This window comes from Vigna angularis, chromosome 9, assembly GCF_016808095.1.
Source record: "Vigna angularis cultivar LongXiaoDou No.4 chromosome 9, ASM1680809v1, whole genome shotgun sequence".
Classification (NCBI taxonomy): domain Eukaryota; kingdom Viridiplantae; phylum Streptophyta; class Magnoliopsida; order Fabales; family Fabaceae; genus Vigna; species Vigna angularis.
In genome coordinates, this window is record NC_068978.1 from 26,081,688 (window position 1) to 26,153,776 (window position 72,089).

The 72,089-nt window shown below is 35.6% G+C and overlaps 2 protein-coding genes across 8 annotated transcripts in view; both read left to right on the top strand.

Moving 5' to 3' along the window:
- The first annotated feature begins 546 nt into the window (after positions 1 to 546).
- Positions 547 to 46,910, top strand: LOC108347368 (sterol 3-beta-glucosyltransferase UGT80A2). 4 transcript variants are annotated; one of them, XR_008245195.1, is made up of 14 exons: positions 548 to 865; positions 5,916 to 6,097; positions 6,707 to 6,943; positions 20,810 to 20,921; positions 24,428 to 24,598; positions 24,970 to 25,033; positions 25,180 to 25,237; positions 25,330 to 25,507; positions 33,130 to 33,260; positions 37,257 to 37,359; positions 37,439 to 37,515; positions 43,856 to 43,922; positions 44,000 to 44,149; positions 46,564 to 46,702. XR_008245195.1 is itself a non-coding variant. In XM_017586555.2 (14 exons), the coding sequence occupies exons 1-14, from the start codon at positions 745 to 747 to the stop codon at positions 46,729 to 46,731; spliced, it is 1,800 nt and encodes a 599-aa protein (XP_017442044.1). In that variant the 5' UTR covers positions 551 to 744; the 3' UTR covers positions 46,732 to 46,910. The 4 variants fall into 4 exon arrangements, 3 of the variants coding, with proteins under 3 accessions (XP_052724224.1, XP_017442044.1, XP_017442045.1); XM_017586555.2 differs by having other exon boundaries at positions 551 to 865; positions 43,875 to 43,922; positions 46,564 to 46,910; XM_017586556.2 differs by lacking the exon at positions 548 to 865 and having other exon boundaries at positions 5,922 to 6,097; positions 6,724 to 6,943; positions 43,875 to 43,922; positions 46,564 to 46,910.
- Positions 46,911 to 65,647: 18,737 nt separating this feature from the next.
- LOC108346309 (probable LRR receptor-like serine/threonine-protein kinase At5g48740) overlaps positions 65,648 to 72,089 on the top strand; it is a 7,577-nt gene continuing 1,135 nt past the window's right edge. Inside the window, exons 1-14 of one of the 4 annotated variants that reach the window (XM_017585356.2) lie at positions 65,649 to 65,971; positions 66,383 to 66,923; positions 67,181 to 67,632; positions 67,963 to 68,074; positions 68,172 to 68,240; positions 68,448 to 68,516; positions 68,589 to 68,657; positions 68,813 to 68,884; positions 69,213 to 69,281; positions 69,345 to 69,586; positions 69,671 to 69,876; positions 70,330 to 70,456; positions 70,583 to 70,645; positions 71,420 to 71,609. In XM_017585356.2, coding sequence (XP_017440845.1) covers positions 65,896 to 65,971; positions 66,383 to 66,923; positions 67,181 to 67,632; positions 67,963 to 68,074; positions 68,172 to 68,240; positions 68,448 to 68,516; positions 68,589 to 68,657; positions 68,813 to 68,884; positions 69,213 to 69,281; positions 69,345 to 69,586; positions 69,671 to 69,876; positions 70,330 to 70,456; positions 70,583 to 70,645; positions 71,420 to 71,609 — 2,357 coding nt within the window. In that variant the 5' untranslated portion in view covers positions 65,649 to 65,895. Of the gene's footprint in view, positions 65,972 to 66,382; positions 66,924 to 67,180; positions 67,633 to 67,956; positions 68,075 to 68,171; positions 68,241 to 68,447; positions 68,517 to 68,588; positions 68,658 to 68,812; positions 68,885 to 69,212; positions 69,282 to 69,344; positions 69,587 to 69,670; positions 69,877 to 70,329; positions 70,457 to 70,582; positions 70,646 to 71,419; positions 71,610 to 72,089 lie in introns of all 4 variants that reach the window. The other 3 variants (XM_017585355.2, XM_017585357.2, XM_052868897.1) reach the window with 3 other exon arrangements.

Consider the following 72,089-nt stretch of genomic DNA (forward strand, 5'->3'; position numbering starts at 1 on the left):
CACGTATTTTGTTCTATGGTGCAGAAAACAAACGAAAATTACTAGCACCACGTGATTTTTTTCGCCACAAAAAACAACGCGGACCCCATTTCCTCTTTTCTCGCAATTTGTTAAAGAAAAATCAAATGGAATCAGGTGCCCGCAGGCTGTAAAGTCAAGAACCTGAAGAAAAAAAGAAATTGGCTGAATGGTTTTTTCAATTCTCTAATGTTATTTTTTTAAATTCATAAATAAAAAAGTAAATAAAATGTTCATAAAATCACTTTTCCTTTCCATATTTTGGACAGAAAATCCTGCAAAGAATTACTACATGTATAGTCTAGAGGTTGTATTGTATCAATTGAGAATGAAGTCTGAAGAGTAAAACTGAAGTCGCTGATTATGTTTCACATTATTATGTTTCTGAAATTAAAAATCTTGAAAAAATATTTTATTAATCAAAAGATAAAATTGATCATCATAAATGAATAAATAATAAATAATAAAATGGCAAATATAATTAAGTCTTTATTTAAATTCTGGGTGCATCTCATGATATTATATCGTTCTACCAAAAATATTCCTTACAGCGTGCTATCCTTTCCCCACCCGTGTCGCGCACACGTGTTCTCTTCGCTCCCCTACAAACACGAGGTGCGGTTCTAATTTCGTGACAGCACCGATACCCACCACTCGATACCTCTCTTCTTTTCATTTCTGCAATTCTTCTGCAACCGTGTTTGGGACAGATCTAGATCGCCGGCAATGGCGGACTTGCCGGAAGATAGCCGGAACTCTTCTCACAGTTCAAATGATCACGGAAACGGAAAGGGTATGGAGGATAGTGTGCATTCTGCTGCCAATGGTACAAGCTCTTCAGCCTCAGGTTACTGTAACTCTCTCTCTTTCCCTCTCTCTCTCGCTCTCTCTCGTTCTCTCTCGACACTTTTACTCTTCCATTGAATTTCTGTTTCGGTAAGTTAAGCAGTAGTTAACCGGAATTGGACAAAGAAGTTGTAACTGACACGCTGAAAAAAAGGGAGAAAACTAGGTGATTGAGTTAATTTCCTTTTTAATGAAAGCTAGATCGCCAGATTCTTCTTTGTTTTTGTTTTTTTTTGAAGTTGCTCAGGTTACTGAGGGGAGTTGTGTTATTTTTTTCTTTTGGAAATATTGTGAACCGAATATATGGGATCAGATTCTTTTCAGTGCGGGGCTAATGTGAAATGTGAGGGAAGATGTGTATTTGAACCCATAGTGTGGCGTGTAAATCATGTGAGGGAAGATGTGAAAATTACAATTGGTGGGGTTAATGATCGGTATTTAGTTCAGGGACGGCGGAGGATAAGCGAAATTTTGCTGTTAGAGGTATCGATTATGGGGAATAATATTTAGTTATGCTCTGGTTAGTGGTTATGGCATGCATAATGTGGTCTCTGCAAGGTCTTTTGAATTTGACTAGAATCTAAACAAATTCCATTGAAGTATGGTGCAGGAGGTGGACTCTGTTTTGACCATAAACAAAGCAAGTGAATTTAGAATGATATACTAGTTAATTAACGACGGGCTTGCAGAAGATTGAACCTATTTTGACTTTTCTGACCCTCTATTCTAGTTCTCCACATCATGAACCCTCTTTGTATCTTGCACAGCACAGATTTCTCACCAGATCTCAGAATTGGAGCTTCAATACTATCTATCAAGCACCATGAATTCCAAACATGACACAAATATGGATATTTAGACATAGCTAAAATCTAAAGCATTGGACATGGGGCAATTCATATATATTATATGATCAGCATGACAATAGTTTGAATTGATAATTTACATTTCTATATTCATCTTTCAACAATTTAAGCATTATAATTTTCATATGATAGAAAGCCTCACAAAATTGGTACCAAGAGGCATCATATTCCGCAATGCATAAAATCTAAAAGAAACTATCATAATCATTAATCTCAGAAAAAAAATAGCCATCATTGAAAAGACTTGCTACTTGGTCATCATTGAAAAACATAAATTCTAACTTAGTTCATCAAGAGATAAGTTAGCAACTTCACGAATTCCATTGTCATCAAGTGATGAAATTCATCTCTTCTAATGTCCAATATTTAAGTTTCTTCTTGATTGTATTGGGGGGATTTATTCAAAGGAGTCAAAGATTGCTATGGACTAATGCTAGATCTTTTGCCTTAAGGTGCCATGTTATTTCTTCTTCTAGAATGAATGAGAGAGTATATTCTTTCATTTCTTTTGTGAGAAATAGAGAATATTGGGAGAAATCTCCCTTGTGTCTTTTGCATACACATAGGGTAGTTTATTTATAATGTAAGATATGGGCCAAGGCCCTTAATACATAATGGGATTAGCCCAATTAACATAAACACACATCTTAACATCTAACACACTCCCTCAAGCTGGAGCATATAAATCATATATTCCAAGCTTGTTACAAAGATAGTCAATTCTAGGTTCTCGTAAGGACTTAGTGAATATGTCTGCCAACTGGTTACTTGAGTTAACGAACTCAGTCTTGATATCTCCGGATATGATTTTTTCTCGAATAAAATGACAATCAACTTCAATGTGCTTGGTTCTCTCATGGAAGACAGGGTTAGAGCTAATATGAAGAGCAGCTTGATTATCACATATAAGTGTCATGTGAGTGACATCTCCAAATTTCAATTCACTAAGTAATTGTTTAAGCCACACAAGCTCGCAAGTAGCTGATGCCATAGCTGATGTCATAGCTCTATATTCTGCTTTTGCGCTGGACCTTGCCACAACACTTTGCTTCTTACTTTTCCAAGATATTAGGTTGCCACCAATAGAGACACAATATCCAGAAGTAGACCTACCAATTGATGTTAATTTCTGGTGTTTGTCAGGACCTATTCACTGTTATTGGTCCGCGCAGTCCTGGTCCCATGGCAGAATTGGGTAAAGTTCATGCCCTTCTTCATGATTTTAATGAGCTATTACCTCCTGCTTCCACTCCTGCTGAAGAATTGGAACAACGATCAAAGTTCTTCATGTTGTTGGCATTATACGGACTCTCTGATGATTTCTCTCATGTTCGTGATCAGATTTTGGGTTCTCCTGTCATACCCAACTTTACTTCTACTTGTTCTGCTCTTTTGCGTATACCAAGCAAACCAGTCACTGAGACATCTCCTCATACTGATGATTCCTCAGTTATGGCTGCCCATCGTGATGATCGAAGTCGGTTTCGCAAGCCAGGTAAAGGACGTCCAAAATGTGACCACTGTGGCAAGTTAGGCCACAAAATTGATAGATGTTATGCGCTTCATGGACGTCCTCTCGACCTGTAGCAATGGCTAATTCTGATCCACCTCCCCGATCACTGTCTGCAGACCATCCTACTTCATCTAATACCGTAGAAAACCCTGCAATCTTTAACGAATTTCTCAGAAGGTATGAGGATCGTCATCACTCTAGTTCCACTACATCTGCATCTGTTGCATGTACAAGTACACCTTTTGTTGGTTTGACTCACTTTCACTCCCTCGGACCTTGGGTCCTTGACTCAGGCGCCACTGATCATATCACTGGTAACAAGTCCTTGTTTTCTTTCTTGTCATGTCCGTATAATTTACCCTCGGTAACAATGGCGGATGGGTCTAGAGTCTCATCTCATGGTGTTGGTACTGTTCATATTTTTTCGTCCATATCCATTGATAATGTACTTTATGTCCCTGGGTCTCCCTTTAACTTATTGTCCATAAGTCGTCTAACTTGTGCCCTTAATTGTGTTATTTCATTTACCAAAGATTCTGTTTGGTTGCAGGACCGAAGTTCGAAACACACGATTGACACAGGATGTGAGTCTCATGGTCTATATCATCTCCGCCCTTCTCCACATGTTGGCGTAATCATGGAGTCACCATCCCTTCTTCATGCTCAGTTAGGTCATCCTAGTCTTACCAAACTGCAGCAACTTGTTTCGAGGTTGTCAAAATTATCAAGTTTGTCGTGTGAGTCTTGTCAGTTAGGAAAGCATACTCGTAGTTCCTTTCCTCGTAGTGTCTCACAACGAGTGTTGTCCCCCTTTTCATTGATTCATTATGATATTTGGGGACCTAGTCGTGTTAAGTCCACTTCTAACATGGTATCAGAGCCATGGTTAGAGCCTATCCTAGCGAGTTCTAAGTGGGCATTCTATTCTTCTATTCCACCCGCTATCGGGCCGTTATCGAACCACCCAATTTCTACTATCACGCACGAGATGTCTATACCTCGGCGTGAAGGGGATGTGTTGGAAGTCCCACATCGACTAGAGAGAAGGCCAATTCATAGTTTATAAGTGGGTGCAAACCTCACCCTACAAGCCGGTTTTGTGGGGTTGAGTTAGGCTTAAAGTCCACTTCTAACATCTTTCATAACATGAAATGAACATGGTTGCCCAAGTTGCTCAAGGGCAATCTTTTAAAGTATTGGTACATGAGAGCACCGTGAACTTGCCCAATAGATTTTCCATCCATTTGACTTGTATTCCCTAAAAAGTCAACATCATCAGAGCCTTCTCTTCAATCTAAATGAATTGCAGACTTCACATTCACTTATATCCTTACATTTGCACCAACAAGGTTCCTCTTAAAGGAATTCTTCCTTTCAACAATAAGTTTCATATTTTGATATAGAGGTAGTCCGTGCAAAAAATGTGAAAAATAAAAATTGAAAATTAATAAATTATATTTAATGATATAATATATGATCTTGGGTTTAAAGAATGAGCTAAACAATAAAGAGGTGTGCTACTCATTGTCCAACGATCACTTAATATTATTAGAAAGTGAGTTTATGCCTAACTCATCCCCACAAAACCGGCTTGTAAGGTGAGGTTTGCACCTCAATTATATATTATCATTTGGCCTTATCTCTAGTCGATGTGGGACTTCCAACACACCCCCTTCACGCCGAGGTATAGACATCTCGTGCGTGATAGTAGAAATTGGGTGGTCCGATAGCGGCCCGATTGCGGGTGGAAGAGAAGAATAGAATGCCCACTTAGAACTCGCTAGGATAGGCTCTAACTTGGTTCTGATACCATATTAGAAAGTGAGTTTATGCCTAACTCATCCCCACAAAACCGGCTTGTAAGGTGAGGTTTGCACCTCAATTATATATTATCATTTGGCCTTATCTCTAGTCGATGTGGGACTTCCAACAAATATTAAGTGCACAATCTCATAAAAGGTTCACTATTCACTTTCTACCTTTCTTTCATATGATATATTGAGTTTCACACTCTTACAATCATGAATTCCAACATTTCATATGCCAAGTGAAGAGAAACTGCATCTATATCTGTTTTCTGAGAACAGCATAGACAGTAGACGTGAAATAAAGTATATAATCTACCTTATCCCACCAAATATCTTCCGACAATGTCTTTCACAAATTTTATCTTTCCCACATCATACTGCATGTAAGAAGACAACCACAACCAATATCTAAAAATACAGAAATGCATATAAGGAATAAAGAGAATAGAAGCCAGAAACTTGATAATTGTTACTATGCTCATTCATTTTATTATCTTTTATCTTTTTTCTGAACACACGAAAAAAAGAAAAAACTTTTTACAGAAGAAAAAGAAAGATGTATAAAATAGGAAAGTTATCCTCCTAGAAAAACCAAAGAAAAGTGGAAACTAGAGATACAGGAAAACACAGTAAGTAGCAAAGATTTTTAATGTCTTTGTATATTCAACAAAGAAACCCTCTTGATGTCATGAAGTTGATTGTGCCAAGGAGCTCTTAGTATTCTGATATGATACTCGATACATGTCTCTTGAATATTTTTTGGAAGTCTTTTCCTTATGTTTTCAATTCTAGAATGTTTTGTTTAATTTTATGCTCATCTTGGAACTATATGTGTAAATGCTCTTGTTTTTGCTCCTTATTCAGATATTCCTGGCAAAGTGTTGTCTAAAGTGACCACAATGCCTGTAGACATTTCACATGGAGATAAATTGGAGTCAAGTTCAAGTAAGTTTAGGATGGAAAGGTCAAAGACAGAGAGGCTTAGACACTTAAGTCCTGAAGATGCAGCACAAATTTTTGATGACAAAATTCCTGTTCAGGATAAGGTATATGGTTGTGTTTTCACTTTTTACCAAATACTTGATAAATATTTTCATGTATTTTGGTAAATTCTAATCCATTATTTGGATTGGAGATTTGGTAAGAAAAATGAAGCTAGGAAATTGATGATTATTTTTAAAGATGTGATTTGATATCTATAAATATGGAAATGTGTAAACCAAAAAAATAGAGAATGAATTTGAGAGTGAATTTCGCACACTTGGGATCTCATATTTATAATGGGATTGGAGATTTCAGATACAATGATTGAGAGGAAAGAGAAGAGAATAAGAAAGGTCATATCTAAAAACTAGGTAGAGCACAAAGCAAACAACAACTTTTTGATAAATTCTATTTAAGATGCTTATTCTAACACTCCCCTTCAAGTTTGAACATACAAGTTGTATATCCCTAACTTGGAACAAATAAATTCAATCCGAGGTTAATACAAATGACACTACTGTTTCTCTCTACACAAAATGTAACTATGAATAACAGTTTATAAACCTAAATCTAGATGAGGTTGACTTTCTCAATATTACTATCATCATTATCTTATTTTTGTTTTTAATCATGTATGACTGGTACTTCAGTTGATTTTTACAACTGTGCAGCTTAAATTGTTGAACAGAATAGCTACTGTTAAAGATGATGGAACTGTAGAATTTGACGTTCCTGTAGATGTTGAACCTGAGGCAATTGTTACTCAATCCACTAAAGTAAATCATGTTGTTGATGATTCACTTGATGCAACGGACTTTCATTACATCCCACCATTGAATATAGTCATGCTTATAGTTGGTACACGAGGAGACGTGCAACCATTTATTGCAATAGGCAAACGATTGCAGGTATAGAGGCATATTCTTATGTCCTAATTTTCTCCATTCCTGCTTCAATAATGCATACACCCGTCCAAATGAGGAGAATCGTTACCTTTTTTTAAGGTAGGCGAATGATTGTATCTATAGACATTTTATCATGTTTATGTTTTCTGTTTCTTATATATAGTTTAGAAATTAAAATCATTCATGCACACAAGGAGATTTGTGGCCCTTGTTAAGCTGGTGTGAGTGCTGTATTAAGTATGTCATGCAGTTTGTAATTTTGTGTTACAATTAAAGTTGCCTCTTCCTTGTTTCTCCTCTCTCTCTCTCTCTCTGGCTCTCTCTCTCTTTCTCTCAAGAATGCCCATGTTGTATCAAGAGCTTAGAGATCAAAGGGTTATCAGTGACATAAGAATAACATGTAGCTCTTCTAGTTCAAAGGGATAACGATCAAATTAGTTCTGCCTTCTTTCTCAATTAGCTAGGTTAGCTTGACTATATTTTGGGAATATAAGGCAAAATTGATCAAATTAATTCTGCCTTCTCTCTCAGTTAGCTAGGATAGCTTTGACTATATTTTGGGAATAGAAGGAAAAACTCTTCAGGATGGTTCTTGTTATAAAAAACAGATTATTAGGATAAAAATATTCTCAATATCTCCTCACTAATTAGGAAAAGGTATCTTCAGGATCAACATATTTTTATTTCCTTATTTTAAAGGGTTTTATTATTACAAATAGAGATGTGAGTATTCTCAATAAAATAATTCTTTATTTTTTTATATAGTTTAAGTTGGTATCAATTCCTATTCTTGCAAGGTTTGTTAGGTTTATTGTACTAGCAACTATCAGGACACTATTGGATCACCTTTGAATATTTGATCCAACGGTCAAGATGTCTAGTCTTCAGCATGAGGGGTATATTGGAGATCCTACATTAACTAGAGATTTGGCCAAATTATAGTATATAAGTGGTGAAAACCTCACATTCTAATACGGTTTTGTAAAGTTGAATTATGTTTAAAATCCATTTTTTTTGTACTTCTCCTATTTTAACCCAAAGAAAATATCTTCAGGATCTTCTTCATTGATCCAATGTTTGAGGTTATTAGAAATTGAGTTTATGACTAATGAGTTTATGACTAACTCATCCTCACAAAATCAGCTTGTAAGGTGAAGATTGCAGCAACCCACTTATAAATATTATACTTTGACCTTATTCATAATTGATGTGGGATCTCCAAGACACTTCTGTCACATTGTTGAATGAACATCCTGGGTGCAAGATTATATATTTATGGGTGGTCTAACAGAGCTTGATAAAGGTGACATAATAGTCCCAAGGATTTTGACTAAGATAGCCTCTGATACCATATTAGAAAGTGAGATTAAGCCTAACTTATGCTCATAAAATTTGCATATAAGGTGAGGACTGCACCCTATATTATAATTCGTCCTTATTCGTAGTTGATGAGAGATCCTCAACAAAACCTAATGTTATTTCTTCCCCTATGGCCTTTACTTGCAAATTATCAAAGAATATTATGATTTTCTTCTTGATGCACTTCATATGCGTCTATTATTGGCGCGGTTCATGATGCTATCATCACTAATCTTGAAATAAGAAATGTTGTGAACAAAGTGTCTCAGTTTATATCTCAACCTATTGAATCTCATTAGATTGTTGTACTAAGGATTCTTTGATATGTTAAAGGGTCTGTTTTACATGGTATTACTTTAAAAGACTTGAAAAAGAGAATGGTTGTTAGGTTTATGGGTATGAAACCTAACTAGAACAAACACTCTCGCACTAACGAACAAGAAATAACACTCTAAAAGAATGGTTTCTTTATTCAATTCAACAAGAGAACATGTACAAACAGTAACTCGGGAGCCTAATCCCCCTCAATCTAATGGGAGCCTAATCCCCCTCATAAGCCAATGTCCTGTCTTTACACAAAGAATACAAAAACTCCTTTCTAACAATGAATAGAACTCTATTTATACAAGACCTCCCTTCCCGCCTTTCCTAACTGCTAAAACAGTTAGGATATTAACTCTGTATTAACTCTTCCTCCAAATCGCACCACCATTGCTCCCTTCAGACCTTCCCAAGAACGGTTCTTGGCTTTCTCCTTCCAGAATCTGAACCAGTAGCCAACGCTACCCTCCATACTGATGTAGGCTATGCGCACCTTTTCCTCCTTTGCCACACCTTGCTACTCGAAGAATTTCTCAGCCCTGTTAATCCAATTCAACGGGTCGAGTCCCTCAAATAACGGTAACTCTACCCTTTTTCTCCAATTGGGTAGCCCTTCCTGGCGTTCGCCCTCTCTCCCTCCAAAGTCTTCTTCTCGCCTCCTCCTGTTCTCATTGGCGGACGCTTGGCTTCCGTCCGAGTGCCCCTCCTGGTTGCGGTCGCGTCCACCCAAGATTCTCATGACTTCTTGCAGGTCTTGGCGTATCGCTGCCGATTCTTGACGCAGCGCTGCTGTCTCCGCCTTCATCCCATCCATTGCGATTTCCATTTCTTCCAGTTGCCCTTCTACTATGTTTAATCTCCCGTCGATTCTCCCCTCCATTTCGCCTTTCTCCCCCAACTGGATCTGGCAGGTCAAACCAATTGTTAAGTTTCTGGGTATGAAACCTAACTAGAACAAACTGATAAGGTTTTTTAAAGAACAGAAAAGATTAAATGAAGACTCAAATGGAATATGGATGATTTTTATTTTCTGCAGAACAAGAAAATCAGTAAGATATGAATATCTCACTGCCTAGAGCCAAGCTCCTCAGAGAAACCAAGAATGGTTCCCTTTCCACTAAACAAAATAACCGTCCCCCCTAAAACTTCACTTCCTGATTCTTTTTAAAACAACCACACCCCTTTCTCTCTCTTCTAACCAACCTATTCCTCCCTAATATGCCACGTCGCCCTTCCTAGTCTTTTTTCTCTCATACTCTACCCCATCTGTTCTTGATCTTTTCTTCTTGGATCAAGGGCTCATTGAGCCCAATAAAGTTTGGGTCTGTATCACAAACACTCTCGCACTAACAAACAAGAAATAACACTGTAAAATGAATGGTTGTTTGTATTCACATCAACAATTGTCATGTACAACGGGTAATCGGGAGCCTAATCCCCCTTATAAGGTCACAGACCTGTCTATACAAAAGAATATGGCTAACTCCCGAACCGAAATACCAAGGGCTCCCTTTTATAGACACCCTTCCTGCCTTTTCAGGTGTTCTCACTTACTTCCCTATCTTTTTCCTTCTTTCATAAACCTTGCAGCTCCTAACAATAGTTTTATTATTTTCATTCATGTCAATTACATTCTCTTTACCTCTATTTGTAGCTATCTAATCTTTTAAAAAAGGGAAATAAGGAAACAATGTACTAAAATCTAATCTAGAAGATCATACACCTATTTTCTCTAATTAGGAAGTTCTATAGATATTTTCTCTAATTAAGAAGATTCTATAGATGTTTCCTCTAATTACAACACTCCCCCTCAAGTTGGTAAATGAATATCAATCATTCCCAACTTATTTACAAGAACTTGAAATCTATCTGGAGGAAGCCCTTTTGTAAAAATATCTGCTATCTGAAGTTCTGTAGGAACATGAGTTGTAATGACAAAGCCTCTGTCTAGATTATCGTTGATTAAATTTCTGTCAATTTCAATGTGTTTGGTATTGCCATGTTGTACTGGATTATGGTCTATGATCATGGTAGACTTATTGTCACAGTGTAGTTGCATAGGGTTATCTACCTTGACTTTAAGGTCATCCAAAATGATTTTGATCCAGAGTCCTTCACACAGTCCTTGCGCAAGAGTTCAAAATTCAGCTTCTGCACTAGAACGAGATACTCTATCTTGCTTTTTACTCCTCCATGTTACTAGACTATCTCCTAGAAACACATAATACCCAAAAGTAGATTTTCTGTCAGTAATAAAACCTATATAGTCAACATCAATATATATTTTCATAGTCAATATGTCTTCCCTTTTGAACAATAACCCCTTTCCTGGGCTTGACTTCAAGTATTGGAGAATTTTGTCAACTGCTTGCATATTCTCTTGGGTCATGCATAAATTGGCTCACTACACTAACTGCATAAGCAATGTTTGGTCTTGTGTGTGATAGATAGATCAATTTTCCTACCAATCTCTGATATTGGGCCTTCTCTAGGAGCACTTTCCTCACTTCCAATTTTTTGATTCTGTTCGGAATTGTTGAGGTTCTACATCCCATATTTCTTGTTTCTTTGAGGAGATCAAGTACATATTTCCTTTGGGAGATGAAAATTCCGTTCTTGGAGTAATCAATCTCTATTCCAAGAAAATATTTGAGCTTTCCTAGGTCTTTCATTTCGAATTGGGTTGCCAATTTTTTTTTAGTGCAAATTTTTCTATTTCATCATCTTCTGAAATAATCATATCATCCACATAGACAAACGATAGAGTGAGTTTTCCTGTAGAAAAGTGCTTTATGAATAGAGTATGATCTCCTTGGCTTTGTTTGTATCCCAAGGAAACCATTGCTTTTATAAGTCTTTCTAACCATACTCTAGGGGATTCCTTAAGACCATACAATGCTTTCTTTAGGTGGCATACCTTGTATCTTTCTTTTTTCACTTCAAAACCTGGGGAAATCTCCATGTACACTTCCTCTTCTAGATTTCCATGAAGAAGACATTCTTTACATTCAACTGGTGTACGTCCCATCCAAAATGAGTAGCCAAAGCAAGAACAACTCGAACTGTATTCATCTTTGCCACTGGGGCAAATGTCTCCTCATAGTCAATCCCTTAAGTTAGGGTATATCCATTTGCCACCAATCTAGCTTTATATCTTTCTATTGTCCCATCTGCCTTATGTTTCACTGTGAATATCCATCTACACCCTATTGCCTTCTTGTCTCTTGGCTTATCAACAATCTCCAAGTTGAATTTCTTTCTAATGCATTCATCTCTTCTTTCATGGCTTGATTCCAATGTTCAAGTTTCATGGCCTCCTGGATTGAGGTAGGAATTGAGGTAGGAATTTCCGTGGCATCAATGGTAGCAATAAAGCTTCTATGCTTATCAGAGAGATTGTTAGTGCAAATATACTGAAAAATAGGATATTTAGCACATGATCTTTTTTCCTTTCTCAATGCAATGAGTAAATCCTCAGTAACACTTACGTCCTGCTCATTGATATCTTCAGGATTACTCACCTTCGGATTAGAAAATTTTTCTTGCTCGAGAGTCGAAGTGGGTTGTTTTCTTTGGTCATATTTTTTGCCAAATAATTTGTCTTGTTCCTCTTGTTCCTAATTGTGGACTATGGTATCTTCATTGCTCAGATCTTAGGCATCCTGCAAAGACAAACATGGTAATGACAAGGAGAGTTCATCCACTTCAATTTCAAGTGCTTTCTCCCCTGAAGTGGTGGACTGACATAAAAGGATTGCGTTTCATGAAAGATGACATCCATGCTGATAAAGACGCGACGACTCTGAGGATGATATTATTTGTACCCTTTTTTATTAGAAGGATACCCAATAAAGACACATTTAAGAGCTTCGGGATCTAATTTACTATGGTTAGGATGATGGGAGTGAACAAAAACAACACATCCAAAGAGTCGACTAGGTAGACTCGTTATTAAAGGAGAAGAAGGAACAAAAGAAAATAGAGACTCTAACCAATGCCATTTAAGATATGAGTGGGTAACCTATTGATGAGATATGTGGCAGTTAACACAGCTTCTCCCCAGTAATTGTTTGGAACAAACATTTGAAAAAGAAGAGCTCTAGTTACTTCAAGAAGATGACGATTCTTTCTTTTTCCACAGGTTAGTTCATGAACAATACCATTGAGACAAAAAATTGAGAAATTCATTATTCACATATTCAGTACCATTATTAGACGTGTTTCTTTTGATATTTTTTCCAAATTGATTTTTGACAAGATGGAAGAAATTAACAAAAATTTGAAAAACTTCTGATTCATTTTTTATATGGTATGTACACGTGACACGGGTACAATTGTCAATAAAGGTAACAAACCATTTGGCTCCGGAAATAGATTCTATGACATGACCCCAAACATCACAGTGAATTAAATCAAATGGAGAAGTACTCTTTTTATTACTAATAGGATAAGATGCATGATGGTATTTTGACAATTGACAAATATTACAATTGAAACACTCAACAGACTCCTTGGTAAACAAATGGGGAAACAAGGACTTGATACGACTAAATGAAAGATTCCCAAGCCTTTGATGATGTAACCATATTTGGGAATTTGCCCGTGTCTCAGATGTAGCTTGTTGACTCATGATTTTTGTTTTGTTTTGGTCATCATACTTCAACATATACAACCCACTTTGTTTCTGTTAGAATTATTGGTTATTGTGTATGAGTTATGTGTGTATGAGTTGTGTTCAAGTGTGTTCCAACTAAGAGTGAGTTGGAAAGGAGTGTGGTTAGTTACTTTGTTTTCTATAAATGTAAAGTGTAGAGGTGTTTAAGCCCTCAAGAGAACATATTTTTATCTCAAGTTGGTATCAGAGCAGGTTCATCCTGCTCTGGTTTCTGTCCAAAGTGGTCCACCAGCATTGTCATTGCTGTTTGCATCTGTCCGATGCCCATTGTCGCCGTCCGCGGTTGTCTTGACACTGTCTGCAGCTGTCAACTGCAGTTTGAAGCTCTTCAACTTGGTTCTCTGCCATCTCGCATCTGCCCGCCACCGTCCGCTGCCGTCCGCCGTCACTGTTCCGTCCGGCGACCACTAGATCTGGTTCGCCTCTTCACGCGACGACCAACCCCACCGGTGCCGGCGTCTGATTCTTCCCCACGCTCCGCCACGCGCCGCTTCTTTGTGTGCTGCGAACAGGCGCGTGCAGCTCACACGCCGCCCTTTGGCCGCCGGAAAGTCACCGCGACACCTCCATAGCCGTCGCCTGGACCTCCTCTCTCTGCTCTGCCCCTCAAAACCCTGCTTCAGCGAGGTCCAGAAGCTCCCCTCGAAGAAAACCCTAAGAAACCCCTAGGGTTTTCTAGTTCCTCTCGGTTTTCTGGCTCCTTTCTGGTTCCTCTCCTCTTTTTATCAACAATGGCGTCTGGAAGTGTTCTTTCTTTCTCTGGAAGTCCCTCAATTACTTCCGAAAAGCTAAACGGAAAGAATTACCTCTCTTGGTCTGCTGCCGTGGAAATGTGGTTTCTCGGTCAAGGACATTATGACCACCTTGAGCAGGATGGAAGCCAAGTACCTTCTGAAAAAGTTGAACAATGGAAACGAACAGATTTCCAATTATGTGCCCTATTGTGGCAATCTGTGGAACCCTGACTTTTGATATCTCTTAGAGCCTTCAAAACATGTCACTCTTTTTGGAAGAAAGCTCAAAGCATTTATGCTAATGATATTCCACGTCTCTATGATACATCAAACAAGCTTGCATGTCTCAAAATGACAGACCATGATATGGTCTCCTTCATGACTGAAGCCCAAGCAGCTGTGGAAGAGTTGAGAATGTTCTTGGAAGTGGAATCTTCGAAAGACATCAAGAAGAAGCTTGACAAGTATTATATGGTGATGATCCTCTGTGCTTTACACCCTGATTTGAATCATATCAGAGATAAACTTCTGACAAGTCATGAGGTCCCTTCCTTGGAAGCCTTGACCACACGTCTTCTTCGTGTACCAGTGCCTCAATCTCAGGAAGCTCCTGAAACAATGGAACCATCTGTCATGGTTGCTACGCGAGGAAGGGGAGGACGGGGCACTAGAGGAGGAGGACGTGGAGGTAGGGGACGTCTACAGTGCACTTACTGTAAGAGGATGGGTCACACCCAAGAAAACTGCTACTCCTTGCATGGTTTTCCTTCAAAAACAACCAATATCTCTAAGGCTGAAACTCCCACTTCCAACTCCAAGTTCACTGAGGAAGAGTATCAAGAGTATCTGCGATTAAAGTCTAACAACTTGGTGCAATCATCTCAATCCCCAAGTACATCCACAACTTACAGTTCTCAATTCATGGAAGGTAAAAATTCATGGGTAATTGACTCGGGTGCTTCTGATCACATCTCTGGTAATACCTCATTGTTCTCAACCCTTTCCCTCCAAGAGAAACCCCATTTCATTACTCTTGCAAATGGCTCTAAAACTTGTTCAAAGGGAGTCGGTCAAGTCTCCCTATCTCCCTCTCTAACTCTGAAATCTGTTCCTTTTGTCCCTAATTGTCCATTCAATTTAATTTCCTTAAGTCAGTTAACCAAAATGTTACATTGTTCAATAACTTTCAATTCAAAATCTTTTGTTATACAGCAGCGTGGCTCAGAGAGACAGATTGGAGAAGGATATGAAGCTGGAGGTTTATACCATTTTGGATCTCGTCCACGGGTATCCTGTGTTGCAGCTCTTCCCCCTAAAGTGTTACATGACCGATTTGGCCACCCTCACTTGTCAAAGTTAAAAAAGATGTGGCCTGAACTTAGTGGTCTTCAGACTTTAGAATGTGAGTCTTGTCAACAAGGAAAACATGTTAGATCTGTCTTTCCTAAAAAGTCTCAATCAATGAGTAATTCTAGTTTTTCTATTATTCATTCTGATGTCTGGGGACCTAGTCGCGTCTCTTCTTTTGGTTTTAGGTACTTTGTTACCTTTATTGATGAGTATTCTAGATGTACTTGGGTTTATCTAATGAAAGATCGCTCTGAATTCTTACCCATCTTCACATCCTTTTTGAATGAAATCAAGAACCAATTTGGTCAAGTGATTAAAATCTTAAGAAGTGATAATGCTATAGAGTATTTCTCATCCAATTTTTCTGCAATCCTTAGCTCCCATGGTATTTTGCATCATTCCACTTGTCCTCATACACCCCAGCAAAATGGTATAGCCGAAAGAAAAAATAGATACTTAGTTGAAACTGCTCGTACCCTTTTGCTTGGTGTCCATATACCTGTCCATCACTGGGGGATGCCATCTTAACCGCCTGTTTTCTTATTAATAAGATGCCCTCCTCTTCTCTCAATAATAAAGTCCCTTTGTCCATTCTCTTTCCCAATGATCCTCTCTTTCACACCCCTCCTCGGGTTTTTGGTTGTGTATGTTTTGTTCACGACATGTCTCCGGGGCTAGACAAGCTCTCCGCTCGTGCGATCAAATGTGTCTTTTTGGGCTATTCTCGGCTTCAAAAAGGGTACCGGTGTTACTCTCCTGAAACCAAGAAGTACTACATGTCTGCCAATGTTACATTCTTTGAACAAACATCTTTCTTCTCTCCATCTGTTCAAGATGTCCATATCCTCCAACAGGTCCTTCCTCTTCCAGTAGTTGAGTCCAATATCTCTAATGTCAATGTCAATCCAAGTCATGCTCAAGGTCCTCCCGAACCTTGCTCTCCACATATTGATATCTTCCGACACAGTACCCCGATGGGTAGTCCTCTTTTAGAAAATGGTGGATCTCCTCCTTCAGATTCTTCTCCCTCATCGCCTCCTGCCACGCCTCCTGGTGAAGATGATTCTGGTTGGCCCATTGCTCTTAGAAAAGGTACTCGTTCCACTTGAAACCCTCATCCCATTTATAATTTTCTTAGCTATCACAGATTGTCGCCCTCCTTTTATTCCCTTTTATCCTCAGTGTCCTCTGTGGTTATACCCAAATATGTGAAAGAAGCTCTTGATCATCCTGGATGGCGACAAACCATGATTGCTGAAATGCAGGCTCTTGACGATAGTAATACTTGGGAGCTTGTGCCACTTCCCCCGGGCAAAAAGGCTGTTGGTTGTCGATGGGTCTTTGCAATTAAAGTTGGCCCTAATGGTGACATTGATCGGCTCAAAGCCCGGCTAGTTGCAAAAGGGTACACTCAGGTGTATGGCCTTGATTATTGTGACACATTTTCTCCCGTGGCCAAGATGACTACCATTCGTCTGTTCTTTGCAATGGCAGCAATTCGTCATTGGCCACTTCATCAATTGGATATCAAGAATGCCTTTCTCCATGGTGATCTTGAGGAGGAAGTTTATATGGAGCAACCTCCTGGGTTTGTTGCTCAGGGGGAGTCTGGTATGGTTTGCAAATTGCACCGATCTCTATATGGGCTCAAGCAATTATCACGTGCTTGGTTTGGAAAATTCAGCTCCATTGTTCAGAAATTTGGGCTAAAACGCAGTGAAGCAGATCATTCAGTCTTTTATTATCACTCGTCTCTCGGGAAATGTGTTTACTTATGTGTATATGTTGATGATATCGTCATTACAGGGAATGATACTGCTGGAATATCTCAATTGAAGGAGTACTTGTGTAGACATTTCCAAACCAAGGATCTTGGAAGCCTCAAATACTTCTTAGGCATTGAAGTAGCTCAGTCAAAAGATGGAGTTGTAATCTCCCAAAGGAAGTATGCTCTGGATATTTTGCAAGAAACAGACATGACTGATTGTAGACCGGTTGAGAGTCCCATGGACCCAAATCAAAAATTAACAACAGAAGAAGGTGAGTTATTCTCCGACCCGGAGAGATATAGGAGGCTAGTTGGAAAACTAATCTATCTCACTATTACAAGGCCAGATCTATTTTTTGCTGTTGGGGTGGTTAGTCAGTTCATGCAAGCTCCATGTGTTGGCCATTGGAATGCTATCATTCGCATTCTAAGGTATCTGAAAAAGGCTCCCGGGCAAGGGCTGTTATATGAAGAAAAAGGAAGTCTTCAGGTATCAGGATATTGTGATGCCGATTGGGCAGGTTCTCCTATTGATAGATGATCTACTACTGGATATTGTGTCTTCGTTGGAGGAAACATTATCTCACGGAAAAGTAAGAAACAAAATGTGGTGGCTCGATCAACAGCGAAACCTGAATATAGGGCAATGGCGTCACTAACATGTGAACTTATATGGGTGAAACAGTTCCTCCAAGAGCTTAGCTTCTGTGACATCCAGAGTATGAAGATGTATTGTGATAACCAAGCTGCTCTTCACATTGCATCAAATCCAGTGTTTCACGAGAGGACTAAGCATATAGAAATTGATTGTCATTTTGTTCGGGAAAAGTTATTGTGAAAAGAAATATGTACCGAGTTTGTTGGATCAAATGACCAACTCGCAGATGTGTTGACTAAGTCATTAAGGGGACCTCGGATCGAGTTTATTTGTTTCAAGCTTGGTACATACAATCTGTATGCTCCAGCTTGAGGGGGAGTGTTAGAATTATTGGTTATTGTGTATGAGTTATGTGTGTATGAGTTGTGTTCAAGTGTGTTCCAACTAAGAGTGAGTTGGAAAGGAGTGTGGTTAATTACTTTGTTTTCTATAAATGTAAGTGTAGAGGTGTTTAAGCCCTCAAGAGAACATATTTTTATCTCAAGTGTTTCTTAGCAGTTAAAATCGTCTTTCCCGTGGTGATGTATGGAAAAACACAATAAGTTGAGAAAAATGTTACAGAATAATTTAAATCCTTTTGTGAGTTTTTTCACAGAAATAAGACTGTTGGCTAATTGTGGAACACATAAAACATCCTTTAATACAAGTCAAAAATTATATTCCCAGAGTTGCATTAGGGTATATCTTGACCATTTGCAACTGTAATAAGTTGTTCTCTATGTCTTTACCATATGAGTCGAAGGACACATGAAAACGTGTCATATGATTAGTTGCTCCTGAATCAAGGATCCAAATACCTTGAGACACATGACCAAGAGTATTGAGACTAATCTTACTTTTCATGGACAAAGTACAGGATCCAGAGGGCTTACTCATTGATTCAACAATTGCTTTCAAGCGTTCGAGTTCCTCCTTATAAGCTTTCATATCAAAATCTGGTGGTGGTGAAGGACTAGATTGTGAAGGACTAGATTGATTGGTGGCTTCCTGTTTTGAGGCAGTATGATTTACCCATCTTTTAGTAAAGCTTTTGTTGTTTCCCATGAGCTCGAGAACATTCTTTCTTTCATGGAGTTTGAAGCATGTCTCCTTGGTATGTCCAGATCTTTTACAGTATGAACAATAGTCTCCATGACTACTTTTTTCAAATGTCTTTCCCCCAGCATTTGTTATCTTAAGGACTTCCTTTCCGGTTGTCATGGCAGAGCCTGTGTTGGAGGTACCCATCAAGCATGACAACTCTCCGAGTTTCTTCTCCTCTTACCATAAAAAAAAAACTTCTGATAGGGATGATAATTTTTTCTTCCTAAGATTTGTATCCGGATTGGGTTTTATTCATGATTAGGCCATAGAGAAATTTAAAAATTCTTCCTTTTTCCACGACTTTAGCAAGTGTGGCAACATCTGTCTTTTATACATCTTAATTGTTTGGTTTTGATCTAATTCAATCGAAAGTCCTTTCAAGATTTCATGATATTCTGATACGAAAAGGGAGCCCTGTTTTATATTAAATATCCTGCTTTCAATGTCATAGCAGGCAACAAAATCCTTTTTTAATGAAAAAGTATTTTGTAAATCATCCCATATTTCTTTGGCAGAAGAATGAAACGTATAATTTCTACTTATCTCAGGAATCATGGACTGCCGCATCCAAGTCATAATTACTAAATCTTCATTGTCCCAAATTGGAAAATGAGTGTCATGTGGTCCTGGTCCTCCTCCATCTATGTGATATAGTCTTGAACGTCCCTTGAGAATCCTTCGAATATATTGGCTCCATTGTAGGAAATTCCGGCCATCCAATTGATAGGCCCCACCATATTGGGTAGATCATTAGGACCCAAAGGAATATTTTTAACTTCAGACATCACATAGAACGCAATCAGGTGTCTCTAGAGACCTTATCCGAGGCGACGACGACGTGTGGGTTACATCAGGAAAAGGAGCAGATTTTAAAACTCAGATATACTCGAATCTGGGCCAAACGGGATGTCACCAACTCGTGGAATAGACTCAGAAGGCTCCGACGACCCTGTCTGTGACGGCGACGACGAGTGGGTATCGTTGGAACTAGGCGTGTGGGCTACATGCGTTGGAGACAGTGGCGACGCGTGGCGGCTTCTTTCCTGGAGCAATTTCCGGTGTTGTGATCGCTGAAGTTGGGCTCACCTTTCTGCCTTATCAACGACCCCAATCGGCTACGTCGGTAGCCGTGGTGGTTGGATAGCGGCGACGATGGCTACTGTTGCGGTGATTGAAAAGAAATATTGCCAATACGTATTCCATATTTTGGCTCTCCTCTTTCACTAGGCTCTAATATATGTGGTTGGTATATATCTGCAATATATTTTTGTTTCTATTTTCTAATGGCAATTTTCTGTTTTTTGGTGAACATATTATCTGCTAGATATATTGCGTTTTATGTTAATTAGGAAAACATAGACTTTTGATATTGGTAGATATGTTTTTTTTAAAAATATCTTTTATTTACCATATTTATGTTTGCTCGTCATATATACTTGTATCATTTTTCATTATAAATATATTACCGATGTGTATTTTAGATACAAGGGTGATTAATCCTATACCTAGTTTTACTATATTCAACATGGTATCAAAGCCATGACTTAGAGTTTGTCTTAGCAAAATTTGTTTTTGTTGAACATATCATTTTACTTGTTATCGGACCACCCATGTCTAGTCCCACGCACGAGATGTATGTACTTCTTGTGAGGAAAGTGTGTTGGAAGTCCCACATCGAGTAAAGATAAGGCCAATTTAGAGTATATATGTGAGTGCAAACCTTATCTTAGAAACTGGTTTTATGGGGTTGAGTTAGGCTCAGAGTATATACCTAGTTTTACCATATTCAAAATTATCATTGAATTAGTACATGTTTTAGTTTTAGTTTATTGTAGGAGGAGAATATATGAAGTGAATAATTTGTATTTAAGTTACTTTCATATTCAAATTCATTACTTTTTAATTCTTTCTTTAAGTGCAGGACTATGGCCATCGAGTTAGATTAGCAACCCATTCAAATTTTAAGGAGTTTGTTTTGACAGCGGGGTTGGAGTTTTATCCATTAGGCGGTGATCCTAAAATTCTGGCTGGTTGTACGTACTCTCTACCCATGTACTATTTCTTCTACTGGCTGGCTGGGTGCATGATATTCTTAATTTCTTCGGACCTACATTCCCTTCCAATGTGTTCTTTTATTTGGCTATGTGATAGAAGAATTTTTAATTAAAATATTTTTTATCTTGGAAATAATTAGTACCTAAGTGGCTAGTCAAATGAATAAGTTTTTTCTCTTAAACTAGTCATTTAACATTTTATATAATAAAGTGATTGAAAATAATTGGAGGTTATTCAATGCAAAAGGCACTTGACTCTAGTATTGACTTTTTATTGTGCTACTTTGTTATGTTGGTTTTGGTGTATTTTTACATAGAAGCTTATTTGGACATTTTACTATTCTTTTGTTGTGGGATGCTGCATTTGTGCGAATGGGTGTGCCCTTTTTGATGCGTGAAGCAAGAATTGATTATTGTTGTTGAACAACATATTTTACACAAGTTAATATTTGAAGATGCTAGTTATTGTAAATTAGGGATTTGATTAATCCCCTTCGTATTTGTTAGAGATATGAATTGATGTTAAAGATATGATCTGATAGGACCTTGAGAGTTTATGAAAGGAGGAAAGGAATAAAAAACAAGACATAGACGTTAAGGGTTAAGGGGGCAGTTAGGTGGTTCGTTGTTTTCTGTTTTTGGTAGGGATTAACTTTATAAGGGAGGGTGAGTGTCTGGGAACAAACACTTTGTTGTATTTTAGTTGACTGGAGTATTACATCTTGTGTGAAGGGAGAAGTGCTACCTTGGAAACTTACGAACTTTGTTTTTTGTCAAAAGAATAATAATACAAACGTTAAAGTAAAATTCTGTGTTTGTGAGTGTGTTCAGAATGTCTTTCGGTGTGAGTTCTGGGCTTCTTGTTCCAAGAAACCTATCAATTGGTCCGACCTGTTGGATCACTGAAAGGAGAAAGAAATGGAAGGGAGAATCAACATGTTAGAAAGACTGGTCAGTGAATAGGAAAGAGTAATAGGGGATCTAAGGGAGGAGACCAGGGAAATTGATCAAGAAATTAAAGAATTGATTAAAGCTCTTGGGCGAACATACAAGAACCAGGATAGGAGTTATGAGGGAAGTTAGGGGTCAGTTAACGAAGACAGATTGGGAAGGAAGGAGGAACTAGAAAAGGAGTTGGAGGAAGAGAAGGGGGAAATACAAAAAGGCCGGATGAGGAGAGTAGAATTACCTACTTTCGAAGGAGTAGACCTGGTGGGATGGATATCTAGGGCTGAGATGTTCTTTGAAATACAAAGTGTCTCAGCCTGGGAGAAGATGAGATTGGCCTTCATTAGCATGGAAGGGGGAGCAAGTCACTTAAGATTTAGGAAAAAGAAAACCAAGAATCCTTCTTGGGAGGAATTAATAGAGGCATTGATTAGGAGATTTGGAGGGAGAGATAGGGGTTCAGTTTTGGCAGTGGTAAGACAAAAAGGGGCAGTGGAAGATTATATTCAAGAGTTTGAGATGTTGGTAGCTCAAACTACAGAATTGACAGAGGAGCAATTATTGGGGTATATCTTCGCTGGCTTGCAAAGTGACATTAAGAGCCAAATCAGGCCTCATAATCCCATGGTTTGCTAAGGGCTATGGAGATAGCCAGGGATGTAGAGGAGGCCACAAGATCCAAGAATGGGACGAGGAGTGGCTAGCAGAAACATTCAAACATAAGGACGCTATCGAGGAGGAATTGGGGTTATTTGAGTTGGGAGGCGTGGATCTAATTTTGAGGGAGACTTAGCCATGAGATTTGGTAAGGGAATTGACTATAGGGCCTTAAACAATGTAAGTATTCCAAATAAAGCACAGTAATCTAAATTGTTACACTAGCCCTGGTCTTTTGAGAGGACCAGACTCTCCTTAGCCTTCGCTTTACAAAACTTTCTAAAAAACTACTAAAAACAACTGCTTACATAGACTTTATAAAAGTCTGAGACAACAAAACCTACCCACAGACAGTTATAACTATCTGTCGCTTTTATATCTCCTAATAAACTAAATCATACAGTTTTTGTTTTGCTGTAAACCTTCCCTTTGTATGTATCACAAACACCATAAAGACGTTGAGTACCATTGGTGCTTAATAATTTTGCATGTTCCCAAACTTCATAACATGTGCTGTAGGCATGAAACATTTGTTTTAAAGAAGAGTGAATGGTATTCTTGAGGACCATGCATAACTGAGCATCGGTCACTCTGAGTAAGATGATCAACATACTGTTGACTCATAAGCCAAAGTTTAATATTTGACGCTCAAGTTGTATAATTAGTGCCATCTAACATATCAATAGACAAGTGCACATTTACATCATTAATATAGATTGACGGGTCAGACACATTGGTGGCAGAAGAGACTTCATGAGAGGCAATGGAAGAAGTCATGGAGGAAGAGAGAGAAAACCCAAAAATCCAAAGAGGTCCGATCAACGTAGCAAGGTCATATATCCAGAGAGAGGAAGCCAAGGGGAGTCCAGTGACGTGATCGGCACCAGAGACGACAACTCACACGAAGCCATGCATGGCTGGAAAAAACTGTTGGGTGAGGCTTTGACCTACGTGTGGGAGTGCTTCTAGACTCCAATGGATGCAATGTTCACAGTGCGGTGGTCGCCTGACCGAGACGAGCAAAACCGTGTAGTTGCCGGTCGAAACTGAAGCTCCGGCCATGGCAACGACAGCGGATGGCAGTTTCAACAACGGTGGTTGCAATGGCAGGGGCAATGAAAAAATTTAAGAACCCTAGGCTCGAGATACTATACTGAATATAATAAAAACTAGGTATAAGATTAATCTTGCTTGTGTTAAAAATAACATATGGTACTATATTTATAATAAAAAAAAATATGGGCTAAGCCAAAAATATAAATAATGATAGGAAAGAAATAATAACATATAAATAGAAGATAAAAGATAAAAGATAAGATATCTTAGATATCTAACAAATATTAGATTATGCGAGCCACCCTAAAATTCAACAATAACAATTAATGCCTTATTAAAAAAACAGGGCTAGGTGAAAGACAATTCACTATTGTGTTCCTGCTTCTTCCTTCTCTTGATTGACATTGTGTCTGTATTGAGTTGGGCATGCTTTTCAAATAAGTTAATTCTTCTATCAAATATTTATTATTATGATTTTGTAAATATGAAGGTTACATGATGGGTATACACTGACCCTGAACACTTAACCTACCCCAAATACTCACCCAATCATTGTTTGGATTGCTGGTTATTGTCCAATGGAATTTGAAACTTTAATTATAAAGTTGAGTTTTCTTTTGTTTGGCTGGAGAAAAAATGGAAAAAAACACTTGACTTTTATAAAATTTTGAAATTTTTCTTTCTTTACATTTTCTCTTCAATTAAAAATTTATTTATTTATCTTTTCAATTGCTGTCTTTCCTCCCAATCAAACAGAGCCTTAGCTTATATGTCCTCTTTACAGTTATTTCTATATTTTTACTTTTGAATTATTTCTGGCGCAGATATGGTTAAAAATAAGGGCTTTCTGCCATCAGGACCTTCTGAGATACCTATTCAGCGAAATCAAATGAAAGAAATTATTAACTCTCTGCTTCCTGCTTGTAAAGAACCAGATATTGATTCTGGGGTGCCCTTTAAAGCAGATGCAATCATTGCCAATCCCCCTGCCTATGGTATGCTTTCTTGTTAGTTACATGTAGATAATGTGCATCTATATTTTCTCGTCCAGTGAGTATGACGAGTTTCTAAATTATGAAAGATTGTTGGATTAGTGTTTTCGTTAGCATACATGAGCAAGCCTGAAAGAATTACTTCCCTATTAAAGCAGTATACAAGATTTTGTGAAGCGTATTAAACAAGGATTGATCAATTAGGAAGTCATATTTAACTAGAGTTTATGATCTGTGTGAACTATAAAGGCCTAGAAGCTCATTTGGCACAATATCCCTAAATATTTAACAACTGTTTGTGATCTGTGTGAACTATTAATATTTCTGTTTAATTAATATCTTGTACATTGCCATTGACATTGGTTCATCTTTAGGGCATACACATGTGGCAGAGGCACTTAAAATTCCAATTCATATTTTTTTCACAATGCCATGGACGTAAGTTTCATCCTGTTTTCTCAATCTTTAGAATTCTTTTCCCCTTCATTGTTGCTTTAGTTCTTCAACTATTGGTTGTGTTTCTTATAGTTTTCTCGATGATTCAATTTTGCGTTTTATGTAAGTACTTTGTCATTTCTTTTCAGGCCAACTACTGAATTTCCACATCCTCTGTCACGTGTAAAGCAACAGGCTGGTTATAGGGTGAATTCTTTGTTAATTGCTGTATCTTATAATCCCTCGTAATTTTTTTTCTTCTACATGTTTATCTAAACATTGGTCTTATTTGTCTTCAGCTTTCATATCAAATAGTTGACTCTTTAATTTGGCTTGGCATACGGGACATGATTAATGATCTTAGGAAGAAAAAGTTGAAACTACGACCAGTCACTTATTTAAGTGGCTCACAAGGCTCTGAGACTGAGATTCCACATGCATACATATGGAGTCCACATCTTGTTCCTAAACCAAAAGGTGGTTGCTCTAGATCTCAGTCTTCACATTTTGTTTCTGTAGTCATTGTTATGTTGAGTCCCTTGATTGTTTACAGTTTGTTCTCTGTGCATCTGTTTGTTGTTATGATTTTCTTTCTGACTATTATGAGAAATGCTGCGAGAAAAATTAGAGAGAAAGCAACCCTTTGTATTTATTAGAGTTTGTACGAGTAATGAGCTTTTGTATACAACAATCTGTACACTATAAAAGCTCATCTTACTAACTCAGTTGTAGACCACAGGGAGCTCAGTTACATTGAGTTTGAACCTGAGAAACTGAAATTGAGAAGGAGACAGTCCTGGGGAGAAGATCAGTCCACTGGTGTACATCTGGAATATACTGAATACCAAATTTCTAGGCCAGGACTTTTCCTGATCAAAAAGATATCAAGTTGCCTGTGTCTAATTCGTGTGTCCAGGATCTTGCTTGTGAGATATCACAAAAGATTAAGGGAGTGTGATGAGGTTTTGGAATACCAGATTTATAATTTGTTTTGCGTGGTATGAGTGTTAGTTGGTCTAGGAGAACAGGAGATATCAGATGAGGGAGTAGACAGGTTGGGTCAGAAATGTTGTTTGATGTTTAGTGAGGAAAGAGTGGATGGGGACACTATAATGGATTTGAGGGAGATGGCATGATAGGTTTAGATGATGAGATGGGGATGGAAGGGACAGGGGGACTTAGAGAAGACTAAGGTGGAAACAGTTCAAGATAGTTGAATCTAGTTTCTTTTAACATCTTTAGTTTTGTATGGTTTTCAAGAAGATAAACATTTGTAACCTTTGTGGGAGGTGGAATAGCCAAGGAATGAACACTCATGAGATCTTAATTCAAGCTTATGCGAATGGTATGGATAAGCAGTAGAAAACTGATAGGTTTGATATTGTGTATAAGAGAAGAAAGAAGCAAAACAGTTAAGACAATTATCGTTTTCTATAACTGTAACAAACATTATAAATAGTCTGTTAGGTATGGGGTGGGTTATGCTTTTTTTTTATTAGGTCTTGGTTGGAAGGGAGTGTGGAGAGAGAGTTTCTCGAATAGCTCTGGTTGTCTGATTGTAATCACTTTCTTGTTATTGTTCCTGTTTCTATTCCCTACACTGAAAGACTTGGGGGAGAAACTAAAATTTTATTATTAGTGTTCTCTTAACCCTAATACATCATACTACCCTATTTATAAGGGATAGTATTTCAAACTACAAAGAAAAAAACAAAGGGCTTACTAGAAAAATACATTACATTACAACACTTTCCCTCAAGCTGGAGCATATATAGATCATATGCACCAAGCTTGGAACATATAAATTGAATTCTAGGCCCCCTTAGAGATTTGGTCAGAATGTCTCCGAGTTGTTTATTAGAGTTGATAAACTCAGTAACAAGTTCCTTGGACAACAACTTCTCTCATATAAAATGACAGTCAATTTTTATGTATGTTGTTCTCTCATGAAACACTGGATTGGAGGTAGTATGAAGGGCTACTTGGTTGTCACAATACAGTTTCAGCTGCTCATTTTCACAATTGAATAGCTTTTCGATACTCTTCATCTTCCTTTAGCTTTTGTTTACTTGAGAGAGATGATTTGAGGAGAGGGAATGAATGTATTTGAAGGGATTTAAGAGTAAAATGTGTCTTTTTTTTATGGGGTTTGGAGTTGATTGAGAGTGGATTTGAAAGTAGAGTTTGTGTAAAGTTTGACTAATGTGATAGATAAAAAAAGTGTTTTCATGGATAGAAATTGAAGATTACCAAAATGTCCTTAGTGGTAAAAGTAATATAAAATGATATTTATTAATAACATATTTATTGGTAAAAAATATTTTAAGTAGTAAAAAAGAAATAAAAAAAATAAAAAAATTAAAATAAAATTTTATTTAAGTAAAGTCAAATTATTTTGTTTAAAATTTTAATTTTTTAAGGAACTTCTCTTGGGATAGCCCTGCTTGATCCTTTCTGAATGCTAGGTAAGATATTCAATTATCAGATTGCATTTGTTATCATAAAAGAAGTTGTTGTAATTAGAGGAAATATCTATAGAATCTTCTTAATTAGAGAACATATCTATAGAATTTTCCTAAATAGAAAAAACATGTTTATGATCTTTTAGATTATTTTGTTTACTTATTTCCCTTTCTAGAAGATTAGATTGCTACACATAGAGGTAAGAAGAATGTAATTACTACGAATGAAAATAATAAAATCATTCTGTTTTTCAAGTTGGTATCAGACCTCCTGATCTTGGGAGATCCGTTTTCACTGCAATAGTAGTCACCGCCACTACTGTCCGACCACTGCAGTTGCCGCCGTAGCCGATTAGGGTTGTTGATAGGGCAGAAAGGTGCGCCCAACTCCGGCGATCACAACACCAGAAATCGCTCGGAGAAAGAGCCACCACGCGCCGCCATCGTCGTTGGCGCGTGTAGCCCACACGTCGCCATCGTCGTTGATGCGTGTAGCCCACACGCCTATTTTCAGTGGGACCCACTCGCCGCCGCCGACCTAGACAAGGTTGTTGGAGCCTTCTGAGTCCGTTCCAAGGGTTGGTGACGTCCCATTTGGCCCAGATTTGAGTAGATATGAGATTTCACTTATGCTCCTTTTCATGGTGTAACCCACACGTCGTCGTTGCCTCGGATAAGGTCACCAAAGACACCTGATTGCTTCTACGTGATGTATGAAGTAAAAATCATTTCTTTGGGTCCTATTGATCTACCCAATTTGGTGGGTGCTTGGTTAGATAGTCCGAATTTCCTACAATGGAGCCAGTATATTCGAAGGACTCTCAAGGGACGTTCAAGACTAGATCACATAGATAGAGGAGGACCAGGACCAGACGACACTCATTTTCCAATTTGGGACAATTAAGATTCACTAATTATGACTTGGATGCGGCAGTCCATGATTCCTGAGATAAGTAGAAATTATATGTTCCATTCTTCTGCCAAAGAAATATGGGATGATTTACAGTGTACTTTTTCATTAAGAAAGGATTTTGCTGCATGCTACGACATTGAAAGCAGGATATTTCATACAAAACAAGGCTCCCTTTTCGTATCAGAATATCATGAAATCCTGAATGGATTTTGGATGGAATGAAATCAGAACCAAACAATACAAATGTGTAACACAGATGCTGCCACATTTGCTGAAGTCATGGAAAAAGGAAGAATCTTTAAATTTCTCCATTGCCTAAAATCCGGAGTTCGACCCAACTCGGGTGCAAATTTTAGGAAGAAAAAAATTACCATCCCTATCAGAAGTTTTTTTTATGGTAAGAGGAGAAGAAACTCGGAGAACTATCATGCTTAATGGGGGGACATCCAACACAGGCTCTGCCATGACAACTGGAAAGGGAGTGCATAAAGGAACGAATGTTGGAGGAAAGTCGTTTGAAAAAGGTACTCATGGAGACTATTGTTCATATTGTAAAAGATCTGGACACACCAAGGAAACATGCTTCAAACTGCATGGAAGAAAGAATGTTCTCGAGCGCATGGGAAACAACAAAGGGTCTACTCAAAGATGGGTAAATCATACTACCTCAGAACAGGAAGCCACCAATCTATCTGGTCCTTCACCATCACCAGATCTTGATATGAAAGCTTATAAGGAGGAACTCGAGCGCTTGAAAGCAATAGTTGAATCAATTAGTAAGCTCTCTGGATCATGTACTCTCTCCATAAAAGGTAAGATTTGTCTCAATACAGTTGGTCATGTGTCTCAAGGTATTTGGATACTTGATTCAGGAGCAACTGATCATATGACACCTTTTTGTGTGTCCTTCGATTCATATGATCAAAGAAATAGAGAACAACTTATTACAGTTGCGAATGATCAAGGTATATAATTTTGGACTCATCTATTGTATTAAAGGATGTTTTACATGTTCCTCAATTAGTTAATAGTCTTATCTTTGTGCAAAAACTCACAGGAATTAAATTGGTCAGTAACATTTTTGCCAACTTATTGTGTTTTTCAAGACCTTGCCTCAGAGAAGACGATTTTAACTGCTAGGGGAAGAGTGGGTTATATCTTTTGGAGTTTGATTATCAAAGCAACACAAAAATCATGAGTCAACAAACTAAATTTGAGATGTGGGCAAATTCCCAAATTTGGTTACATCATCAAAGGCTTGGTCATCCTTCATTTAGTCGTATCAAGTCCTTGTTTTCCCATTTGTTTACCAAGGAGTCTGTTGAGTCTTTTAATTGTGATATTTGTCAATTGTGAAAACACCATCGTGCATCTTATCCTATTAGTAATAAAAAGAGTACTTTTCCATTTGATTCATTTCACTCTGATGTTTGGGGTCCTGTCATAGAATCTATTTTCGGAGCCAAATGGTTCGTTACCTTTATTGACAATTGTATCCGTGTCACATGGACATACCTTAAGAAAAATATATTAGAAGTTTTTTAAATTTTTGTTAATTTTTTCCGTCTTGTCCAAATTCAATTTGGAAAAAATATCAAAAGAATCAGGTATGATAATGGTACTTAATATGTGAATCATGAATTTCTGAATTTTTTGTCTCATAAAGGTATTGTTCATGAACTAACCTGTTTAAACACCCCTCAATAAAATGGGGTTACAGAAAGAAAGAATCGTCATCTTGTTGAAGTAACTAAAGCTCTTCTTTTTCAATTGTCTGTTCCAAAAAATTACTGGGGAGAAGCTGTGTTAACTGCCACATATCTCATCAATAGGTTACCCGCTCGTATCTTAAATGGCATTAGTCCTATAGAGTCTCTATTGTCTTTTTTTCCTTCTTCCCTTATAATGAGTCTACCTAGTCGAGTCTTTGGATGTGGTAAATTAGATCCCAGAGCTCTTAAATGTGTCTTTGTTGGGTATCCTTCTAATAAAAAAGGGTAGAAATGTTATCATCCTCAGAGTCGTCATGTCTTTATCACCATGGATGTCACCTTTCATGAAAGACAATCCTTTTTTGTCAGTTCACCACTTCAAGGGGAGAAAGCACTTTAAGTGGATGAACTCTCCTTTTTGTCATTACCATGTTTGTCTTTGCAGGATGTCCAAAATCTGAGTAATGAAGTTACCATAGTCCATAGTGAGGAAGAAGAGGATGAACACAATTTTTTTTGCAAAAAATATGAAAGAAGAAAACAACCCACTCTGACTCTTGAGCAAGAAAAATTGTCTAATCCGAAGGTGAGGATCCCTGAAGATATCAGTGAGGAGGAGGTAAGTATTACTGAGGATTTACCCATTGCATTGAGAAAGGAAAGAAAATCATGTGCTAAATATCCTATTTCAGTATGTTTGCACTAACAATTTCTCTGATAAGCATAGTAGCTTTATTGCTGTTGTTGATGCGACAAAAAATCCTACCTCAATCCAGGAGGCCATGAAACTTGAACATTGGAAGCAAGCCATGAAAGAAGAGATGAATGCATTAGAAAGAAATTCCACTTGGGAGATTGTTGATAAGCCAAGAAACAAGAAGGCAGTAGGGTGTAGATGGATATTCACAGTGAAACATAAGGCATATGAGACAATAGATAGATATAAAGCTAGATTGGTGGCAAAAGGATATACCCAAACTTATGAGATTGACTATGAAAAGACATTTGCCGTACTGGCAAAGATGAATACAATTTGAGTTGTTCTCGTGTTGGCTGCTCATTTTGGATGGGACTTACACCAGTTGGATGTAAAGAATGCCTTCCTTCATGGAAATCTAGAAGAGGAAGTGTACATGGAGATTCCCCCAGGTTTTGAAGTGAAAAAGGAAAAAAACAAGGTATGTCTCCTAAAGAACGCATTGTATTGTCTTAAGCAATCCCCTAGAGCATGGTTTGGAAGATTTACAAAAGCAATGGTTTCCTTGGGATATAGACAAAGCCAAGGAGATCATACTCTATTCATAAAGCACTCTTCTACAGATAAACTCACTCTATTCCTTGTCTATGTGGATGATATGATTATTGCAGGAGATGATGAAACAGAAAAATTGGCGTTAAAAGAAAAATTGGCAGCCCAATTTGAAATGAAAGATCTAGGAAAACTCAAATATTTTCTTGGAATAGAGGTTGCTTACTCCATTAACGAAATTTTCATCTCCCAAAGGAAATATGTACTTGATCTCCTCAAAGAAACATGAAAACTGGGATGTAGAACCTTAACTGTTCCTATAGAACAAAATCACAGAATTACAGAATTAGAAGTGAGGAAAGTGCTCCTGTAGAGAAGGGCCAATATTAAAGATTGGTAGGAAAATTGATTTATCTATCACAAAGAATATTAGAACAAAGGTTTTTTTGCCTTCAGTATCCAATCAACTCACCCGCCTATGAGCTTTCTGTACTTTATAAAGAATATTTGCCTTCTCTAAGACGTTATTATGTAATGCCATACAAATATCATTTCGGGTAAGATTTATTTCGTTTCTATATCTTTATTTATCTTTATTATTAAAATAAATTCACGTATATTTTATAATAGAAGTGTTAGCTAGATCTAGTAAGTTCGACTCTTTTGGAAACTAGGTTGGTGCTTCTCGGAGTTGGGCTGCTGTTTCTCCGGCACATCTGATAACAGTAACAGAATATTTAGAACCGTAAGGAGCAATAGTATGAGAAGGATCCGAAATACAAAAATGAACTAAAGAAAAAGGAGACGAAACGCTTTAAATAGTCTATTAGAAAAAAGGAAGACAAATATGTTTTTCTAGCTAACATGCTTAAAACTCAAATAATACAAATTTTTAAACTTTGGTACCATCTTTTGCAAATTTGTCAACCCGAGATGTGCTAGTTTTGCATGAATAATCACTAGAGGGATCACAGATGGACATGTCAATTGTGATCAAGAGAGATGGTGAAGTCCATGACTCATCTGACACCAATCGTCTTGCCTAATGTCTAATCTTCCTAGGTAACATTATTTTTAGTGAATTTGAAGATAATGTCATAGGATTGGGTCAAACTAGAAAATGGAAAGTTATGGGCATAAAGAACAAAGTCAGAAGTAAGAGATGAGAGGGGTTAGGTAGTGCCAATTCCACAAGTTTACGTTTTTGACTAATGGTAGGTCACCTTTTGGGCATTATTGAATTGCCATCATGTGCTGGTGGGAGTTGAGGAGATGGGAGAGATGACATGCATGAGGGCACACAGATGGGTGTTCGTTTTGATGATTATGTGATATGATAGATCATTTCAGGGTGATCCCAAAATCTCGTTAGAAAAGTCTTGGTGACGATGCTAGGATAGTGCATGAGAACATGGTAGAAAATTTTCGTAAAAAATCAAGGAACATTGAAGTAAAACCACGTTTTTTTTATACATCAAAGGTATTGTATTTGTATTTATGAAAACATAATGAATACAGTAAATAGAATAGATGTCATACTTTCTCATAATAAAGCTATGTTACTGAATAAACACAGGTGTTTCTAGTAACACATACAATGTAGACATTCCTAATTATAAAAGATATGCACCTTATTTCTACAATTATAACAAAATAATTTTATTTTCTGATAAATCATTAGTCTCATGGATAAAAAGTTTTTAATATAAACAGATATGTTGTCTGATTCTTGGTTTAAGAATCTAATTTGTTTCGCTTTACAGATTGGGGACCAAAAATTGATGTAGTAGGATTTTGCTTTCTTGATCTTGCATCAAACTATGAACCACCCGAGTCCCTTGTAAAATGGCTTGGAGATGGTGATAAACCTATTTACATTGGATTTGGTAGCCTGGTGAGTTTTTCTCCTTTCATTTTATAGTTATCTTTTCATACATTATTTTTGAAAGCTAAACCTAATTGTTCGAACTTGGCTTTGACATAATTGAATCTTTGTTGATTTGAAAGTCATTGCTTGAAAAGTGGTGTTTATAATTTCTAAAAGATTTATCATTCCCAAATGTGAAATCCAAATTATCTCCGTTCAATATGCATTCCTTTACTCAAAGTTGATACAAGCGTCCTTAATGTTCCTTTCGAAAGAGAATTGGACACGCTCAAAATAAATGCTTCCTCTTACATGGTTTTGTCTAGCAAGACAACAAACATCTTTCAGTCTAATAAGGTTGAACCACATTGAATGATAAAGCCATTATAGTTGCATAAGACTCTATTCAAAACTAATTTTCCCCTAAAATATAATATAGAGGCAACCTTGGGTATCAATCCTAGGTAATCACAATATGAAGATGCAAATGCTTGTAAACCACTTGTGTTGGAAAAATTAAACTAACTCTACACATAAACTCCAAAAACTACTAAGCAATGCAAGACTATGGCTAGAAACTACACAATTTAGCTTAAAATGCTTATACAATGAATGGAATGATGGAATTGATGCTTAAAATGTACTATTGGACCCTAATCTACAAAAGCTAACACTTACAATCAACTATCAAACACTGGAAACAGAGATACAAAAACAGTTTGATAAAGTGGTGGGGACTGACATAAAAGGATTGTCTTTCATAAAAGTGACATCAATGGTGATAAAGATGCTACGACTTGTAGGATGCTAACATTTGTACCCTTTTTTATTAGAAGGGTACCAATAAAGACACATTTAAGAGCTTTGGGATCTAATTTATACGGTTAGGATGATGAGAGTGAACAAAAATAATACATCGAAAGACTTGACTAGGTAGCCTCGATATTAGGGGGGAAGATGGAACAAAAGACAATAAAGACTCTATTGGAAAACAATGCCATTTAAGATACAGGTGGGTAACCTGTTGATGAGATATGTGGCAGTTAACATAGCTTCTTTATAGTAATTTTTTGGAACAGACATTTGAAAAATGAGAGCTCTAATTGCTTCAAGAAGATGATGATTCTTTCTTTCTACAACCCCGTTTTGTTGAGGGGTGTTTACATATGTTAGTTCATGACCAATACCATTACGAGATAAAAAATTGAAAAATTCTGATTCACATATTTAGTACCATTATTAGACCTGATTCTTTTGATATTTTTTCCAAATTGAGAAATTCATGGTTCAAATATTTGGTACTCATTTATTCTACCATTTCTTTGAAGCGCTCGAGTTCCTCCTTATAAGCTTTCATATTAGGAACTTGTGGTTGTGAAGTACTATATTGATTGGTGGCTTCCTGTTCTGAGGTAGTATGATTTACCCATCTTTGAGCATACCCTTTGTTGTTTCCCATGCGCTCAAGGACATTATTTCTCACATGGTGTTTGAAGTTTGTTTCCTTGGTATATCCAAATCATCTACTGTATAAACAATAGTCTCCACGATTACCTTTTTCAAACGACTTTCCTCCGACATTTGTTCCTTTGTGTACTCTCTTTTCGATTATCATGGCAATGCCTGTGTTGGAGATACCCCATCATGCATGACAACTCTTCGAGTTTCTTCCCTTTTTACCATAAAAAATACTTCCGAAAGGGATGGTAATTCTTTTCTTCCTAAGATTTGTACATGGATTGGGTTGTACTCATGATTTAGGCTGGAGGTCCAAAGGTTTTGTGCTGGACTACTCCCAAATGGTGATACTTAATACTGTATCACAAGAACTACGGGCTAAACAAACTAGACTCGGGCCCAAGGAGAAAGTGACCAATAACGATTGAAGAAAAAAGTGACGAAGTGGCGTCAAGAGCGGTCTGCTGACTTTGAAATCAGGAACCAAGGACGTATATGGACTCAACATGATTCGATGAGTTAAATAATGATGAATAAGAGATCTGAAGGACTTAGGGTTCCAAAACAATCAAAGGAGAAAACCCTAGGTCTGAGTTACAATCACCAAAACTAAGAAACAAGGACCAAAATGCACTCAGGAGGCTCCGACGAGACAAATGGTAGTGTCACAGTGTAATTTCGACACCAGAAAGGTGGCGCGTGACAAACATACGCTGGAAGCTGATTGTAGAGAAGTTGTGCGTGACGTTGCATGTGTAGGAGAATGAGGCAACGACAACCAAGGATGGGTCACGTTCCTCGATGCGCACAAAACCCCTAACTTCGCCAGAGAAAACAAGATGGTAGCGGCGACGGAGGTTGAACAGATGTGGCGCACGTGGCGGTGCTTGGATGAGAACTAGCCCTTGACACAGGCAGGGTTGACCATGGCTTAAGGAGGCAATCCAGATCTATTGGTCGCCAGACTAAACTGTGGCGGTGGTCGGTGGCGGGCATTAGCGAACGATGTCGGAATGACAGGAAACAGAGGTTGATGGTGACAAACTTATGTGGAAAGCTCCTCACAGTGGAAAAATAGTGCCAACGGTAAATGACACCAGACAACGACAAACGGCACCAGAGAACGACAAACAGTGCCTGACAGCGACAAACAGTGCCGGACAATTGCGGACAACAACTAGGATTTGGAGACTAGATAGAAACCAGAACAGGATTGCTCATTGAGGTATTTAAAAAAAGATGAAATTTTTAAGGCCGCCGGTGGCAGCGGCCACGGGCCACCGGCAGCAAAGGCAGAAAAGATTCAGACAACCTGCTCTGATACCAACTTGAGAATTAAACTGTAAAATAATTCTAAAGGGCTTGATTGATCCCTCTCATAATCTTCTATTTATAAAAATAAATTGACACAATATAATCATGATAAATAGGGTAACCTAGACACAATATAATCATGATAAATAGGGTAACCCTAGACACAATATAATCATGATAAATAGGGTAACCCTAGACCCAATATAATCATGATAAATAGGGTAAATATTCTAACAGAGAAATTTAAAGATTCTTCCCCTTTCCACAACTTGAGCATGTAGGACAACATTTGTTTTACACATCATTATTGTTTGGTATTGATCTAATTCAATCCAATGTTCATTTAGGATTCCTTGATATTCTTATACGGAAAGAGAATCCTGTTTTGTATTAAATATCCTGCTTTCAATGTCACAGCATGCAGAAAAATCCTTTTTTAATGAAAACGTACTCTATTAAATATAGAATAGATATTATGTTTTTTTTTTGTAAGTTTGTCTTTTAATAGTTTTATCGTGAGGATATCTTAACCTCGTTTCTATGTTTTTCTTTGTTATAATTTTGTATCATTAAAGATTGTAAAAATAAATAGGGAAAGTTAGAAATATTGTAGGGCGATTATTGTATAGGAATTCTTAATGATTGTATCCTTGTGTAATTAATTGTTATTATGCATAAAGCTGAATGTGTGGTGGATTAACTCACAATTCAAAAATCTGTTACATTACATCTTTTTATTATTTTATTGAGGAGGATATCTTTTAATAGATTTCTCGAAGCAAGAAATCCAGCACTCACGCAAAAACACTCTCTCTCACACATACAGCAACACTGAAAACAATCTGTATATTATTCTTGAAGACAAAGAATACAATGTATACAGACCAAACACTTCCAAGGGAACACTTTCCCTTCACACAGGATGCAATGGTCCTGTCTCAGATACTACAAAGCAAAAACATGTCTGTCCCTAGACACCCCGGCCCCCTTATCAAGCTAACCTTCCTGACAGCCAACTTCTAACCACCCAACTTCTAACCACCCAACGGTCCCAACAGACCTCCTAAATCTCCTAACAGCCGATCAGCCTATAACATCTTATTTCATTTAATTTCTCTTCCTCCTTTCATACACTCTTAAAGTCCTATCATCTTATCCTGACTTTTATCCTTCTCCTTTATTAAATTTATTTTTCTTAAGAACAAGAATAATGTTTTTAATGTTATTTCTACTCTCTCATTTTTCCGGCAGCCTGTTCAAGAACCAAAAAAGATGACAGAAATAATTGTAGATGCACTGGAGACCACTGGACAGAGAGGCATAATCAATAAAGGATGGGGAGGACTTGGGAATTGTAAGAATATTTCTATTTTTTGTTTTCTTGATGGAATAGTATTAGTTTTACGTTTTTTTCAACATGTTTTTCTTCCCAGTGACAGAACCAAAGGACTCAATATACTTATTGGATAGTGTCCCTCATGATTGGCTTTTCTTGCATTGCAAGGCAGTGGTAAGACTACTATACTATCTAGTTATTCTTAGGGGATGTTTGGTACCAGGGAAATTTTTTCATACCCGAAAATTATGATTCTTGGTGAATCATGAACAGTGTGAATTGTGATTCTTAGGGCTGACTAAATTTTGTTTGTTTTCTTAAAAATAGTTTTGGAAATATTTGTATGACCTTTTTAAAGATTAAAGAGTAATATGCTATTTTTACTAAAATCCTTACTTTGTCGTACATTAAATTCTTTAGAGTTACCTGTTTTTTTTTCTCTATAAAACTTTTATTTTGAGGATGCATTTTGCAGGAAAAGTGGCTAGACCATTCTTAAGAATGTTAATTTTAAAAAAAGTAAATTAAACATGCGAAACATACTTTTCCAAATTTAAATTCTCGAGAAACTAAATATTTCCTTTCGATTATACTTTTCCTTAGTCGATCCATTATAGTAGTACAAGTCACATTGAATTATTAGAATAAAAGATCATATGTCTATTGAACTTTCAAACTCTTTAAGTCGGTCGAAGTCATAATTTGTTGGATAATCGTGGCCTTGCAGCTGATGTTTGCTGTTTCACAAATCTGGAAAGTCTGTTCGGTACAAAGCTTACATAATCATGTTTCAGTGTTTCTAGGCAGCATCATTTGTATATTGAATGAATCTTTAATTTCCATTCATATGCATCTTTTTCAGCATACTTAATCTAGTATTTTTGTTTATTGAAATTTTTTACGTAGTAGCATGTCTTATAGTACTACAATTTCTTTCACGACATGAAGATGAAAACAATGTTGTGTAAGTAACTTGAGGGAACCTTTTAAAGTATTGAACCATGAAGACCAACACCTAACCAGAAAGTTTTTCGATTCATGTTACCCCTATCATTCAAAGAATCAAGATCATCCAAACCTTGCCCTTGCCCTTTCATTCATATCAAGAAATTACCATATAAAAATTTTGCTCTTTCATTACCAAGTTCTATTTCTTGATGTGGAGAAACTTAGTTACAATCTTCACTTAGCCATTGATTACTATAATACCTATAATAAAAAATTCTGTTACTCATTTTTATCGAACATTGTGTAATCCTAGAAAAATGCATAAATAAAAATATTATCGAGTTATGAGCTAGACAATGAAGAACTGTGCTATTCTTTTCTTTGTCCATCCATCAATTGATATGGAATTAACCACTTCATAACATGTTGAGCTTCCTTTCTCTCTCAGTCATATGTGACCCTTTTCACCTTTTCTATCATTGAACCCCACATTTCATTCACTAGGTTAAGAGAATAAACTTTCTTATTGTCTTGTAGAAACATCATTGATTGGGGTAGTTGAAAGAAAGTACGTAATCCACCTTATCCCACCAATTGTCATCTAATAAAGTATCCTTTACAATTTGTGTTTCCAACATCTTCCTTGTAAGAAGACCATTGATCACTAATCATCATCTTTTGCAGTCCTCTTTTCAATTGCATAAATCTTTTGAGCATTACAGTAGTGAAGGTAAATCTTGTTGGAGCAAGGAAAGCAATTCAATGAGTTAAAAATGGACAATCTCATTGACTGACTCAAGATGAAAATTTTAATAATTGCATCTTCCACGGTTTGGGTAATCCAAAAACAGTCTTGGTAAACAACAGTACTTGTCTGAATTCTCAGCTGCATATGTATTCTTTAAAGCAAGATTTAGTGTATGAAGAGCACACAGAGTCCAATAAATAGATAGAAAGCAATTATTTAAAGCTTTTGTTTTACTAACAATTGCATTATTAGTTACATCATTTGATGGCCTAATTCCTAATTACCTTCGACATATGCTTGACCGTGAAATCTTTGTTTAGTTTCTTGCTGATGGGTTTGATTTGGTGCCCCATCTTCTTTTTGATAATATATTACAAATGTTGCAAATTATTAAATATAGAAAAACTAAGTATAGGATTAATCTCCCTTGTGTCTAAAACTCACATAGAGTAATATATTTATAATGAAGAATGATACATAAATATGTTAAATTGAAGATATTGTTAAAAACAATATCAACAATATCTACCAATATCAAACAATAGCAAAAGTGTATGTTTCCCTAATTAACATAAAATGAAATATATTTAATACTCCCCCTCAAGTTCGTGCATATAAATCATATGTACCAAACTTGTTACAAATATAATCAATTCCTAAGACCTAGTGAAAACATTTGCTAACTGATCATTTGAGTTAAAGAACTCTGACTTGATGTCTCTAGATACAATCTTTTCTCGAATGAAATGACAATCAATCTCAATGTGTTTGGTCCTTTCGTGAAAGACAAGATTAGTATTGATATGAAAAGCAGTTTGATTGTCACATATAAGTTTCATTTGAGTGACATCTCCAAATTGTATCTCTTTAAGCAATTGGTTAAGCCAAACAAGTTCACAAGTAGCTGAGGCCACAGTTCTATATTCTGCTTCTACACTACATCTTTCCACAACCCTTTGTTCTTCCAAGAAATTAAGTTATCACCAATGGATATACAATACCCGGAGGTAGATATTCTATCAAAAGGAGATTCTACCCAATCAGCATCTGAATAGGAAACAACTTTTGTATGGTTTTGGAACTATATAACAAACCTTTTCTAGGAGATCCTTTAATTTACTTTGGTACATTCCAATGATCTTCACATGGGGAATTGAGAAATTGACTCACCACACTGATTGCAAAAGAAATGTTAGGATGAGTAACTGACTGCAAAGGTTTCTTGCTCTTCCAAGAAATTAAGTTATCACCAATGGGTATACAATACCTAGAGGTAAATATTCTATCAGAAGTAGATTCTGCCCAATCAACATCTGAATAGGAAACAACTTTTGTATGGTTATTGGAACTATATAACAAACATTTTCTAGGAGATCCTTTAATTTACTTTAATATACGAATGACTACATTCCAATGATCTTCACATGGGGAATGGAGAAATTAACTCACCACATTGATTGCAAAGGAAATGTCAAGACAAGTAACTGACTGCTAAGGTTTCTTACTATTCTAAGAAATTAAGTTACCACCAATGGTGACACAATACCCGAGGGTAGATATTCTATCAGAAGGTGATCCTACCCAATTAGTATATGAATAGTAAGTACTTGGCCCAAAATACAGGGCCCAAGTTAAATCCTACACTACTTGTCCATAATACAAAGCCTAAATAAATCCTAGACTACTTGGCTAAAAATAGAAGACCCAAATTATTCCTACTTTACTAGAAGCTCCTTGATGGCCCAAGATGGCCCAAGAAAGAGAGAGACTAGGCTCATCTTCCATAGATACTTCAACTCTTCTTGAAAGTACTTGGACATGGCTAGAGGGTATGTCATCATCCCCTCCCTCTTGAAAATGATTTGTCCTCAAATCTTCAAGTTGGCTTATGGCAACATCCTCTTCTTTTTGGAGATGTTTGTCTTTTCTTCCCCTACGGTCAAATACCCTTCTACTTATAACACAAGATAGTACAAGGGTTAGTACAATAAGTATATGAAGAATGTAGCTGCCAAGGATTTTACACCTTTGATCAAATGAGTGATCAAGGACGTGGTTTTTGAGAGCATTTTCTTTGAAGCTCTTGTTTGCCTTGTGTTGAATGTATGTGTGTTTGAACTGACTTCTCATTCCTCTTTTGTTTTTCCTCACAAGTCTTTGATCCTTAGATTAATGACTCTTTTGTTGGGGCACTCTTTAGACTTGTGTTTTTTCTTGACACTTGGAACATTTATTGTTAGAAGAGTCTTTATTTTTCTTTTTATCTTTTTCTTTTTCTATTTTCTTTCTTATTTGTTTTTTTATCCTTTTCCACTTGAGAAGGTGTGAGAGGATGAAGTACAAACTTTCTTTTATTATGAGTGATGGTTATTTCATTGGTATAGCCATTATGTATGAATTATTTATCAAATAACCAAAACCTTCCTAACAAAGTATGGCAAGCATCCATAAGTACTATGTCACACAGCACACTATCCTTATAATTACCTATGGATAACTTAACCATTACTTGTTGATTAACTATCATTGACTCATCATCATTAATCCATTGAAGTTGGTAAGGTTGAGGATTGGGTAAGATAGGTAATGCTAATTTCTCAACCAACCTAGGGCTACAACAATTGCAATACGATCCACTATCCACAATAAGAAAACATGTATTTTCTAAAACTTTTCAACTTGTATGAAAGATGTTCTCTTTTTGTATTAGTTCTTGAGAACTAGGTTGATTGTGAAGAGCTCTTCTTATCATAATAAGTTCTCCTTTGCAAGGATGGACATCTTTCTTGATTCTGCCCCTCTCCTCACTCTCACTATCACTATCCTCATCTTGGCTACTAAATACATTATTACCCCTTAAGATCATGGTCCTTTTGGTGGGGCATTGTGATGAAATCTGACCTCTACCAAGACACTTGAAACATTTAATTTCACTAGTGCGAGTGTGAGATGATGTTCCCACCCTTGGTCTTTCTTTTTCCCTTACTTCTCTCTTTTCTTTTCCTAGATTCCTAGAGGGTTCTTCTTCTTCAACTTGTTTACCCTCCCTCTTGTAGTCTTTCTTATTACTAGAGTTAGAGTGGAGAGTTTTCAAACCTTTTCTCAAGAGTTGTTGCTCTACCTTTATGCAAATTTGTACCAAATCATTTAAGTCCCGGTAGGACAACAATTCCACTTTATCTCAAATTTCAAGATTGAAACCACTAAGAAACCTAGAGATAGTTGTCTCTTCCTGCTCTCTAATTCCCGCCCTCATCATATAATTCTTTGCCTATACTCTTCAACACTTTGACCCCTTGGTCAATCCTATGTCATGGACGTCCACTTGGGTCAACATTGGGCCTCGACCTTTGATGACTGAAGTGGTCTAAAAACCCTTCACTACTTGGCGCAAAATACAAGGCCCAAATTAAATCCTACACTACTTGGTCCATAATACAAAGCCCAAATAAATCTTAGATTACTTGGTCCAAAATACAAGGCCCAAATTATTCCTACTCTACTAGAAGCTCCATGATGGCCCAATAGAGATAGACTAGGCCCATCTTCCATAGATGACTTCAACTCTTCTTGAAAGTGCTTGGCCATGGCTAGGGGGTATGCCATCACTTAAGCTAGGCACAAATATTGCCCAACAACTTAAGCAAGATTGTTCAAAAACCTACACTACTTGGCCCTTATTACAAGGGCTAAAAAGAAATCCTACACTACTTGACCCTTAATACAAGATCTAAATACTCCTAATCTATTACAGGTGCTACATGATGGCCTAAGAGAAAGAGTTTTGCTTCACCTTGCATAGATACTCTAGATCTTCTTGAATGTGCTTGGGCTTAAAGTCCATTTCTAGTCAATGTGGGGTTAAGGTAGGCTTAAAGTCCATTTCTTAACAAAGTATCAGAGTCATTGTTAGAGCCTATCCTATCCATTAATGTCTAGTCCCACGCACGAAATGTATATACTTTGGCATGATGGGGTGTGTTGGAAGTCCCACATCGACTAGAGATAAGTCCAATTTGGAGTATATAAGTGGGTGCAACTGTCACCTTACAAGTCGGTTTTGTGAGGTTGAGTTAAGCTTAAAGTCTATTTCTAAACATAAAGAAACAAAAAATAAAACATAAAAGATAAGATATCCAACACTCCCCCTCAGGCTGGTGCATATAAATTGCAAACTGATCACCCGAGTTAACGAACTAAGTCTTGATTTTTCTAGATACAATCTTCTCTCGAATGAAATAACAGTCAATCTCAATGTGTTTGGTCCTCTCATGAAAGGCAAGATTAGAACAATATTAAAAGTAGCCTGATTGTCACATATAAGTATCTTTTGAGTGAAATCTCCAAATTGTAACTCTCAGCAATTGCTTAAGCCAAACGAGTTCACAAGTGGTTGAGGCCATCACTCTATGTTCTGCTTCTGCACTAGATCTTGTCACAACACTTTGTTTCTGGCTCTTCTAAGAGATCAAGTTACCACTAACGGAGACACAATATCGGGAAATAGATCTTCTTTCAGAAGGAGTTCTGACCAATCAGCATCTGAGTAACAAACAACTCTTATGTTCTTGATACTTGATTGGGATGCCAACCTAGTTATGATTGCAGTTAGTACAATGATACACTAGCATTCTTGCTTTTTATAAAATATAGGACTTGTTGAGTGATTCTTAACTCGAGTAATTCACTGAATTCCAAAACTTGAGAGAAATGTAACTATTTTAGGGCTGCGTGCATGTAGAAGAGTCAGGTTACATTAGTATATTTACGAATGAAATCTTATGTCAATTATCTATTTGCAAGTTTTTATTCTTGTAGTTTTACCCATTTTTTGCAGGTTCATCACGGGGGTGCTGGAACAACAGCTGCAGGGCTCAAAGCTGCCGTAAGAAATTTGTTGTTTTATTTGTAATATTATCATGTCTTCTGATAATGTTTTTAATATGGATACTTTTGTGATAGTGCCCAACAACGATAGTTCCCTTTTTTGGCGATCAACCATTTTGGGGTGAAAGAGTACATGCTAGAGGAGTTGGTCCTCCACCTATCCCAGTTGATGAGTTTTCGCTTCCAAAGTTGGTTGGTGCAATAGAATTTATGCTAGATCCTAAGGTAAATATAAGTTTCATGGAATAAAAAAATTGTATGCAAAAATTTTACTGATAACTTTTATAAAAGTAAATATTGAAGCTAAACTCATAAAGCAAATATAAAAATATAGTTTGCGTATAATAATATGTGAATTGCTCTCCTAATGTCTATCTCGAGAAATACTCAAAATTGATATCTTACTTGAATAACTTTTGGACCTCTAGAAAGAGTTTAAAATTGTAATATACATTGGAGTTTAGTGTAGATTATCTTCTGTTTTTATTTTCTATTATGTTTGTGTATATATTGTGGGAAGGATTTCTGTATTTAGGAAAGCTTTTTGTGTTATAGAATATCGAATTGATATGCCCTAGATTTAGGATAATTTTTTCCTCTTTTTCTTGTTCTTTGTACCTCAATACATGTCCCATTTGGTGCTTTTTATGAAGCCAATAATATCCAGATATTCAGCTATGCTCTTTGTTTTCAAGTTGGTATTTACACATGCCATAAATGTGTTTCTTAGTCCCACCACACGTCAAAAGGAGTATTTAGGCTATAGTGTTTCCCCATTGCTTTTGCACGTGTTTTTCCTTTCTTCTATGTTGTGGGATGGGAGTCCTTTTCACGAGTATTTCCTATTCCTTGTCCTACTTCTATGTTTTTAGTTTGTCTTCCATTGGAGTCACTAGGTCCGTGTCTTCTTTCGACCTTTCATGCAAACTCTTTCTAGAGGTCCTAGTCTTCTTTTACTTTTCCTAGAAAGTGTATTTTATGTCTAATTCAACTTCAAAACCGACTTATAAAGTTAAGTTTGCATGTTATAATTTAATCATATTTCTAGTAACTATGGGATCTCCAACACTTAAAGTTTGAATTTTGTGCCAAATGATATGCACCATACGGAAAGTAAAGGTAACCAGTGTTCTTCTGTAGCCTATTGTACTAGTTTTGACCCCATTGACTCTACATATGATTTTTCCATTGTTGTTTGTAAAGTTGTTTATTTTTATTTTTGATCCCTAGTTCAATCTATAATTTCTTTAGTTATCACCAGCTGCCTCTCCTATCCAATGTTTTGTCACTATACCTATATCTCTCCATTGGAAGCACTTATTGGTGACTATTAAAATCTTGGGAGGATGGAAACATTGGTTAAAACTATATGTTTCCAAGGCAACACATGCGCTTTATTCATATTAAGAAAAAAGAATTAATACAATAAATAGAGGAGATTGGATATCCTCTGATAAAAAATGAGTAGATAAAAAAGTTACTAATAATATATATAATCTCGATTTTTGTGATTATATTGGATCATCTCCTTATTTATATAACTTAAACAATATTTCTGATTATATAGGATTAGCTTCTTATTTCTGTAACTATAAAACATTTTTCTTCAAGATGGAGCATATAGGTTTGTATCTGCTGAGTTTTCTACAAGTATAATTAATCATTGATCCCCTTAGTGACTTGGTGAATATATCAGCCAATTGTTTATTAGAGTTGACAAATGCATTGGTGATGTCTCCAAACTCCATTTTTTCTCTCATAAAATTACAATCCACGTCAATATGTTGAGTCTTCTCATTAAAGATAGGATTAAAGGCAAATATGCTTGGGTGTCTCCCACAATGTGCTTTTGGGAGTTATTACAATGAACAGTTGTATGATATGGAACAAAAGTAAAGTAATTGACGTCAACATACACAAAATACCTATGAAGATAAGGAAAGAGAAACATCGATACCTTTTTTAGAGCAATGATTTCTCATGAAGACACATTTGAATGACTAAGGAGAAAGTTTTTCTCAACCAGCTGAGGTTGTGTAAAACATGTGGTACCAAAAACATGGAGGAAGACCGGTATAGAGGGGGGAACAAGGAAATAGGTTTTGAGTGAAGTGTAAATAGTGGATTTAACAACACTTCAGCTTCAGCATCAATATTTATGCATTGTTCAAAATGTTCTGTAGGAACAAATTCAACATATAACAATTCAGTCCTCTCTTCGTCCGTTCATTGTGAGTGATAAGTACCATGCATCCATGCCAAATCTCCTGCACCCCCTGCATTGCTAACTGATCTGCTGGAAGCCACTGTAAGTGTCCGTGCACACGCTCTCTTTCGTCATGTGACTCACACGCGCAACATATCTGGGTGTGAGTGCCTCAAAGAAAACTTGGGACCAGAATACATCTCTAGTTTATGTCAAACCCCGTTTTATGCTTAACTTATTTGTTTTGTATTTGTCGGAATGGGTAATTGGGAGGTATATGTCTTGACTATGCCATTTTAAAGTTAGGCTGCAAATGAGGAAAACTTTAATTTTTTACGTTTTCTGCCAAGCAATGCAAACCTAGTGGAATTTTTTTTACTTGGGTGCGTTATAGCTGAAAGATAACCATTACATTTGCTTAATATTATTCCAGGTAAAGGAACGTGCAATTGAACTTGCTAAGGCCATGGAAAATGAGGATGGAGTGACGGGAGCTGTGAAAGCATTTTTTAAGCAGCTTCCTCAAAAAAAATCAGACGCTGATGCAGAACCGCAGCCATCTAGTTTTTTTTCTTTAAGAAGATGTTTTGGTTGTTCTTGATTTGAATGCAGTTGATCAAGGCCAACCTTTTTTTTTAAGTGAATAACAAATATTCACTGCATTTATGAGATTTGCTCGACTTGTCACCCTGTCAGGTGATTGTATAATTCTGTGCATGCTTCTATTCTCATTGGTTAAGTTGAGTTTCAATATGTAAGTAAATTTTCTGTAGCTTTTAATTGATGTTATGTGCTCGGAATGTGTTTGTGTTCTGTATCAGTCTTTTGCACTTGAAATGATATGTTTGTCAATATGGCCGTAACCAAATGTTTAGAATAAATCCTAAACCCAGCATTTTAAAATATTTGCAAAATATTATTTATTTGACAAGAATCTATTCTGAAAAAGATTTTTTTGTTAGTAGACCTAATTGCAACACAAATGTTAAGAAGACTTTTACACTGTTGAGAATTCGATTTATACTTCTAGGAACCTAACAAGCTTGTACTGGGAAGGGCTAAGAGAACTTTGGTGTTGGCATACATGGTAATGGTAATCTAACTAAGGAAATGGAGGGACTGGTGATCTCTAACTAAGGAAATGGAGAGACTGTCTAAGAGAATGATTTTATTATTTTCATTCATAGTAATTACATTCTCCTTACCTGCAATCTATTATTCTAGAAAAGGAAAACAAATTAATCTAAAAGATTATATACATGTTTTTTCTAATTAGGAAGATTTTATAGATATTTTTTCTAATTGAAAAGATTTTATAAATATTTCTTCTAATTACATCAGTAACATTGTTTTTAGTGAATTTAAAAATAATGTCATTGGATTGGGTCAATCTAGAAAACGGAAAGTTACGGGCATAAAGAACAAAGTCAGAAGTAAGAGATGAGAGGGGTTAGGTAAGTGCCAATTCCACAAGTTTACGTTTTTGACAATTAGTAGGTCACCTTTTGGCATTATTGCATTGCCATCATGTGCTGGTGGGAGTTGAGGAGATGGGAGAGATGACATGCTCGAGGGCACACAGATGGGTGTTCGTTTTGATGTTTATGTGATATGATAGATCAACTCAGGGTGATCTCAATCTTGTTCTTACCGAAGCAAGATAGGTTGCCCAAAAACTGTTCAGAAAAGTCTTGGTGACGATGCTAGGATAGTGCATGAGAACATGGTAGAAAAATTTGCCAAGAAATCAAGGAACATTGAAGTAAAACCACGTGTTTTTTTATATATCAAAGGTGTTGTATTTGTATTTGTCAAAACATAATGAATACAGTAAATAGAGCAGATGTCATACCTTCTAATAATAAAACTATGATACTGAATAAATACAGGTGTTTCTAGTAACACATACAATGTAGATATTCCTAATTATAAAAGATATGCACCTTATTTTTACAATTATAAAAAAATAATTTTATTTTCTGATTAATCATTAGTCTCATGGATAAAAAATTTTTAATATAAACACCTATGTTGTCTGATTCTTGGTTTAAGAATCTAATTTGTTTCGCTTTAAAGATTGGGGACCAAAAATTGATGTAGTAGGAAGCTTTCTTGATCTTGCATCAAACTATGAACCACCCGAGTCCCTTGTAAAATGGCTTGGAGATGGTGATAAACCTATTTACATTGGATTTGGTAGCCTGGTGAGCCTTTCTCCTTTCATTTTATAGTTATCTTTTCATACATTATTTTTGAAAGCTAAACCTAATTGTTGGAACTTTGCTTTGACATAATTGAATCTTTGTTGATGTGAAGGTCATTGCTTGAAAAGTGGTGTTTATAATTTCCATCTAGTTGTGAGTATGTCAAGGTTCTAAAAGATTTATCATTCCCAAATGTGAAATTCAAATTATCTCCCTTCAATATGCATTCCTTTACTCAAAGTGGATACAAGCGTCCTTAATGTTCCTTTCGTAAGAGAATTGGACACGCTCAAAATAAATGCTTCCTCTTACATGGTTTTTCTAATAAGACAACAAACATCTTTCAGTCTAATAAGGTTGAACCACATTTTATAGTGAATGATAAAGCCTTTTTAGTTGCATAAGACTCTAGTCAAAACTAATTTTCCCCTAAAATATAATATAGAGGCAACCTTGGGTATCAATCCTAGGAAATCACAATATGAAGATGCAAATGCTTGTAAACCACTTGTGTTGGAGAAATTAAACTAACTCTAAACATAAACTCCGAAAATTACTAAGCAATGCAAGACTATGACTAGAAACTACAAAATTTAGCTTAAAATGCTTATACAATGAATGGAATGATGGAATTTATGCTTAAAATGTACTACTGGACCCTAATCTACAAAAGCTAACACTTACAATCAACTATCAAACACTGAAAATAGAGATACGAAAACTGTTTGATGAAATGTGCATTAAACCCTAGTTTTCACTAATTTTTCGATGAAATGCATGAATGAAAATGAGATGCTCTATTTACAATTCAAGTGTATGGAACATAACCTAAACACTTATAACAACTAAAACATAGATTTAGAACTGAATAGGAACCAAAGAAATGAAAAACCACAATTAAATAAGTGATGTTTAGGGTCTTTAACAGCCAGAACTTGATTTAGAGCTTTTACTTGAAAATTCAACCCTTGGGTCAATTAAGCCTCCTTAAATCCTTTTCAAAATTGTTTCAAATTTGCACCTTTGCTGGTTTGTCTTCTTAAATCACCTCCTTGAATCCGCCTTGAATCACCTCCTTAAGTCCTATTTCTAATACTATATTAAACTAGATTATCCTATTTAAGGCAAAAATATATAAAAATAAAAAATCTACACTATAGTCAATTTTGCTTTCTTGCTTATGAAGAATGGGAAGTTCAAGATCAAATCTTGCTTTCTTAGTTACAATCGACTCTCACCAAGTCAATTTTGTCACGTGTTCTTGGAGCTGTTCATTCGTGTTAGGCATGGGAATAAATACATGATGACTTCTTCACTCAGACAAGGCTTGAAGTAAAGGTTATTCTTCATGTCCATGAGTCACACACAAATCACTTTTAGGAAATGTTTCTTTCTCCTTTGCTTAACTATTCTCAAGTTTATGAACTACCGTCTTCTTCAAGAATTCAAGAACGTTTCAGGAACTACTTTCGCGTTGCTTCCTCAGATCGTGTCATTTGTGGACATAGGACGCGGTCATGGTGGTAGATTTGTACTTTTCGATGCCAAATCTGTCTCGCATATAGTCATATTACAAACATCTATTTTTATGGTGCAGATGTTTCCTACCAACCAAATGAGTCTCTTGTTCTTTATGATCTGCTACAAATCAACAACTGCCATATCCCAAATTCAACCTCAACCTTCATCACGATCAAATAGTTGGATTAATCCTATTAATAAAACCCATAACCAATCTCATCAAGGTGTTCCTTTCTCTATGGTGGCTAATACATATGCTCAAGAACCTTTTACTAAGATACTAGATTCTGGTGCATCTTTTCATGTGATAGAAAATTCGTAGAACATTCATCAATTCGATCATTTTGAAGGGCTTAATCAAATATATATTGGCAATGGGGAAGGTTTGCAAGTCCTTGGTTTTGGTTGTTTTTGTTTTAAGCATTGGTTAGATATATTACATTTTAGGATAATTCGAAAATCGTAGACTTTTGATATTGGTAGATATTGTTGATATTATTTTTAACAATATCTTTTATTTACCATATTTTTGTTTGGTTGCATATATACTTGTATCATTTTTTATTATAAATATATTACCCTATGTGTGTTTTAGACACAAGGCAGAGTTTTAGACACAAGGGAGATTAATTTTACACCTAAACTTAGAGTTGGGAGAGAAACTGAAATTTTTATTATTGTTGTTCGGTCCTAATACTCATACTACTTTATTTAAGGGATAGTAGATCAACATAAAACAGGAAAAACAGAAGGCTCCTATAAATCCCACTCTAAAAAGCCCCCTAGAAAATACATTACATTTCAACAGTCCTCCTCAAGCTGGAGCATATAGATCGTATGCACCAAGCTTGGAACATATAAATTGAATTCTAGGCCTCCTTAGAGATTTGGTCATAATGCTCTGAGTTGTTCATTAGAGTTGAAAAACTCAATAACAAGTTCCTTGGACAACAACTTCTTTCTAATGAAATGACAATCAATTTCTATGTGTTTAGTTCTCTCATGAAACATTAGATTCGACAACAACATAAAAGACCCTCACAAAGACCCTAAAAACATCCAAATTTAAGCTCCAAAACTCAAAACCAAGGTTCAACACATCCTAGACTTGAACAGATTGGCCAGTCTAGACAGCTTGGCCAGACATCTTGGCCAGACTTGCTAGAGCTCGGCCAGACACCTTGGCCAGTCCAGCCATAACTCGATCAACCCAAAAAATGACTCTAACTTCACCCAGAATAACCCATTATGTACAAAAACATGGTAACAATGAATTACTCATCAATACCAACACAAAAAGTCATGATAGCAATATTTGAAGCATGGAAATCAACTATAGCAACACATGCACCTCACGCATACATACTAGGATAGCTCAACACTCTTTTCAATCATATAATGTTTTCACAAAACAACATGAACTAGGTATATATCAATATTGCATTACACATGCATAACCCGACAACCCCATAGCACAAGTTATACTAACCCTATAACATCCCGACATAACCCAATAGCACCCCTACACAACTTGGTCTTGGAAAATAATAATCAAATAATAATATAATACATAAAATCATGTGTCATGTTCATGTAGCACATGAAAACCTTAAATCCTTATAAATCATTCATAATAAATTACTAATACAAGGATGAACATAACTCAACAAAACATATTCAACACAATGACATTTGGGATGAAATAAGCTCAATAATTATAATTAGATTCATATAACCTAACGACACCCACAAGGCAACATGAATATGAACACATACACAAAAACACAATTAAAACCATAGAAGGTTATAAACCTATTCCACTCATTGAAACAAATGCAACACAACAATGTTGGGCTTTCGAAAACAACTCAGCAATCATGATTATCATATCCCATCTTCACGGAATACACACAAAATAGGTTGAACATGCACTCACACATAATTATTCAATCATAGACATTGAAGGCTAGCTTCCCTTACCTTCACTCTAAGCAAACCTCTATCCTTACTCAACCTCCAACACTTTGAACTTCTAGACCTTCGCGTAACAAACCCGAAAGCCCTTCCTCTTTCTCTAAAAATTCCTCAAAGTGGCTAGGTTTTAATTATGACACTAATCCTCATTAATTTACTATTTATACACCTAGACCTAAATTTGTTACTCTCTAACCAATGAGCCTAAAAAATAAACACAGCTGGAAAAAAATGTCATATATGGTTCTGGGCCACTACCACGTGAGTATTAACCAAAGGGCGTTGCTCCCTCCACCCCCACATGCTTCTCCCTCCACCTCCCCAATTTTATATAATTCCAATTATGTCCTAAAGTTAAATTTTTTTACTTTTTTTATTTTAATATTTTAATTAATTTAAATTTACTTTTTTCTATTTACTGCCTATACCTACCAACCTTTCATTTCCATCTCTCACTTCTCACTTCCGTAACCTCTCTCTCTCACTTCCGTAACCTCTCTCTCACTTCTCACTTCCGTCTCCAACTTCTCCATTTTCTTTCTCCATTTCTTTCTCCATTTCTTCTTTGTTTTTCGTTTTTGTAGAAGACCGTTTGGTGTGGAGCAAGACTGGTGCGGAGGAATAGCGTGTGCGGAGGAACAGTGTGGAGGAGCGAGATCTGCGTCCAGGTTGGTTCTTTCACCGTGCTCTGTTTGTCGATTTTACTGTGCACGAAAGGCTAAAACGGATGTGGGACATCCGTTTGCCTTTGACGGATGTCCGACTTCCGTCGACGGATGTGGGACATCCGTTTCGCCTTAAACGGATGTTGACATCCGTTGAAGGATGTCATCCGTCCAGAGGCAGTGTTCCTTTTACGTTTCGTTTTTATTTTACTAACGTTTTGCGGCTCATGCAAGGATTATAGGCTTGGATATTAAAAGGATTATTGGAAGTATGGGAAGGGTTTAGGGTTTAGGATTATTGGAAGGATTATGACTACGTACCTGGAGAGGAACCACGACAAGGACACTACACCACAAACGCACTGCACCGAGAACAAGAGGAAGATTGCTTGATAATTCTTTTCACGATCACCAAGCTTTGCAGAAAAATATTTTACTCATACAAGGAACTACGTAGGTTATCAGTGAAATATGTTATAAATGAATAAAATTAAAAAACAATAATTTTAAAAATAAAATTTTACTGAGGGGCAAAATAGTAAAGGAAATGTGGAGGAAGGGGCAAAATAGTAAAGGGGAGGTGGAGGAAGAGATGTGTGGGGGTGGAGGGAGCAACACCCTTAACCAAATTGGGTTGAACCCAACAAGTTTCAAACCAGCCAAGCCCCAATAGCTTGAATTGGGAAAATTAATTCCCCAAGTAAGGAAGGATCCCCACGCATGCAGGACTAACACCTCCATCACTGGACCAACGCGCCCCAACTAATATATAGTGAAAAACTAATATATAACCCCTTTTTAATTCTTTTGGAAGGTCTCCCGCATCATAAAAATTAACAATCACTTATACAGTTTTACATGCATTCATCTAATACATTTAAACTATGATAAATTCATACTTATATTATTTATAAATATTCCTAGTATTTTTCCAAGTCTTACACAATTTTGTTAAACCTAATTACTAACCTGTTTAGTTTAATTGGATAGCTAACTAGATTTAATCGACATCGATCAGTTTCATCCCAGCTTGAATAATCGGTTTAATGTAATTTGATTAGTATGTAATAACTAGTACATATACACATTTTAACAAATTTTTTAATCAATTGTTTTATAACGTGGTCATTATAATCGAAACAAATTATGTGTTCAACTACAAAGATGACATTGATTAAATAAACTAGTTAATGTGTCACTAACTCCAAAAGTACCCAACCGGTTTATATGTTAATGTAAAATATGCGCGTGAGACTTTAAATGACATAAGATTCATAATTTTTTCTACAATTCCAATAAACAAAATTGTAAATATGTAAGTCAATTTTTTTCTTATAAGTAACGAAAATATTCTCTTTCGAAGAAACAATCTACTTCCAAAATTGAAAACATATTATTTCGAAATCTTTACAATAGAAGTAATACTTAGCATTGATTAAAATTTAAATTTTATAAGATCTTTTTAATAAAATATAAAATTAACGACAATAAATTTTAAATGAAATTTGGAATTTTATAAAAGAAAAAAGGTTTTTTCTTTTTATCTTAAAAACACATTTATGTGAAATATTTAGATTAAAAAAATTAAACTTTTATTATGGATACTTTGAAAAACATTTGATAAAATAGAGGGAAAATTATTTCCTAAAAAGGGTAGACATTGATTGTGACTTTGTTGAGAAGTTACTTTCCTTAGTGAAAAAAATGACATGTTGGGTGTTTATTCATTCTAAGTTGAAAGCAAAGTAAAAAAGAACTAACAGTTATGATTGCTTCAATGAATTAGATGGGAATGTCTAAAGCATCCTATGCATGCGTTATTTCCATTTAATGAGGTACGTATTAGTCAAAACTTGCATTCTAAGCATTGAATTTTGAATAATTTATAGATAATGGACACAAATTAAACTTGCATTCTAAGCATTGAATTTTGAATAATTTATAGATAATGGACACAAATTAAGGAGAGAAAAAACTATATTTGGACGTGCTTATCCATAACGATTTTTATTAGAAAAATATATAAAATAATAAAATTAATTTTGATTACATATTCTTTGACATTGTTAAAAGTGTTCCTTGCTTGATATTTGGTTGTTCTATCACTAGTAAAAAATTAATTTATTACTGTGCACATTAGGCATAGGTTCACCAGAACCCGAAGCATAATATTGTGCGGTGACATTTTTGAAATTATATCGACAGTATAGGCCTCGGTTGCAACAGAACCGCGATAGTATATGTCTTTCGGCCTCAGTTCTGAGGGGAACCGCGACCTATTGTCCCTACAAAATTCTGACATTCCCCCCAAGACAGTCCTGAAATAAATTTGCAGGAGAATAGGCCTCGATTCTGAGGGGAACCGCGGCCTATTGTCCCTGCAAAATTCTGACATTCCTGCCAAGTCAGTCTTGAAATAAATTTGCAGGGGAATAGGCCTCGGTTCTGAGGGGAACCGCGGCCTATTGTCCCTGGAAAATTCTGACATTCCCGCTAAGTCAGTCCTGAAATAAATTTGTAGGGAAATAGGCCTCGGTTCTGAAGGAAACCGCGGCCTATTGTCCCTGGAAAATTCTGACATTCCCGCTAAGTCAGTCCTGAAATAAATTTGCAAGGGAATAGGCCTGGGTTCTGAGGGGAATTGTGACCTATTGTCCCTGCAAAATTTTGACATTCCCGCAAAGTCAGTCCTGAAATAAATTTGTAGGGGAATAGGCCTCGGTTTTGAGGGGAACCACGACCTATTGTACCTAGGGAACATGCCTCGGTTCTTAGGGGAACCGCGACCTATTCCCTGATCTGAACAAATTTTAAATATTTAAGAGAATAGGCCTCGGTTCGGCGAGGAACCGCGGCATAAAGGTTGAAAAAAAATTCAAAATTGTCATTTCAGATCAATTTTAAATTTTTTTTAGGAGAATAGGCCTCGGTTAAGTTGGGAACCGAGGTCGTATCCCCTCTATTACCGCGGTTTTCTAATGAACCGAAGTAGTAACATTTGATTAGGTTAAAAAAATATTACAGAGAGTGAACAGTTTCGTCTTCGTCGAACGCGAACAGTTCTTATTCTCCAGCGATTTCTCTCTACAACTTCTTCTTCTTCTACGCCGCCGCGATCTTTCTCCCTTCTTCCTTATGCCACTGTTGCACCACTTGTCACTATAGAAGGACTTCCTTTCTCATTTTTCTTCACCTACGTTTTTATCCGATCAAATTTGGCTTTGGTCGCTGGAGTTTTTTCGTTTTTTTTAGTTTTTGGGTTGGTTTGATACGTTTTTTTATTGATTCAGATTATCAAACTTACGTTTTGTTGTATTTTTTTGTAGGTATTATGTTTTTTATTTTAAATTTGTTCCGTTTCAGACCGCGAGTTGTTCCACCTTCTCCATTATTGTGTGTTTTTTCACGCTCCTAGGTTCGTATTATTCTATTTATTAATTTTCATTTTGTTAATTTTTAATTTTTTGTAGGTTGAATATGAATAATTATGTATGATTGAATGTTTGAATTGATAATTTGAATGCTTATTAATTGTTTGATTATATGATTGTATTATTCTGTTTATTAATTTTCATTTTGTTAATTTTTAATTTTTTGTGTGTTGAATATGAATAATTATGTATGATTAAATGTTTGAATTGATAATTTGAATGTTTATTAATTGTTTGATTGTATGATTGAATTGATTGTATGTTGAATTGATTGTATGTTGAATATATTGTATAATTGTATGATTGTAATTTTGTAGCATAATTGTATGATTGTAAAAAAAAAACAGGGTTTTGACCACAATTCAAGCAGGAACCGCTGTCATATCCCCAGGTTATTACCTCGGTTGTGGTAAAACCGAGGTCAAAGGTTACACGAAAGTTTAAAAAAAACAGGGTTTTGGTCGCGGTTCAAGCAAGAATCGTTGTCATATCCCCAGGTTATTACCTCGGTTGGAACCACGGTGTAAAGTGTCAGACCTTTTTACCTCGCCTGTATATGCCGCGGTTCTAAAACCGAAGCATATATTCAAAAACAACCGCTGTCGTTTCCCTTCGTTGCACTAGTGTATTAACGTTCTTTCTTTAAAGATGGTGAGTGAAGTGAGACAATGGTTTATAAATTGCTTTTAATTTTATTTTTAAATAATGATATACCTTTAGATGTATCAAAATATTTCATATGACTATGGATGTATCAAAATATTTCATATGACTATATAAATATTAGCCTCACTAAAATTCCAGTGATGAAATAAAATTTGATTGTTATGTAGTTGCTAGAGAAAAAAGAAAGAAAGAAAGAAAGTTAGTTGTAAAAAATACTTAAAAATGGAAATAAAATTTGTTTAGATTGAAAAAAAAAGATAAGTAAGGAGAAAGAAAATAAGATTAATATATGAGAAAAAAAATATATTGTTAAGATAAGATCGTCTAGAGATTAGACGATTTAGTAACTCAAGTTTTAAAGTTTAACAAACAATATTAAATGAAATATCGTTTTGAAATAAATATTATTTTAAAAGAAAAGCGTCTTATGAAAGGACGCGTCTTTCATAAAGAATCATCTAGAGATTAGACGATTTAGTAACTCAAGTTTTAAAGTTTAACAAAAATTATTAAATGAAATATCGTTTTGAAATAAATATTATTTTAAAAGAAAAATGTCTTATGAAAGGACGCGTCTTTCATAAAGAATCATCTCATAAACAAAGAATTATAGAATAATGCTTTCAAACACATATTGTCTAAATGAACAATGTTTTACAAACAACACCTTACAAAAATAAGTGTATATCTCAATGCTCATAAAAACACTGAAGCTTAAAATATGTTTTATTCAAACAGTGTTATTCAAGCAAACGTTTTAGGAAATGTATCCTCTAAGGAAAAACTCGTTATGCGCTATAAATCCCAAATAGCTTTAAAGCATCCAATGTTTTACACTGTCTGATAATTATATGTTGAATGCTTTGCTAAACGATGCATTTATTAATGAGTTGACAAATAATAGAATGTCTTGAACACGCAATACAACATAACTTTTATCAACGTTCTAAACATTTAATGATATTATATGCATGTACGATAAAGTTATTTCAATGCTTGTATACCTTGTTTTTTATCTTCGTGCAAATCATAAAAGTACAAAGACTTTATCAGAATCACTACACACAAGATAAAGATGTTCAGAAATATGAACAACATTTTGGGAATGTTTCCTTGAAGACTTTTACTTTGACGAATGTTTTGATAAAAGCTATGACAAAACACTATACCTCTGCAAAGTAGACCTAAGTTTGACTTCTCACCTAAAAAGACTACCAACTCTACATGAAGTCAACACTTTTTGTCTAACATACATATCTCAATGAAAGTTATAAATAGTCAGAGGCATGAAGAGAAGACAAGAAAAATATAATAGAGAACTTTTGAATGCTCATACAAGCTTGTTATTACTCTATCCATGTACCATCTAAAGGTAAATTTATAAGAGAAAGAACTTTGCATGTTCTCAGATTTCATTGTATTGATTTTATCCTCTGTTTAAGAGTTGTCAATCTATATATGCACTCATAACACTAATTGTGTTAGATATTCTAAAGAGAATTAAAACACTTGGTGTTTACCTTAGTTGAATTAAACAATCTAGATAATTGTCTAGGGTTGATACCATATGTGGTTAGAATAGTTGTATACAAAGAGTGGTTAAATTCGAACAAGTCGTGTTCACTAAGTGAACTAGGAGTGTTGCGAATACTCATTGTAAACTTGAAGAGGTAAAACGTGTGTAATATTCCTAAAGATTAGCCGAACCCTTTAAGAGTTCTTAAGGGAGAACTAGATGTAGCTCAAGATTGAGTGAACTAGTATAAAATTTATGTTATTGCTTTGCTTCTTGAAACGTTTTCCCACACACACCCTTTATAAAAACCAGTGTGTGAACATCTTTTTTGAAACATATCTCTTACAAATCTGTTAGATGTTGCTTTGCGGAAAAGTTTTAAAACACTATTTACTCCCTTTAATGTTTTCTTGTGATTTTAAGGAGGGTTGACATTGAAGAAAATAAAAAAATGAGGAGGAAATGATCGAATAAGGGTAAGACAATAATATAGAATCGATTCAATGAAATTGAAAATAAATTAAACTAAGTATTTTTAGATTCTAATCAAACCAAAATAGGTGTTCTATTTAATATAATTGTATTTTTACTTTTAATTAATAACTAATAACCCAACAAATATAGATGAGTGCATATGTTAAAAATTGTTTTATTATTTTTTTATATTGTAATTCCAAAACATTAATATTTTTTAAAAGATGATAACAAATTTGCATTATACTTTTTTATTATAAGATTATGTAATTTATTTATAAATAAGAGAAAATTAAACCTATTTAAAATGGGTAAAATATATAAGAAATTCGAGATGAATTGTGTATTTAATTTAATTTATAATTTTTAAAAATTCATCATCTCATAAAAGTAGTTAAACAAAGTTTTAACTTCACACACGTCACATAAGATCAACATCGTGTGAAGATAGCTAAAAACAATTTTAAGTTAAATGATATAGTTGTTAGGTACAAACAAAGTCGCACATCAAATAAAACAAGAGATGGACATGGGTAAGAAGCCTTTTGGAGTGGTACCAAAAGTAAATCCGTGAGGGTTTGACCAAAAGCGGACAATATCTTAACAGTGTGGAGATCTATGTGTGTATGTTGAACCTCCTTACAAATGGTATCAAAGTCCATGGTTTAGGTCTGGTGACTGGGCTTAGATGAGTATGTCCCTCCATTGTAAGGTGAAGCCTTGGCAGGTGGCCAGTGATAGATAGCCAAATGAATCATGAGAGGTGGAGAACAAGAGATGCTCAGTGTGTGACCATGGATCGTTAAAGAGGGCAAAGAGATGGTCAGTGTTGACCATGGTGTACTCGAGGACAAAAAGACTTTCGCTATAGAAGAGGTAGGAGAACCATAGTCCTTTGTTTGAAGGAGGATTATTAGGTACAAACAAAGTCCCACATCAAATAAAACAAGAGATTGACATGAATTTATATACACATGAGATACCTCCATTGGTAAGAGGCCTTTTGGAGTGGTACCAAAAGCAAATCTGTGAAGGCTTGACCCAAAGTGGACAATATCTTAGCAGTCTGTCCCAAAGTAAGCATAGAGACACCTGAGGAAGGCATTAACAGGTAACACAATGAAGTTGATAATAAAACATTAAATTGTATAAATTATAGAATCATGGTTATGGTTTAAAAGTATAAAGAAACAACTTCACTAATTTGTGAGTTCAATTCACTTACCCTTTCGAATTAAATTCTTCCAGATCGAAGAGGGTAGTGACATAATAACAAACCAACTAGCCAGTTGATCCCACTCACTTTGTTTTCTTCCATAGATAGAGATCCTACACACAACAAGAAGCAAAAACTAACACTTCTAATATTCAATTAGAATTAATAAAATACAAAAAATTAATAATAGGGAACATATCTACATCAATTTCCATAAATTAGAAAAGGTGCCACAAATAGTGATAACCCAAAAATTAATTAAGAAAATCAATAGGTTAGTGATATAATGAAATTATTAAATAATAGGTGAAAGAAATTCTTTACTACTATTATAACATGCATAACTAAGTTTTTTTGTAATACATATAGGCATTTCAGTTTCTAAATTAAATTGCAATAAAAAGAACACACAAAATTTGTCAAAATTAAGCCAAACACTGGTCAAACATGATCTTCCTTAGAATTTTTGGAGTGACACAAGATATAACTGATATTGGGAATTCTAATTCTTGTACAATGAATACATAAAATAAGATTAGAGCTTTGCGTACATGACGCACCCTTAATGGAATGCCACATGTAAAGTACTAAGGTGCAAAATTATATAAAATCATTCTCGTCAAATTTTTTTATAAAGTAACTTCATAGAAACAAAACCTCAATTGTTTCAAACGTCCATACATCACAACAATTCAAACCTTACATATTCTTTTAAAAGTCAAATGTTCAAAAATTAAAAGAACTTTAAATATAAAATCCCAACAATAATTATTCCTCGTCTCTCTCATCACGCTACTCCAATCCTGCCTTATCTGCAACACCATCTACTTCCGTACAAGTACGATCACTGCAGGTGGGACCACAACCCAACAAGAAAGGGTGAGTAACCAGAAAATATAATATAGCATACGCCACAAAAATAATATCATCAAATGCAGACTATATCAATCATTACATCAATATACATCTTAGTATTTAACTCATAACTCAGATCGTACACACAAACCTATGTTGTTTCCTTAAACTTTGTCGTACAAACTTGTTTCACAAAACAAGACAATTCGATTTGTCTTCCATTGCAACTTCAAACCTATCTCCCCGACTCATCAAGGACTAACGAGTAAAAATACCGATACTACATGCACCGGTGAACTATACTCAGCACGAGCCGAAGCCATTGAGCAAGACATCCAACCCTTTCATTCCTCGCGTAGGAGGGAAGGGTGACACTCGAATCTTTGTCTCCACACGAGACCAAACTCCTTATTGTATCATGTAACACCCCTAGTGAGATGCCACAAGTATAATTTTTTTTTCTCAACACCAATTGTATAAAACATTCTCTTTGTATATTCAAAACCTTTATTTCAATATATCACAGAAGAAAATACTATAAAAACATAAACGATGTTCTTATAAAACGTGAACACTCAAAACACAACATTTATAGAAATCACCAATTCTAAAAATTAAAAAATTAAATACAAATATAGCAATTTCCCCGAGAAATTATTTTCCCTTCTCTCGTCGGGCTACTACAAACCAACTTCATCTGTAATACCATCTACTCTCCTACAAGTACGATTACTGCAGGTGGAAACCACAACCACAAACATGCAAGGGTGAGCAACCAGAAATATATTATATAACATAGTATAATCACATTAAACACAAACTATACCAAGCCATAACATCATATCTCGACATAGAAGATAATATCATAGTCAAACCATTCATAAACAATGTTGTTTCCTTGCATTGTGTCGTCACAACTTGTTCTCAATAACAGTGTGATGCGAGTCATCTTCCATCGCAACTTCAGACCTATCTCCTGGACTCCTTAAGGACTAACGAGTAAACACACTAATACTACGCACGCCGATGAATTATACTCAGCACAATCCGAAGTCATTCATTGAGGCATCCAACCCTCTCATCTCCTTAACGTATCACAATACGAGAAGATCACTCAATCGACAACATTACGAGAAAATACATAACATATATTTTCATCATAAAACCATATATACATTCTCAAAAATATGTATTAACCAACCTAGTTCAAGTTTCTTAAACACAATACTAATAACTCTTTTTAATTAACCAATACCCAAAAGTAAGTTTTAACAAATAACCACAAGTGGACCCCCATGTGGGTCCACTAATATACACAATGCCACTCCACACGTAAACAACTCACATGAGCACCCCTAAGCCAATTCTACTTAGAACTCAACATCACTCTTGTTTTTCTTTAAAACCATGGGTCCCATAAAAAAGTAGGCACATTATTCTTAAAAAAACACTAACAGGCCTAATGTACATACTTTTCTCTCTGCACCTTGAATTTGGGTACCCCGATCTAATTACATTATCATTTTTTTTTTCATTTTCTCTCAACATGGGACCCATATTACTCATTCTTTTCGAAAACAAATGTTCTTACCTTTCTCTCTCGTAGCCACTAGTATGTAATCTCCTTTTCATACAATTATTCATCACGTTGTTCTTCATATAACTCAAAGGGCACACCACATTTCACACACAATTCCTCTCCCTCATGGTAACGCGAGACCTAAACTAAAATCTTCCATTCTTCCTTTTTCATGAACAAGCACTCCATGAACACCCCCTAGTTCTTTCCATTTCATTCTCAAATAAAACACCAATTGCAACTCTCGACTTCTCTCCGTTTTCCACTCACCCCTACCCTTAATTCATCTCCTCTCTCCCATTCTCTTCCAAGTTTACATGAGACATGCACTTGAAGACATCTAAATAACAACCCATTCCCAACCCCGTATACCTCTTTCTTCCTCTCCTAACTTAGGGTTTTGTATGTATATAGGCAAATTTAAGAAGAAATTACGGATCTAGGCAAAAAAATTTCAAATTATGAAAGTAGGCAAGTCGTGAGGGGTTAGACGACTTCAAATGAAGAAGTTGTGCCTCCCTACACGACTTAACCCTACCACATTGACCAAGGGTGAAGTCATGAACCCAAAAACGATTACAACATGTTGAAGTCGTGCATGTGGGCACGACTTCACCTTGTATAAGCAAAAATGTCTCTAGTAATCGATTACAACCATGTCGTAATTGATTACCAAAGGATTATATGTGCAAAAAATCTTTGGTAATCGATTACGAGCATGATGTAATCGATTACCTCGTAATCGATTACTAGAGGATTACTAGAGGACATATTATCTCCTTCACTGAACTCTAGCGGCCTCGTTCTCTGATCAACATATGAGTTTTTCCTACTCTGAGTTGCTCTCATCCTCTCTTGAATCAGCTTTACCTTCTTTGTATTTTATTGCAACAACTCAGGACCCACTACTACGACTTCACCATCTTAAAACCAACACAAAAGAGTCTGACATCTTCGCCCATACAATGCTTCAAACGACATCATTTCAATGCTAGAATGATAGCTATTGTACTATGTAAACTCCATCAACGGTAGGATTTCACTCCAACTTCCCAGATAATCCAAAACACAAACCCTCAACAAATCTTCCAATGACTGAATAATCCTTTCAGTCTGTCCGTCAGTTTAAGGGTGATATGCTGAACTCGTCCTCATCCTCGAACCCAAAGCCTCTTGCAACTTCTGCCAGAACCTCGAGGTAAACCTTGGATCTCGATCCGAGACAATGCTATTAAGTACACCATGTAACCTCACAATGTCCCAAATGTACAACTCTGCCAACTTTTCCATTAACATCTTCTGATTGATTGACAAAAAGTGTGTGTTCTTTGTTAGTCGATCAACTATCACCCAGATGGAATCCTAACCCCTCGATGATCTCGGTAAATGAGTTACAAAGTCCATCGATATGTTGTCCCATTTCCACTAGGGAATATCCAACTGTTGTAACAATGCAACTGGCCTTTGGTGTTCTACCTTTGCCTTCTGACACACTAAGCAAGAAGCTACAAACTCAACCACGTCCTTCTTCATCCTGCTCTACAAAAAAGATTCCTTCAACTCCTTATACATATTAGTCATCAACGTAAACATCTGCACCCGCTTTCTGCTCAAAGCATCCTCCACAAAGCATCCTCCACAAGGTTTGCTTTTCTTGGATGGTATTGCAGTTCAAAATCATAGTCTCTCATTGGTGCCTCGTTGGAGTTTTGATTCACCACAACAATGGCCTACAAAATGCAACCCACAAAGATAGGGTGAAGAGATATCCCATTTGCAAAATGGAAGAACGAGAGACTTACCGACAAAGAACCATGACAGATGATTGAAAAGGACCGAGGTTGCTCATAGGATGAGGCGCTGAAGGTAGTTGTGTGAAGGAGGCTCTGCTATGAATGAGTGAATGAGGCTTTATGGATGAGGAAACGAGGCACTAAAGTTAGCTTTGCTAAGAAGACTCTATGAATGGTTCTATGTGAATGAGGGAACGTGGCTCTAAATGAAGGAACGAGGCTCTACGAGGGAATGTGGAGAAAAGGGAAACTTGGGAGGCTACCAGTGTGGAAACGAGAAGATAAGAGGGAAACTTGCGAGAAAAGGAAAACTTACGAGAAAAGGAAAAACTAATTTTCCAAATCACTAATTAATTTTACTTAGGTGTTTACCAATAGACTTTATCTGTCAGTAATGAGTCACATGTTTTACAGACAAATTTACTAGTAGATATATCTGCTGGTAACTTAACTTAATGAGTTCATTGATAAATTCGTCGATAATAAGTAATTACCGACAAAATTAATTCTACCGTTAAATATCTGTCAGTATATTTAGTTATTCTTGTAATGTAAGTGTTATGCCTACCTTATTTTACAGACTAATTTTTGTGATGTTGAGTTATTATAAATAAATTTTTAAGAGGACACGAGAGTTTAAATTCATTGAAACTATTGTGTTACCCTCTGTCAAACTCTTCTTAAATCAAATGAAGGTACATACTACATCTTACATATAATTAGAATAAATCATAATGCTTTATAAAGATGATAGCATCTTAAAAAAATAAACATTTTGTATACTTGTTTGTAAAGTATTTTATCAAAATATATTGAAATCTGTTAGAAATTACTCTAACACCTATAATAATAATTTATTAAAAGTATAATAATATATTTCTTCATTTAACAATTTCATTATACAACGTTTCATAATTTGAAAAAAAATAAAATAGTTAACAATTTTACATGAACAAAAACGAGTAGAAATATATAAACTAAATAGTAAGATTTTATATTAAATTAAAACTCGGCCAAACAAAATTTTATATGAATTTCATGTTTGATTTAATTGACTTTCTAATAAAAAAATTCAATTAATTACAAACACTTATAAACAAAAACCCATAATCAATTAAGGTGTTTTCCAATTTTATTTTTACTCATTTCCTTGCCTAAAACAATTAATCTAAGGATATTATGCAAAAACACACTGAAAAACCCTAGAGAGGTTGTTAAGATATTCTTCAAAAAAATGTCACTTGAGCTTGGTTTAGATTCAACCAAACAACATATTTTTACTTTCATCTCTTACCTCTTTTTTTTCTTTTTACTTTCTCTTATTTTTCTTTGTTTCTTTCTTCTTTACCAAAATGAAAAATAAAATATAAACATTCTACAATGTACTAGAGTGGATCCACAATATAACACATCACAACATAAATCACAAACCTAAAACACATACTTCAAAATAGATGGGGATGGTGAAGCCTTTTCTGTTATTCATCATTTCCCAAAGAGGAATCAAATCACCAAACATGCTAGGAATGATTACTTAGTGCAATAAGGAAACAAAGATTAAAATACCTTAACCATTTGCCATTTTCCAAAGACTGAACAACCTTTAATGATTACACCCTCTAAGCACTCATTCATATTTCATCTTTTCCTTTCTCTCTACCAAACAAAGATTCATTCCAAATTTCCCCTCCTTTTCTCTTCCTTGAAGCTTTGTCCTGCATTTTGTTTTCATCATTGTTCTTTAAATCAGGAAATGATTATGAATATGAATCAGTGCATTGAACAACTTGGACACTATTTATGCACTGATTGATTTTCATAGTGTCTATTGTTAAGTAAAAGAGATAACAGGCATCGGTTTTCATGACTCCATGGACTTGAGGGACGCAAAAGTTGGCTTCTTTCTGTTTTGTAGTTTCTGTCTTGTCACTTTCTCTGAACAAGATGGTATGTTTACACTTCCCTATGAAATAGTGTCATCATTTTAGCTTTAACTTTATGTTTTAGAAAATTAACTAAGAAATTCAGCATCCCATTTCCTTGATCATGTTTGTTTATAAATACATATTCTTTTGTTTGAGATCATTTAAAACATTAAGTGTCTATGCTGACTTCATTTTTACATGAAATTAGTCTTCACCTGGTTTCATACATATTGAAGAAATGATGAACAAGATTTTAGCGTTTGCTTTGCATTTTCTCAGCAATCAGTAAGAACTTATAATGCACTCAAGTTGTTTTACAATATGACTGGTGGTTCTATTATTTCAATATCAAGGGCATGACCAAGTTTCTTTTTTGGTATGGTCAACCTGATTGTGTTGTTCAAAACGTTTCTCATAGAATTTCAATGTGCAGGTTTCTTTAGTCTTTCTTGTGGTGGAAGAACCAGTTTCAGGGATTCATCTAACATTTCGTGGGTACCAGACACCACCTACGTAACCACAGGAAAGACTACTACCATCACATACAGTGATGGTTCCAACTCACTGAACATCTCAGCTCGGTTCTTCCCAAATTCTAGAAGGCGAAAATGTTACAGAATACCAGTGAACAATTCAACTACTTTGGTTCTTGTTAGAGCAAAATTTGTGTACAAGAACTATGATGGACTTGGGAAACCCCCTAAGTTCTATGTTTCAATTGGGACATCTATTGCAGCCGCCATAAATCTTGCTGAAGATGATCCATGGAGTGAAGAGTTTTTATGGACAGTCAACATGGATACACTGTCATTCTGCTTAATTGCAATGCCTGAAGGGGCTTCACCTGTAATTTCTTCTCTTGAAATCAGACCACTTCCTCAGGGAGCCTACACAAATGGTATGACAGATTTTCCTAACAAGTTGCTTAAGAAGAGTTATAGAATTGATTGTGGGCACTCAAAGGATTCCATAAGGTAAGAAAACTTAACATCGGTCAGATGAGAAATGTTAGCAACACATTCTTGGAATTGTTGAAATCATAAAATTTTATGATTTCCACTACTGAACTAATGTTTCACTCATGAATCTAAGGTTTTCAATAAATTTTAACCAATAATAGAAAGAATTAGAAAGAGTGTGTTGGAGAATGTACTGCCAACACCAATTTCTTTCATAGTGATACCTTTTGTGGTTAACCAAGGTTGTGAAGCTTTAGCTCTATAAAATACAGGTATCCTTTGGATCCATTTGATAGAATATGGGATGCTGATAGAAGTTTCACACCCTTTCATGTTGCCATTGGGTTTAAGATTCAACTTAGCTTCAGACAGTCTAGTCTTGTAGAAGAACCACCAGTTGTTGTTCTTCAAACTGGGAGAGTTTTGGCAAGAAGTAATACTCTGACATACAACCTCCCTCTTGATGCATTAGGGGACTACTACATCATCCTCTACTTTGCAGGGATTCTTCCTGTCTTCCCCTCATTTGATGTTCTTATAAATGGAGAACTAGTAAAATCAAACTACAAAATAAATGGCTCTGAAACCAGTGCTTTATACATAACGCGAAAGGGAATTGGGAGCTTGAATATAACATTAAAGAGTATCAGCTTTTATCCTCAGATCAATGCATTTGAGGTTTATAAGATGGTTGATATTCCAAATGATGCCTCATCAACCACAGGTTCCTCTCCTCCTTGTCTCACCCTAAATTTTGGTTTCTTTCCAGAATATATCTGTTTGAATAAACTTATCTACAAACACTTATGAAAAAGAAAAATAAGAAGAAAAATGAAATGTTAACTTATGCACAAACTACAAGTTCTTCTAGTTTTTCTCTAAATTCTTATTTTTAACTTGTGCATAAGCTAATTTTAGAATATGAAAAAACTCATTTCACTTGCTTTTTTCTTATTTTTCTTTTTGAGGAGTGTTTATGGAGAAGTTTGCCCAAAACAAACTAACTTAGTTTGATTCATTTACTTGTTTTTCTCAACTTGGACGCCAGTTTCAGCACTGCAGGTTATTCAGCAGTCCACTGGATTGGATCTTGGATGGCAGGATGATCCATGTCTGCCTTCCCCATGGGAGAAAATTCACTGTGAAGGAAGCCTTGTTACATCATTGTGTGTGCACTCAGTACATTGTTGTTGCTTTTTTTTTTCTTTCCCAATATACTAGCTTTTCTTTCATTGATGATCTAATAGGAATGACATTTTTCAGGGATCTTTCAGACATAAATTTGAGATCCATTAGTCCTACATTTGGTGACTTGTTAGACCTCAAAATATTGTAATTTTCTTTCAACTAATTGGACATGATCATTCTACTTTTGGTTAGCTTATTGTGGAAAAATATTCTGTTTCCTTTCAGCTTCCGGAGACAGCTTTCCAAACATAAAATTTATTATTTCTACAAATACAATTGTTTTCAAACATGTAACATATTTGGTTCTGATATTCAATTTCTTATGTCCATCTTTGGCTGCATAATTATCAGGGATTTGCACAACACATCACTTACTGGTGAAATACAGAATTTGGATGGCTTGCAGCATCTTGAGAAACTGTAATACTTCCATATAGCTCGAACTTAAAACATTGTTTTTATACAAGTAAACTAATAAGCTAAAATTTTCAGGAACTTAAGTTTCAATCAGTTAACATCTATTGGTGCAGACCTCCAGAACTTGATTAACCTTCAAATATTGTGAGTAACATATACCACATGTTTTTCAAATTCAGGGATTTAAGGGCTCTATTAGTAGCTTGAAATTTGAAATTCTGCTAAACAATAGCTGAAAACTTACACTTACATTTCCCTTTTCTACCCTTTGCTTTGTTTCTTTCCCCTTGTATGTGAAGAGACTTGCAGAACAATAGTTTAATGGGAACAGTACCTGATAGCTTGGGAGAGTTAGAGGACCTCCACTTACTGTAAGCAAGAATCAGAAAAAGATAATGTTTTTATTATTTTCATTCATATCAATTATTGAAAACCATGACAATTGATATATTACAAATGTTTTCACTTGAAAAAGAGAATGACTTTATTATTTTCATTCATATCAATTACATTCTCCTTACTTCTATTTGTAGCAATCTAATATTCTAAAAAAGAGAAATAAGGAAACAATATACTGAAAAAATAATCTAGAAGATTCAATAAATATTTTCTCTAATTAGGAAGATTCTATAAATATTTTCTTTAATTAAGAAGATTCTATAGATATTTCCTCTAATTACAACATTTTCCTATCTGAAGGAATCTGGAAAACAACAAACTACAAGGTCCTCTGCCACAGTCTTTGAACAAAGAAACATTGGAGATCAGGTATACAATAAATATTCTTGTCTCAAGAATCAGCATTTATGTTAATTCCTTGATCATTTGCAGGACATCTGGTAATTTGTGTCTTACCTTTTCCACAACATCATGTGATGATGATGCATCATCATCCAATCCTCCAATTGAAGCACCACAAGTTACTGTAGTTCCTCAGAAGAAGCACAATGTACATAACAATCTAGCAATCATACTAGCCACGGTTGGAGGAGCCATAATAGCCTTTCTCTTAATGTGTATTTCAGTATTGATATACAAGACCAAACAACACTATGAAGCCTCCCACACATCAAGTGTGTATATTCTCTTACATCATGCGCTATTATCTTAAACATTTTGTTTCATCTGTGTTAGATTGAAATCCTTGTGTCTTTTAGGAGGAGAAATGGATACGAGGAACTGGGGTGCTGCAAAAGTATTTTCCTACAAAGAAATCAAAGTATCTACAAGAAACTTCAAGGAAATCATAGGAAAGGGTAGTTTTGGATCTGTTTATCTTGGTAAACTTCCAGAAGGAAAATCTGTAGCTGTCAAAGTTCGTTTTGACAGATCTCAACTGGGTGCTGATTCATTCATCAATGAGGTTCACTAACTGAATTTCTCTTACAAACAGCATTGAATGCTTCATTGTATTTGTGCATGGTGAAATTGTGACAAAGAGTCAGCTACTAGCCACCTAGGAAATAGGTTCTATCTCTTTGGACCAAAACAGAGTGTTTTCTGTATGGACTAAAATGAAAAACTGTGTATACTATAGGGATAAATTTTTTAATTTAACCATATTTAAATGAATAATTTAATCATTCTCTTGGTATATATCTCATACTTAACCACAAAACATGTAGTTTTTTATACAGTAGAGATTATTGTTTTGTTTCAGACATTAGAAGAGAGAGTGAGAAAGGTTGTGGATTCAACTCTCCCACTAACAACTAACACTACTGATAAAAGAAAAAATATTCTACATTAAAATGCCTTGTGTAATTTTTTTTTTCTCAAACCTAATTCTTTTTCCAACATCTACTGTTGTGCTTAGGTTAATCTTTTATCAAAAATCCGGCATCAAAATCTTGTGTCTTTGGAAGGATTTTGTCATGAAAGAAAGCATCAGATATTGGTTTATGAGTACTTGCCTGGGGGATCCCTGGCTGATCATCTCTATGGTACTAAAGACTTGAACACAAGTTTGTTTCTCTCTATTACATATACATATTTGTATATGATTACGTTTCTTTGGAGAAACTCCTATGAACACTAAATGCATATGTTTATTCTTTTTCTTCCTCTAGGTTGTCAAAAAATTTCCTTAAGCTGGGTGAGAAGGCTGAAAATTGCTGTTGATGCAGCAAAAGGTACAACAATGAGTTCCTAAACAATAATAGTGTGACTATATCATATTAGAAACACAATTTTGACCCTATCTTTTCTAATATGTATTCTTATTGCTCTATGATACAATACGCATAGCTCATTTTAATTCCGGACCTCATGAAAACACCATTCTAGTGTACTTCATTTTCAAAAATGTCACTGATGTTGATTTTTGTTTAACTAAATCAAGGACTAAAGTGAAAAACATCTTCATAAGTCAAGAACTAAAGTGAAATTTAACTAAATGAAAGATTAAACTTATCAATGAGATGGGTCTTTTGAGGGGGATTCACTTGTGAGATTTAACATCAATGAAACTTAAGTCCAACCCACGTAAGGGATTGACATTAGTTTCAACCCAAAATCTTAAGACAATATTTCTTATAATATGCTTAACTTTATCATTTTTATCTAATTAGGATTTAAACTCATACTTGATTTCTTAATAATCCTTATCTCAGAAGCGAGTGTCTTTCATATTGATACATCCCCTCAAGCGTACCCCTTAGTATAATTTTCACTTTTTCTATCTAAGAAGCCTTGTAATCACTCAATATAGAATAAACCTAATAAAAATATGTTGTTCAGTTTGGTAAACATGACAATATAGGCTTTTCAAACTTTATAAGAACAAGACAAAAAAATTACAGTAATTAATATAATCAGCATGTTTATAGATACTAACAATCATTATGCAGTAGTGTTATTACAATTAATTTAATACATGGTGTAAATTATGTTTATTTATTGAAAAGGTTTGGACTATTTGCACAATGGAAGTGAACCAAGAATCATACATCGTGATGTGAAGTGCAGTAACATCCTCTTGGACATGGAAATGAATGGCAAGGTCTGTGACTTAGGTCTCTCTAAGCAAGTAACTCAAGCAGATGCAACTCATGTCACCACTGTTGTTAAGGGCACTGCTGGTTACCTTGATCCAGAGTATGTCTTGTAAATTTATGATAAAGTTTTTAACATTTTTAATATACTAAAATATCAATTTTTCAAAATTATTTTTATTTGTATTTTGCATTCATATTGAGGTATAACATAAGAAAGCATCATTATTAAATTTCAACTAGGTTGACACTTTATATTTCAATAATCACCTCCTCTTGCAAAAATATGTATATCAAAGAGAAAAAGAACCAACAATACAAAATAAAATATGGAGAACCGAATCAAAACCTGTAATCAAGAAAAAAACCTTTGTAATTTTTTTTATTTTAGTTCTTTAGGTTTTAGATAATGTACAATTTTAGTATGCTCCTCAACGTTATACAAGTTTTTTTTTTCTTATTTTATTTCATCTAGTTGATCTCTAGACCTTACATTCATTTAAGATGAAAATGATAAGTAATTAATTAAAATGTAAAGTCATATTTTAGAGAAAAAGAAATAAGAAGGCCATTGATAAATTTG

What these genes read in the sequence shown, in the direction of transcription:
- LOC108347368 (XM_017586555.2), top strand. Translation starts at nt 745, where the DNA reads ATGGCGGACTTGCCGGAAGATAGCCGGAACTCTTCTCACAGTTCAAAT. An exon ending in AGCAACAGGCTGGTTATAGG is followed by an intron (nt 25,238 to 25,329) that starts GTGAATTCTTTG and finishes ATTTGTCTTCAG; the next exon opens with CTTTCATATCAAATAGTTGA. An exon ending in TCTTGTTCCTAAACCAAAAG is followed by an intron (nt 25,508 to 33,129) that starts GTGGTTGCTCTA and finishes TTCGCTTTACAG; the next exon opens with ATTGGGGACCAAAAATTGAT.